At 40.9% G+C, this 71586-nt stretch overlaps 3 protein-coding genes across 9 annotated transcripts in view; 2 read left to right on the top strand and 1 right to left on the bottom strand.

Moving 5' to 3' along the window:
• Positions 1 to 6687, top strand: part of LOC138622022 (T-box transcription factor TBX3-like) — an 8506-nt gene extending 1819 nt beyond the window's left edge. The window contains exons 5-8 of the mRNA XM_069700462.1: positions 1 to 89; positions 1664 to 2208; positions 5006 to 5386; positions 6614 to 6687. The exon at positions 1 to 89 is cut by the window's left edge and continues 75 nt beyond it. Of these exons, the coding sequence (XP_069556563.1) occupies positions 1 to 89; positions 1664 to 2208; positions 5006 to 5386; positions 6614 to 6649 (1051 nt within the window). The 3' untranslated portion in view covers positions 6650 to 6687. The remainder of the gene's footprint in view (positions 90 to 1663; positions 2209 to 5005; positions 5387 to 6613) is intronic.
• Positions 6688 to 12514: 5827 nt separating this feature from the next.
• Positions 12515 to 52364, top strand: acaca (acetyl-CoA carboxylase alpha). Of its 7 annotated transcripts, none has more exons than XM_069700551.1 (55): positions 12515 to 12845; positions 13913 to 14168; positions 15704 to 15836; positions 16228 to 16366; positions 17523 to 17632; positions 17737 to 17818; positions 17916 to 18014; positions 18623 to 18729; positions 18831 to 18941; positions 20213 to 20422; positions 20512 to 20682; positions 21275 to 21436; positions 21636 to 21799; positions 22081 to 22231; positions 22443 to 22546; positions 22627 to 22854; positions 23074 to 23224; positions 23359 to 23493; positions 24707 to 24853; positions 24948 to 25136; positions 25888 to 25988; positions 26111 to 26199; positions 26419 to 26543; positions 26907 to 27020; positions 29065 to 29178; positions 29267 to 29356; positions 29466 to 29584; positions 31472 to 31495; positions 31944 to 32093; positions 32495 to 32638; positions 32737 to 32839; positions 32925 to 33032; positions 33113 to 33169; positions 33453 to 33497; positions 35189 to 35230; positions 35810 to 36025; positions 36200 to 36355; positions 36447 to 36671; positions 37535 to 37690; positions 37794 to 37940; positions 38387 to 38656; positions 38995 to 39092; positions 39248 to 39368; positions 40561 to 40671; positions 43202 to 43345; positions 43454 to 43574; positions 45316 to 45412; positions 45552 to 45648; positions 45764 to 45899; positions 45978 to 46155; positions 46244 to 46356; positions 47686 to 47840; positions 48621 to 48791; positions 50374 to 50510; positions 50656 to 52364. In XM_069700551.1, exons 1-55 carry the CDS (start codon positions 12764 to 12766, stop codon positions 50780 to 50782), a joined length of 7332 nt encoding a protein of 2443 aa, XP_069556652.1. In that variant the 5' UTR covers positions 12515 to 12763; the 3' UTR covers positions 50783 to 52364. The 7 variants fall into 7 exon arrangements, with proteins under 7 accessions (XP_069556652.1, XP_069556650.1, XP_069556655.1 ...); XM_069700549.1 differs by having other exon boundaries at positions 15701 to 15836; XM_069700554.1 differs by lacking the exon at positions 31944 to 32093.
• Positions 52365 to 62809: 10445 nt separating this feature from the next.
• On the bottom strand, positions 62810 to 67649 carry LOC138622020 (LIM/homeobox protein Lhx1-like). The gene is made up of 5 exons (XM_069700461.1): positions 67096 to 67649; positions 66154 to 66374; positions 65653 to 65927; positions 64745 to 64901; positions 62810 to 64529 (listed from the first exon to the last, which is right to left on the bottom strand). The coding sequence occupies exons 1-5, from the start codon at positions 67263 to 67265 to the stop codon at positions 64153 to 64155; spliced, it is 1200 nt and encodes a 399-aa protein (XP_069556562.1). The 5' UTR covers positions 67266 to 67649; the 3' UTR covers positions 62810 to 64152.
• Positions 67650 to 71586: the final 3937 nt, after the last annotated feature.

Below are 71586 nucleotides of genomic sequence, written 5' to 3'. Positions count from 1 at the left end.
CTCGTGTGAGCAACCCAGTACCAGTGAGCCTTTTTATTCCCCCCGGGAACTGATCAGCAGCCCTCTAATGTCCACAACAACCTCCCAGGGTGAGTACTTTATGTTATTAAGCAGCCAATATTGCATAGTGTGCATGAATCCAACTGATTTTGTAGGACTAATTGTTGACCTAACTTTAATCTACAGTCACTACACATAGGCAATGATAATCTTTGGTTTTATAAATAGGTTTGTAACATTATAGCTGCAAAATAACTATGATTTTCAGCTTGCAAATTGAAATTTGATAATGTTTAAAATTGTCTAGACCCGGGAACTGTAGGAAAATTACTGGGGTTGGGAGGGGTTAAATCTTATAAATAAAACTTTCAAAACTGAAACTTTTGCGAGATATAACATTTAGTCCAAAGGAAACTGACAGGATTTTTGTCCTTCTTGTATAATGACGCAACTTTTATGAGCCAAATTGGGCTCTACCATCATCATTTACGGGCAATTATTTCCTGTTTTTAAATAAATACAACAGGGCAAAGATGTGATTTCAATAAAATTAAATCTCTGCTCGACCAAAAAAACAAAACCTCCCCTAACCTTGCCCACCAGATGGTTTATTCCACAGAACCATCAGAGATCTGAGAAACAGTGTAAACTGTTTGGAAAAGGACAGGCTTTTTGAAATCGGATGAACCATCTGGCTATTACTGTTACGTCTATCACGGGATAATGTCACCCAATTGGATCATTGTTATTTTCGAACGGACTGCTGCCAGTCGCTGTGGTCACACCTAAACCACGCTCATAGCTGTCTGTAAGTCCCCATGGGATGGTGATTCATCGGAACTACTGTGATTCTAACACAAACGCACAACTTGAAGCATGACAACATGCTAGCGTCATATTTTGAATCCAGCAGCCCCACCAAGTTACCTCCCCTTAGCAAAAAGGAGAAATACATAACCCCTCACCTTTTATGAACTCTGTTAAAACCCCAGCCCTACCTTACTAATTTGTTGTTGTTTTGTTTTGCTTTTATTTGGTTCTTGCTGTGTTTGAAACTTTATCTGTAGCTTGGATTCTGCCTCAGCATGCTCCCCGTATTTGCAATCTTGAACTTGTTGTGAAAAAAGCTCCCATTTTCCCTTTTACAGCCTTTTTTAGTGCGGTGCATTCAGGGCTTCTTATCTTAACTCTGGCAAGATCACAAAGTTAACAAAACTTTTTCACAAGAGACATTTGAACATGTCACAGTTGGAAAAGCACAGGGGTCTCCAATAACAGTAATGACGGCTTAGTTCTATTCAAATGTACAGTAATCCGTGACGGTGTGACAGTAAGCCGGTGTGTTAGATACTACAACCCTTATACTGGAGCAGTTACATGGAATTTAGCCATAGTTTATTTCATTATTTACACATTTTGATCCACATTTATTTAGTTTTCAACCACTGTGTTTCTCAATTTGACAAAATAAAACTACTTTGCTTTGATAAATTGGCTGTTTAGCTACACATGAACATCGTTTTGTTCATGGTTCAAAATGTCTGCACTAAGTTCTGACTCTCAAAAGTCTTATCACCTGTGTGTCCATGGTGATACAGCAAAAATTTTCTCTTTTCACTTTTAACTATATAAAATTCTTTAAAATAATATCTTTTCCCCGCAGATGAGAACAATGTTGGAAGCGAATCCGATATCGATCTACAAGATGACGCCGTTGCAGAAGCCACCTGCTCCAAAACTGAACATACATTGACTTCAAGTCTCAAGGGCGAGGAGATACTTCAGAGCAAGTTTGATCTCAGTAAGAGTGACAGCAATCAGGAAGCAACTAAAGAAAGAACAATGTTTCGAACGACAAACGATAGTTACTCTGCGGAGTCAGAAAAGCAGATGAGTAAAATCAAAGATGGAGTCCTGCCTATAATGTTGCAATTGCCCAGCCCATCATCCATCAGTGCTGGTCAACGTCAGACTTTGGATTTCTCAAGTGCGCACAGCCAACCGTTTATTAAGCTGGGAGCACCATTGTTGTTTCATCCTGGACAGCTGTCAATGAAGCCAGAGGGTTTTCCCACGATGAGTATGGGAGATGTGTTTTCCTCTTTGCCTGGAGTAAGTGACTTAGAAAATGGAAGTCTGTCTTCTCGAAACATCACCTCTTCATCTCCCTTCATGCTTCATATGTCACAGCACATGCTGGCAACTCAGGTAGGCTTCACGAGGAGCACTGTATTCTCATGGTACGCATATTTGAACAGTGAACAGATGGTGAGCTGAGGTTGTTGGCTTCTGCGACCATTGTGGTCCTAAAATTACTCTCAACATAAATATGAACCCGTTACTTTTGTTTTCACCCTATTTTTCATGAAGTAAAAGACCTAAGACTTCTTCTGTACGAACAAAAAAGGATTATTCCTCTTAAATTGTGTTTACAATTATAGTTGAAATCTATGTTAGAGAGCATTACACCTTCGTCAAGATAATTCATCCACCTCACGTGTGTAAGATAAAGATGATGATTAAACAGTATGGTCATTTCGAAGGTGTACCTTGGACTGGTCACAATATAAGGCCACTCTAAAATGTGCAGTTTTATCTGCAATTTTTTAAATTACTAGGAACAAATATACAAATGGCTATGAGGGGCAGAAAACAAGTGAGTATCTGGTGTGACCACCATTTGCCATTTGCCTCCTGCGGTATGACACATCTCATTTTCATAGAGTTGATCAGGTTTGTTGATTGTGGCCTGTAGAGTGCTGGTCCACTCCTTATCAATGGCTCTGACAAGTTGGTGGATATTTGGAGGAATTGGAACGCAATGTCGTATACGCAGATCATCTCAAACTTGCTCTTTGGTGAGTATGCATGCCATGCAAGAATTGGGATGTCTTCAACTTCCAGGAATTTTGTTTAAATTCTTGCATCATGGCCATGAATTATCATGCTGCAACATGAGGCAATGGTGGCGGATGAATAGCATGACGATGGGCCTCAAGATCTTGTCATGATATCTCTTTGCATTCAAATTTCCATCATTATTGCATTCCTTCAATAAATACACCTGTGTTCGTCGCCGGTAGCTTATGTCTGCCCATACCTTAACGCCATCGCCATCGCTCATTAACACAGATTTCAACAAATCTGTGTGCAAAATAAACCTTTTGTGTGTATAGACGAAGTTTAGATCTTTCACTTTAACTAATGAAAAATGGGGGTTAAAAAAAAAAAGAAGCGTTCTGTGTATAGTTTTGTTGAGAGTACATTTTAAGTGTCTTTCCAGATACAATTTGTTTGTTATTCAAGATAAACTAGCTCATTCTCATTCTCAGGATGTTCAGTAATGCTGTTTGAAGAAGGTCTTGTGACAAATTACATAGAGGGATAAAGTCAATGGTGAGATGAGGTTGTTGGTGGTTGGATGGAGCAAACCCAGGACTTCCATCTGGGAGGCTGGTTCGAGTCAATGAAAAAGCAGAAGTCAAAGTGAATTTCTTTTAAGTAACTTAAACCATGATTTTACCAGGCCCAAGCCAAGACCTTTATGTGTCTAACCAAATTCAGATTCATTATGTAGCGTAGCCAGACCCAAATTCACTGCATGAATTTATGGGTCTGGACACGCTACATAGGGAATCGTTTACAGTCCTTCCATGCTACTGGGCGTCGACCTAATGTTAATTTTAACCATCAGCATGTGCAGAAAACCAGCTAACATTTTGTTTTTAATTAACACCAGCAGCGTGTTGAGGCGATGAGCGTCGATTCTGCGCTGAGCGCTGATTGTTTGCCATTTATTTTCCAGTCACTGAGAGTTGAACAACGTTAACGCTGCGCTTGTCACTTTCACCAGCTGTCCAATCACAGCGAAGGAGGGGCTGGACAGACACAATCAACCACCGACACTGGTTGCTGATTGGTTTGCCCTTCAGAGTGACTAAGCGAACGTCAATATGAACAACATATCCAGACTATAATCACAGTGAAGAAAACTAATGCTGTGAGCGATAGACTGGCAGAGTCAGGCTATTATTTGAGGCCCTAGGAATGAGAACATGTTGGATGATCTCTGGACCTTTCTGTCAACTATTTGGCTTGGGAATCTTTCCTTGGCAAAAAGAAAACCTCCAATGAAAAAGTGTTCACAGTGAGATCTCTGGATTGCCAAAAGTAATCAATTGAAATAGCTTTGAGCACCAAAAAGTTTATTCCACATAATGGAGGAGCAGCAGTATCTTCAGAGAGGATATCTTAAAATCTCAAAACTGAAACTATCTTAATGGCTTGTGCCGCTAGGAATAGCCAAAAAGGTTTCCAGCTTCCTGCCAAAGCCATGACATCATGCCCTTAATGAACTCCCAAGTACTTCAAATTCCAAGTAGCTACAATGTGTACAGCAGAAAGAAAGTTGTGTATATTTGAGATGACATCATAATGTTACAGTTAATAGATTGCTCACCAAGAAGCACCGGGGTTTGAGACTCTCACAGGGGGTGATGAGGTGATTACAGGGTAGGAAATAATGAAGAAAATTCTGTTTATATTTATGACTTTTCTCTAAGGGTAAAATCCCTCGTCAACACAACTGAGTATACCTTATAGATCTAGCTTTGTATTATGGTATCACAAGCAAAACAGATTTCCTGCCTTTCACTTGGTGCCCAATTAGTTCTTTGTACCATTTCCGCTTCCCTGAAAAGAAAAACAAAAGTGAAAACTGACCTTTTTATTACCTTCTTGTTTTTCATTGAAAAGCAGTTGATTTATGTAAACAACAGTTTAAATGTGTAACTTAAATATGAAATTGTTAGCTTAAAGGTCTTCATAATTTTTGTCAGTGAAGCATACAGTAGGTGTTGGATTCTCTTCATACCCTTACTGACCTCATTTACCAACAATTGCCAGAATAAAAATCAGTTTAAATCAATTCCCAGAAACGTGCAAGTATGTAGATTATTTGTCTGAAATATCAGGAATGTTAACAGCTTGATATTTTTTCATACAGGGACTCTCACTGTCACCTTTTGGAGGACTGTTCTCGTATCCATACCGCTACATGGCAGCACCAGGTGCAGTCGCTCCAGCTCTCCACACATGCCCTGCAACGCCTTCGCTCGCCCGAAACCACCGCTACAGCCACACTCAGCCATGGTTGCGATTCAGCCCTTACCAGATACCAACATCTGCCACCTTGGGCCAAAATCTGCTTTCAACCAGATTGCCTGGCAGGTCACACGCACAACCTGAGCTGACCAAATCTGGGAGCAGGGAGTCAAGTCCGGTGTCTGACAATCACAGTTACCAGACCAAAGCCAAGCTGAAGACTGTTCCACCCAAAGCCATCGTGAAGAGTTCCACTGACAAACTGCAAAACATACATAATCCGGTAAGAGGACTTAAAAACCCACCTCCCTCACAGTAGTCTCTCCTATATGTTGTTTTTAATCATACACGTGATGAATACATAGCTTATGAAGTTGTACATAACAATTAGCTAGAAATATTGTTAAAAACTGTATGTGTTGCTGCTATTGAACTTGTCACGATGCGAACATAAACTTGCCTCATAAACACTGATTTGGTGGTTTGCAGATCAAGACACCTTTACTAGCTATATTAACATTATATATCAGTGTGAAGTAGGTCATGTTAAAACACCAACCAGGTATCACACCAAAGCAATACACCCCATGACAGCGTGTCAGTGTTGGCGGTTGGCCTCGTTTTGTCGTAAAAAGTGAATGCACAAACATCATGTGACGGAGATCATTTGACGAAGGACTAAAATGTTGAAGTCCGTGTAGGGAGGACGGCTGGGGACGGATGGATGGATGAAACCTGGAGTTGGCAAGGACGCGATGTGGATTTCTTAAAATAAAGCATTGCCTAATCCAATTTAAGTGGTTTTGGTGTCTAACCCGATCCACGTGGCTTCGTTTTCCTAAACTTAACCACAGGTTTCTTTTCCTAAACCTTTAAACGTCACATTAACACATGTCCTGTGGTGAAGCTGCGGGTGTAATACTCGCTTTTACGTAATGCTGGGTTACAAGATGCGGCCATTTACACACTTTTAAAATGATAGTTATACCTGTATTTCTTTCTTTTTTTTTTACAAAAAAACCCACAACCACAACAACACCAATAAAACAACTTAAAACCAAATTCATCCCTGTTAACCAGATATTTGATTATCTTTTGATTTACAAAAGCATCAAATCAGTGCTTATTGAAAGTTCAATATTAATTAACATTCATTAAAATGATAGCTGCTCATTGGAATTCCCTGAAAAATGAGCCAGGTCAATGCCTAGAGAGGAATTTTCTGTGGGACAAAAAAATTGACTTAATAATTCGAACATTTTTGAATGACATTATTCTTTATAATTGTGTAAATATTTGACTCTTTTCATTTTGGTTTTCACTTGCGTGAAAGTCAAAGTCAAAGCCTTTTGAGACATAATACTGTAACTGATCACAGTTGATGCTGCCAATGAGAAGAGGAAAGTGTTTACCACCTGTACTACATAGTTTCACATTCTGTTGATGCACCAAAGTTGCACCGTGAACTTGAAAGGGAAAACTCAGGATTTCTTTTTCTTTTTTTTACCAGCACCTAAGAAACGTGTCTTCAGTGAACGTAATCTGAGTATTCAGATCAATTGCTTTTGTGTTTTTCACAGTTTAAATAAAGATGTTGTTCACGTTTTCTGCAGTTGTCTCAATTCATTGTTTTTTGGGGTTTTTTTTGTTAAGCGGTTTACCATGGCACTCCAAAAAAAAATCCTAAAATCGTGCCTAAATGTGAAGTTCATCACTGCTTTTACACTCAATAATTCTGTTACACACACACACACACACACACACACACACACACACACACACACACACACACACACACACACACACACACACACACACACACACACACACACACACACACACACACACACACAGAGATGGGGGAGATCAGTATATATACTTGGACACATGCCTTTATGACTCAAGAGCTGGCGGATCCTCCATGCGGATGAGAGTCGGGACATTAGGGCACTCAGGTTAATCTAACTAAAGTAAGCTTTCCGTTTCAATTGCGTGCTTCCGTATTCTTTTTTGGCAAGGGCAGCCTGTGAGACTACTCTTGTGGCGTGTCCTTTAATCTCTGATAATTTCTATCATAGAAATACTATGCCTTGTCCTTGTCATTCCTTCAAAATACACCATTTATTCTGATCATCTTTCTGTCACTCCAAATGAATTAACAATTAAATGAATTTTAATGCAAAGACAGCTCTTTATATAATTACCCTAATTCTACAGTGTCAGTGTTTGTCACATATATTGTCTAATAACAGTGTTTTAAAAAGGCAAATACTTTTATTTGTTTTATTAAATAGTAAAAAAAAATAAAGGCCGGACTATTTACTTCATACTATATACTTCACTTTACTGTCTGTGTATTTCTGATCGAAGCTTCACACGACACGCTGAAAGCGTTGTTGTGCAACAGCTGCTGCTACTGCTCTCGGCCATGGCAGAGGTGGCGGAGCACTAAAGGTGAATGAGCGAGTCTGCGGTCGTCTGCACCTCATTCCGTATGCATGAGTGCAGCTCAGTGCTTGCTAGGGCAATTCCCAAAACATCACGGCTTGTGACAGCAAAGCTACACTTGAGTTGCTAATCCCTCTGCCCTGTGCATCTCCCAGAGCTGCATGGCTAAAAACTTTTTATTTTAGGAATAATTAAAATGACATATTGACTCATATAGCCACTGGAAAATGGTTTGAAACATGTACCATATTAAGCCTTTTTTTTTTTTTTTTTTCCACACAGCACTCACCTACATTTGCTGAAATGTGTACAGTACACATTATATGTGTGTGTGACATACGAAAGGCTCACCAAGGACAAAGTATATTAAGAAGGAACATGATATCTGAACAAAAAGAGGAGTCATGGTGATATCAGGAATCCCTTCTTCCAAGCACATGGACTCATGGATTCAAATGAGAAAATACTGCCCATCTCAGCTGCTCTAGAGATACTGGCACTCTGTAAACTGACAATGGTTCACACACTGGCTCTGACAGTATAGCATCTTTGATTAATGAGGGAGAAAAACGAGATCCCTGAAACAGGTTCAAAGAGAGAACAATAAAACTCTGCCGTAAACTTGGCGCTTAGTGGGACACCGGGACAAAATGTCACTGACCTATTTAGAGATTATTCCATGCAGGAAAACAAATGGTAATAGTTGCATATCTACGCAAAAAGATGATGCACAACTACATTTACTCCTGAGCAGTGGCCCAGGTTTGTTGTGGCAGCAGGGTACATTTCCTGGAGTCAGTATTATTATTTTTTAAATAATGAGCCATGGCATGAGGATTTTCCACAATAGAAACTTTTTTTTTTTTTAGACTAAGTTAGTTTTACACACATTTGTTTTCTTTTAGAAATGCTATCTTTTGTATGAAGAAGAATGCAATCACCATTATTAACTTTGAAAATAGGGTGGCCATGTTGCTGTACTGTAAATCTTGTTCTCAATAAATATGTGCAGGTGGCCTGAGGAATAGAATTGTTTTTATACATTTTTATATTTATTATGATTTTTTTTTAAATTTATTTCTAAAATTTTGCAATTGATCTAAAATAAAAGCCTGTTTGATTATTAAAAAAAATATCATAGGAACATATATTTTCAACATTAACAAACATTTCAACCAAATAAAATACAATTTATATAATTTCCAGTTCATGTTGAAGAGAAAGTGCAGTTTCACTTCCCAATATATGAATAATTGGTGGAACTCATCCAGTGTCATTAATACAGATGCTACATCTCGTAACAGTTAAATAACAACTATATTTTTAGGCAGTATTTTAAATTTCTTTAAAGTTTAATAGAATAATAAAGACTTACATCTGTTTATGCTTATTGTCATTCATGTTCAAATAGTCGGACAGTCATTGCAAAATTGTTTATTTTCTACTATAGCTATTGGTGTTAAAAAAAAAAAAACAAAAAAAACATGGTCACTCAGGAGGACAATTGATCAGAGAAGACCTCCCGCTGTGCTGGGCCTTTCTTAAACCTCTGTTGTGTGCATTTTCTCCTCGGCTGAGCGGAGCTTCACACTGAAAGAACACGTCCACTGGATCAAAAATAAGGCGAGGAGGTCAACTGTAAAGTTTTAGAGTCAGCAGTAAACTTCCCTCCCTGCGGTTGTGGAGGCCGTCAGTGCCAACAGGAAAGAAGAGGTATTCTCCTGTCGACACCATCCTCCCTCACACACTCACACAGGAGTCTGTGCCTCTTTTGTAGGGCTATCTGAATAGGAATAAATTGTAAGGACACGGGACTGAAAGCAGCCATCTCGCACTCTTATATTGAGCAGAAACACTAACTTATTAACTTATAAATAATCTAATGTTCCAACCTACGGTGTCAAGAGAAGGCAACACACTTTCAGGTCTGTAAAGCTCAGATCGGGATTTTTAAATGGATCATTTTATTTTGCGTGACATCGTGTCAAAGCAACACGGAGCACGAAGGCGAACATATTCTGAGAATCTGCAGAATACTCAGTGTATTGGTACTCTTAAATTTCCTCTGGAAGGAAGTGCTGTGCTAAAAAAAAATGTCAACACGGACAGCTGTTGAGATAGCCATGTGTAGCATACAATATGAATAATTTACTGTACATGGATAGCGTCTAAAAGCCTGTGTTATTGTGAATAAAGCACTACTGTGTATGTTGGTTTTAGAGGGAGGATATAGAAAGGTTTGCAGGTGTTTCAGAAATCCAACAGGACAAACCATAAAAAAATAATAAGGGGCACATGCTGATGATTTTAAAATGTGGGAAAAATAACTGTCATAAATAGGTACCTTCATTCAGAAGATATGAAGGAAAAATGGTGAATTAATAACTGTGATGCTGAACAATAAAGTGCCAGGATTTCAAATGCATATGTCGTGTTACGTTTTACAGCTGATATGGAAAGATGTTGTCATTTGTATAGTTCATATCTTGTTCACCAGAAGCTGAATCGATGTTAAATGCTTTTATACTGTTAAATCTACTGAAAAATAACCCAATATCCAATCAAAGAGCAAAGAGGCACCATTCAAAAACAAAAGAAGACATCCTCCTTGTCCAGAGATAGAGAGGGCAAATGTAAGGTCTCCTAAGCCATCTAGTGGATTACAACTGTAATAACAGTCCATTTTCTTTGTTTCTCCTAATATTTTGATAAAAAACATGAATTGCTAGGTTCCCCCCACCTCCCTCCTCTTAATTAAACTATAGTTTATAGCATGTATCTGGTTTAATTTTAGCATTGGGCCCACGTCTCCGTGGTGTCAACTGCAGCTAATAATGTAGCTAGTTACTTAGACAAAAGTAGACAAAGTGTTTGTGCACTATTGAGATTGTAAAGTGCTGTATTGATTACAAGTATTATAAGCATGACAATCTGGCTTTAATGTCGTTTAATCCTTTTAAAAACACTTTGGTGAGCCAGGACCAGAGCTTCGACCTGTTGGGCATCTAAATCTGCTGTCGACCTTCACCGGAGAAGAAAAGTATATTCTAAATGAATTGTGAATTATTCACAATTCATTTGAAATATTACAGGCGCAACCCATTTGTAACAGCAATATTTAAGAAACAGTGGAAAAGGCTGCAAATATACTAAGCAGGTAATAATCAGTGCAATTTTTAGTTAATTGTGTTTGAAAAAAACAATAAGAGGGCTACCCAAAACTGTGAATGCCTGTCTCTTGGTAATAAACTCAGATTTCAGGCTGCAAGCCGGCAACGTATATCCTAACTTGTGATCAGCTGCTGATTTTTAAACCCTAACTATGAACTAGGAAATACATTTTCTGTTAGTATGAAAGTATATTCAGACATTGCTGTTTTGTTTACAGAGCACAAATGAAGCGTCTTCCTCCTGCTGCAGTTGCCATCGTGCCACGGTAATAAATGTAGAGCGATCCTTGCGGTAAAACATCGTGTCAACTAAGTTTGTTCACGACTGGTCCGTTCTGAATAACAGAGAACAGAAACTGTCCAACGTTTCTCTCACAACTCACGTACCGACGACATCGCGGACATGTGCGCTTCTTCGACCACTGACAGCATACGCCGAACGTGCTTTGGCGGAACGCCTCTTCCGGGACCCGCCTCTCCCACGACGATCCTAAACTCGCCCGCAAGGTTTTTCTGTAATTTGATTGGTCGTCTGCGAATGACCCTATCCTAGATCTAGTTGCAATAGATTGGACCTGTTTACCTTAACCCAGTATTAGGTAGGTAGTTACTTTATTAATCCCCAAGGAGAATTCCTCCCCCCTCCCCCGCTACAGCAGCATACAGGAAGCAATAAGATAATAATAGAATAATAAAAAGCAATAAAATAGCAGTAAAAAAAATATTAAATATAAAATGCGCAGTATATTTAATATTTTTGTACTGCTATTGTATTGCTTTTTATACTAGTGGCACTTAAGCCACTATAGTTTATAGTTTATTATCATGCAACTTTGAATTGATGGAACAACGATTTTGCCATGGAAGCAGTTGATTGACATCATTTGACTGGACAGTGCAACCTAAATGTGACCTAAATTGCACACTTACATTCATAACAGTCAAAAAGAAAAAAGAAAAAAGTATGAAGGAACTCAAGGCAGTGAATATTGATATTAGTATTGCAACATATAAGCATAGATTTCAGGGTGTTTCGTACCAATATAACACTAAAGGTGCAGCACCCAAGCATTTTTTCCCCCCACAGCACTTAAGCCACTATAGCTTTATTACAACCTTTGTTCCACCAATGTTTGGTGATGTAAAAAAAAAAAAATTAAATATCACAATGACAATAGTCCATAAGTATGTGAAAAGGCAAATGTGACCAATCTGAGCATTATATTGTTTTATTTAAGATGGAGTAGCAGCAGTTGTCATTGTCAACTTTACGAACTCCATTATTTTTCATGAAGTACCCAGACTTGTTTTATTCATATTTTATATAAACTATAATTTCTAATACAGGGTACAATATTTCAACTCGTTTTTTATTATTTTTTTTATTATTATTATTATTATTATTCTATTCTCTAGCTCAGTTGCACCGCAGCGTGCGTGACGTGTCTTTTCTAGCTAAACTATTTCTATGGCGGAAGCGCCCGTCGGAGGTCAACGTCCGGGAGTAACCCGCCTGCGCATCATCACATCACCCCACTCTGCTGTCGGACCGTCTGTCGGAGCTGTTACCTCATCATGATGTGATTTTTTATTTGTTTAATTTGCATCATCACTGGACACAGAGATGTCTGACAGACATATTTAATTTATCGATCTCTGCGACTGAACTTTGTCACGATTACGTGTCGGTTCATCTCCACCGGTAAGTTATTAGCCTAAAAAAAAAAAAAACTTGTTGTCAGAGTATGTTAGTTACGTTCAGAAGATTTCGCCCATGTTACAGTGCAGTGCAGTGCAGTGCACAGTACAGTGCAGTGCAGTGCAGTGCATTCGGCATTATCATATTAGCGCCGCTGCTGTAGCATCATAACTGTATTAGCCGCTGCCGGTGATGAGCAAAGCGTCATGAGCGCCTCGGCTTATCTACGACTCAACGGTCGCCCGAAAACGGTTTCCGCCAGTCAAAGTTGTCGGTAAATATCCGCCTCCCGAGTTCACGGTCCGGTAACGACGATGAACGGGGTCGCTCCTGTCGTTTCGTGATGCCCCCCTCGCTCGCCGTCGCGGCGTTTCTGCTTGCAGCGCTCGGCTTGTTTTTCTGGTCCCGCAAGCAGCTATCGATCGGTAAGGTGTGCCTCACCCGCCTCACCCGCCTCAACTTTTGTTTCCACAGTTTAACTGAGCAACTAAACGGCAACGCGAAAGAGAACAAGTCCACCATTATCGTTTGTCTTCAACGTGGCACACAAGTCGTCTCGCTCACTCGAGGGTGAACGTCTTCTTTTTGTTCGCAATTGTTTTGGATGCAACAGGACTTCAGTTCAGTTTGATTTATAGGAAAGGATTCACATGCAACTTTGGCCCCGATACACTTCACACACGCAGTGGGATATAGGAAACAGCCTATTTAAACAACAACAACAAAAAACAACCTCATTAGAAAATATAAATGTAAAAAAAAAAAAAAGTTGAAAGGGAATTAGTTTAAAAAAAAAAAAAATCAATCCCAATGAAATGGAGATGTTAAATGGAGATGTTAAAACGACATTCGGTGCTGGCAAATGCCCTGAGAGCAGGGTCAGCACAAGGAGGCGATTGTGCAAGGTCAGTTTATCCTGCCTTGATTGTAAGCTCGATTAAAAAGATACAGTTTCAGCTTTGTTTTTAAAGTACGGCGCGTGTCAGCCTCCCGAACCCAAGTCGGGAGCCGGTTCCACCGGAGAGGAGCCTGGGAACCGAAGGCCCTGCATCCCTTTCTACTTTTGGAAACTGGTCCTGTTGGGATGATGGGTTACTAAGAGAGATCTGTGATATATAGTGGAGCTCGATTATTAAGGGCTTGTACGTCAGGAGCAGAACTTTATTTCCAGTTGTCTTATTTTATTTTCAGATTTTCAACAGATGATTACAGAGCATCACTTTGAATGCGTTCTTTTTTTTTTTAGTAAGCGGCACAAATCGAGGGCTGCAACAACCTTCTGAACCCGCATGAAATGTGTCTGCGCTCTAAGTGTTGCAATATCGGTTGCATTATCAAAAAAAGTAAAGTTTATGTAACCCAATTTTGCAATATGACAAACAGCTTCACGTTCCAGCCAAAGCAATCTTGTGTCACACACGCGCTGTACCCTGATATGTGGACTCTGCGCCTCCTTTATAACTCCTGCTGCCGCTGTTCTGTTTCTCCTCAGTGTTCGCAGCCTGCTCGTGTCGCCCGGCCATGGCACAGCAGGACGGTGCTGACAAGAAGAACCCCGCTGTCGCGGCTCTGCACTCTCACTTCATGGTGGGATCAGTATCGGAGGAAAACTCGGAGGATGAAATCCAAGGGAAGCTGGACACGCAGCTGGAGGAAAAGGAGGCTCGGTCCTTGTCGCCGTCCTCAGGGAGCTCCGACAGCACGTACGAACTGGGATTCGACCACACTGATAGCGTGCAGAATCTAAGGTTAGAATTCGAATGTGGTCTGTCTTTTGACGTTTGTTTAAAAGTTTCCTTTACAAAAATATGCTGCATTTTCTCTGAACGCTTTGACTATAACATGAGTTATAAATGGATAAAGGTTTCAAGAATGTTTCAGGTTTGGAAGCATTTGTTCCCTAGAATGGAAATAGTTTTGAACTTGTGTTCATTCATTTGTAAATGTATTGCAATTAACATATTATACATTACCATACAGCTGTAAATGATTACAGTTATCTGTGTAAGGCATGCAAAGGTCAGATAAGGATAGGGAGGCTGCCACTTTGTGTGCTGTCTTTTTGGAACTTGTCAATGGGAAAAGGTTTTATGGAGCATGCTGTGTTCAGACGATGTACTTTTCCTTCCCTGGGTAGCTCCTTTTTACAGCACGTGAAAAATGCGGTTTCTCCAGTTGCTAAAATGTTTCTCAGTGTGTGAGGTTGTCCTGGAGACCAGGCGCAGACTTCTGAATATTAGTTTAAGGGAAGCTGTCAAATGTCCACACACACACACACACACACACACACACACACACACACACACACACACACACACACACACACACACACACACACACACACACACACACACACACACACACACAATTTTCCCAATCCAACAGTTGAAAGGAGCCATTCAGCACTGATGGAATGTCGTTTGAAGCCTGCAGCAATCTTTAGTGTGTCTGCCAGCTCCAAGTCTTTCACTGAGCGCCCTCAGGGTGCTTGCACATAACATTTTCCTCAAAAGCCTCGCGTAAAAGTTGGGTTTCAGGACTTAAGATTCAGATGAGGTGTGCTTGCTCATGCAGGTAACGACGTATGTAATATCTTCCCTGTAATTACCCCCTTCATCCTTTCCCGTTGAGTTGAAAACAGCTGGACTGAAATCAGAGCATCCATTCAGTAGAAACGTATTTGCCTTGTGCCAGTAATCCCTGCAGTGATGCAACAATGCAGTGTCAGGCCACAGAAGCCAGCCAGCCAAACGAGCCCGGTCTCTGACACACCCTCCAGCTGATAGACATAGCCCTCCCCCTGTAATACCCTCTTCCTCTCATGGTTCGTTTTGGGGTGGAGCTTGATTCATAGAGCAGAACCAGTTGGAGGCACTTGTGTACAATATATTCTACTCTTTCAGTAGTTATGCTTTAAGCAGAGTGCTTCATCCTCACATATATCATTGTTTACCCTGTACTTTTGCTGGTGTATCACTTATGCCCAAATCATCATCATTTCTACTAACAGCACGTTTTTAGGTTTTGTTTGACATTTACTGATGTCATAGATTCAGATTCACAGACAGAAGTTTCTGTAATTCACCCACATCTGTAAAGTTGAAGATAAGAAACAGTCGTCAGATCCTGTCCTACTCAAGATGAGTTATCTTCTGGGCTGTAAACATGAACTGTTTTTAAAGCTCCGCTGCTGCTGTGAGAAAGTTTGCTTCTGACAGTTTAATAGCTACCTACTTCCTGTGCCATTATATATATATATTCTGTATTATTTCGTTTCAAGTAGATCTAGTATGTCAGGGCTGCACCTGGTGAAACAAGGCAGAGATCGCAGGCGAATCGATCTCCAGAGGGACTTCACTGTCGCTTCTCCTGCCGAATTTGTCACCCGCTTTGGTGGCAACAAGGTCATTGAAAAGGTAACCGATTTAATTCCTGCGCTCGTAAAAACACGCTCAAAGCGCTCCTGATAAATTAAACCCTATCATGTCCTGACATGAATCTCAATGTTATGTACCACCTTCTAAATAATGAAAACAAAACAAAAAAACACATCGCAGCCATGGCATTTATTGACTAGTTCAGTGTACAGTCATTATGTATATAAACATAGCACAACCTGACTGTCCTGCTAAGCACATAAGAAAAATGTTTCTGCTTTGACCTTGCATGTTTAGAAATGGAGTCAGAACTTGTGCTGCCACGACAATCGAAAGACACAATATCCTGCATATCTGTTCCATGACTTTACTGCTGTGACTTGATGACAGTAGGTCAACATTAATAGCTCAACTCTTTTTGCTTATCCAGGTGCTTATTGCCAACAATGGCATCGCTGCAGTGAAATGCATGCGCTCAATCCGCCGCTGGGCCTACGAGATGTTTCGCAATGAAAGGGCAATCCGTTTTGTTGTCATGGTGACCCCAGAAGACCTGAAGGCCAACGCAGGTGAGCTTTAGCATGATTACTTGTTAGAGAAATTACTCAGAGGCTGGATTCAAAATCAAAAACATCGGACATTCACTCTTGCAAGAAGGAGCAAATACACGTACCCTCAAAGAAGGATGTCCAGCATTGCTCAACGTCTCTCCTCCGTAGGGCAGCTTTTATACAGCGTGACGAGCAGTTGACATCCACCCCCATTCTCTTCACATCTGAGTTCAGTTGCAGGTCACAAGATAATGGACGTCGTAACATATGGACGTCGTAAATTAGACCACGCTGTGGACAGATAGTACTGAGTGAGGTCGTAGGGCACGAGATCAAGACACGGAGACATCGTGTCTGAGACGTCGTGTCTGAGACAATAAGAACATGTTGTGCAACAGATAGACGAACATTCGACAAGTATAACGAGTTCATTATTTTTCTGTCATTACTCCTCTAGCAAGTACACCAACTGGCATACTGGTACCAGACTAGGTTAGGATTCCTGGGCCTGACATGTCAATACAGGAGAGTTGAGATCCCAACCACAAATGTGAGAAAGTCTGATATCAGACTGGCACATCAACTTTGGAGAACAGAAAGTAAACACTCTGGTTCTTAGCTTAAATGCAGCAGCTTCATTAATCTCTCATTGAACACACAGTCTTCTCTTACTTACACAATCTCTGAACAATCATTTTCTTCTCGCAAATGTCTCTCACTGGGTTTATTTACCTCGCTGCCGGTTTCTGCTGCTTTGCATCATGTGGTGTAACAAGCTATTGCTATTTGTTGAGGAAGAAAGTGGGAAAGCTTGTTTCAAATCAGCTGATATCCCAAATGAAAATGCAGCAGAATTGTGGTCGTTTAGGAACGAGATCACATAGAGGCATAAATCAAGATCGTGTTTTTAATAATCGTACAGCTCTACTGGAATCCAGTGAGAAATTTTGTAAATGTAACTGCAACAAGATCATTTGGGGGAAATATCACTCGCTCTCAGTGTTGATAGTTACTGCTCAGTCTAGTGCTGTTGTGTTACACATAGGAATGGCGGTGTGAATACAGTTCACAACCTTTGTGGGGAAACAGTTTACACTCTCGGTCTCCTGTCTTGTGGAACAGGGTTGAAAATGTTTTGAAGTTATTTGACAAATACTGTGTTTGTGTTTCATAGAGTACATCAAGATGGCAGATCATTATGTGCCTGTTCCAGGAGGGACTAATAACAACAACTATGCCAATGTGGAGCTCATCCTGGATATTGCTAAACGCATACCTGTTCAGGTACCACCAGACTCTTATTTATTCTTCCGGATTTCCACTGTAATTGATAAACTTTTTATTTTATGTTTTGAATATCTGCTGTGGAATTGTTTCATATATTATAGGCAGTGTGGGCCGGATGGGGTCATGCCTCAGAGAACCCCAAACTCCCAGAGCTCCTTCATAAGAATGGCATTGCTTTCATGGGTAAGGGAAAGTTGTCCCTTTGTTAACCATCTGTCTGTCTTTCCTACATTTTGCAGAAGATACTGAGATATTGGTTTTTTTTTCATCCTTTTCTCAGGTCCCCCAAGTCAGGCTATGTGGGCTCTGGGAGACAAGATTGCTTCCTCAATCGTGGCTCAGACAGCTGGCATCCCAACCCTGCCCTGGAGCGGAACTGGTAGGTCATACATGGTTTACTCCCAGAGCTGTTCAGGATCAGCTTTGAAGAAGACATTTTCTGTGTTATTCAACAGTCCAGCTTTCCTGCATTTCTTTAGATTTCTATTATCTTTATGTAGTAGGTGATGGTTTGAGCAATGGCTCTTGAATGTGTTCTTATGTCTTCGTTGCAAATGTGTTTCAAGTCAGATGTTTAATATGTATATTATGTATATTATATATATAGATATATACTGTACCGTATATATATATATATATATATATATATATATATATGTTGACTGTGTTTATTGGTTTGTTGTATATAATATATGTAGATATTTAATGTACTGTATATATACTGTATGTACTGTGCATTTTATATTTTATATTTTTTATTTTATTGCTTTTCTATTATATTATTCTATTCTATTATTATTTTATTCTATTGTTTCTATTATTGCTCCTGTATGTATGCTGCTGTGGCGAAAAAATTTCCCCTCGGGGATTAATAAAGTATATACCTACCTACCTACCTACCTACCTAATAGTTCTTATAAAAAAAAAGTACATCACACAACTGCATTTAAAAGTTTGCATGTCGAATATGTTGTCTGTTTTTCTCAGGTCTGACTGTAGAATGGATGGAGAGCCACCAAAAGAAGAAAGTGGTCAACGTTCCTCACGACGTGTACGAGCTTGGCTGCATCGACGACGTAGAAGACGGCCTGAAAGTAAGCCAGTCATCTAATAATGCCAGATGATTGTTGCATGTGCTTTCGTATTTTATGCATACTTGCATGTGTGCTGTACACCTGTATGTTTCTATTTCCAGGCTGCAGAGAAGGTCGGTTACCCTGTAATGGTGAAGGCTTCAGAAGGTGGTGGAGGAAAAGGGATCCGTAAAGTCAACTGTGCTGATGACTTCCCGAACCTCTTCAGACAGGTAAGAGCACATTTATACAATAGCACAATATTGTTGTGTATTTTAGTACGACTGAAAGGAATTTATTAATCAGGTGCGCAAATCTTGAGAGACGGCTGCTCTTATTGTGGTGAGGAGACGCAGAGAAGGTGACTTTTCACCTGTGGAAACATTTTGAGATGACGGAGGCAAAAATTATTCAGACATATCATTTGCCCAGCAAACATCATTTCTGAGTTATTGAATGAACTGAATGATGACTGACAGCCAACAACCACGAGGAGCCGCGAAATACCAGCAATTAAAAAAACTTCTTACAACTCAGCATTTTCCTGGCTCTGGGTCGTTCCAGCGTATCGCTGCTTGGATGTCCCACCCAGTCCCGTTATTCAGGTGTGCTGTCACAGGTCCTGAATGTGTCCCGCAGAATTCACAGGTAGCTTCATAAGGTTCACGAGCACTCGCGAGGAACTGAATGAAAAGTCACCTGCTCATCACAGAAAGATCTGGACCTGCTGATCGGTGTTTGTTAGAGGATCTCATCCACCGTCTCTCCGGTTTTATTTGCAGACGTTATATTATTAAGCCTTTTTTTTTTTTTTGCCTTTTTGTTTTTCCCCACAGTGTTGACTTTCTTGCTAATAATCTCCTACAAAGCGTTTTGTTCATGTTATATTTATATTTCTTAATTTCAATGGGATCAGATTTCCTTTTCGTTTTGAGGTTGCTCCCATTGCTGGAATCACTTTAACACACGCAAACCCCTCATTTAAATACAGCAATTTGCACCTGATTTCAATGACACAATTACTCTTAGTAAATCACCCGCAAAACGTGTGCAAAAAAATATGCAAACTTTTGGAAAGAACACGCAATTTAGTACCCTCTATTTGAGATCTTAGTAAATCAGGCCCTTAGTGTTTTCTTTGCATTTGGTGGCTGCAAGAATTATGTTAGAAAAATTACTCAGAGGCTGGATTCAAAATCAAACACATCGGACATTTATTCTTGCAAGAAGGAGCAAATACATGTCCACTCAAAGAAGGATGTCCAGCATTGCTCAACGTCTCTCCTCCGTAGGGCAGCTTTTATACAGCGTGACAAGCAGTTGACATCCACCCCCATTCCCTTCACATCTGAGTTCAGTTGTAGGTCACAAGATAAGGACATATGGACGTCGTATAATTAGACGTTGTAAATGACGTTGTAAATACTTCTTAAACCACAGGCAAAGACAATAAAACTCATCTTATTTTCTTTCCATCAAATTTCCTTTGTCTTTGGTGGTTCAGGTCCAGGCAGAAGTTCCAGGATCACCCATTTTCGTCATGCAGCTAGCGAAGCACGCCCGCCACTTGGAGGTTCAGATTCTGGCCGATCAGAACGGCAATGCCATCTCCCTGTTCGGCAGAGACTGTTCTGTGCAGCGACGTCACCAGAAAATTATAGAGGAGGCTCCCGCTACCATCGCCACTTCTGATGTGTTTGAGGACATGGAAAAGGTATAACTCATCTAGAATTGTTTGAGTTGATTAATGGAGATCAAGACCAGGACGTTTCAGTCTTGACAGAGCTTGTTGTCTCTTCTTAGTGTGCAGTGAAGCTGGCAAAGATGGTGGGTTACGTCAGCGCAGGTACAGTGGAGTACCTCTACAGCCAGGATGGCAGCTTCTACTTCCTGGAGCTCAACCCTCGTCTGCAGGTGGAGCACCCCTGCACCGAGATGGTGGCTGATGTCAACCTGCCTGCCGCCCAGCTGCAGGTCAGTCTCACTCGCACGCTCGTACTGCTACAAAAGCATGGTCATAAACGGTGTGTTTTGAGACCCGCTCTGTCGCAGACAAAGTATGCACACTTCACCGCCATCGCTGCTCTGGTGGGCCCCCTGTCTCTATGGCAACCGACTGCAAAAGACAGAGGCGCTATGCAGGAACATTGTAGTAGATCCAGGGGTTGTAGCAGCAACGGGTCACGTGGTGTGTGCAGTGTTTCGGAGTGTGTATAAATAGGTCAGTGGCAGTCGAGCTGAAGGGCTGGGAAGGCTTCGGCCTCAAGCTCATTGGGTGTTACTGTGGGAGTGACACACCCTCTGGCTCAGAGGATGAAGGTATCTTTTTCAACAGCACTCTCGGTCCCTTAGTAAAATGTTTGTCTCGAAAACTGAAAATAGCTGTTAATAAATGTTAATAACCAGGAGATAAGCATGCCAGGGAAAAATTACGGGGTTCCTTGAAAGCCAATACATTCATAATCCATAGACCCTATATGGGCTGTGTATTCAGCCTGTTCACGTTTGTCCATGTTGGTTTATGAGCAGGAACACGTGTTGTGCTAATACCACTGTCTTTTGTCAGATTGCTATGGGTATTCCTCTTCACCGGATCAAAGACATCAGGATGCTTTACGGGGTCCAGCCGTGGGGAGACTGTCTCATTGACTTTGAGGGTCTGTCAACTACCCCGTCCCCACGGGGCCACGTCATTGCAGCACGTATCACCAGTGAAAATCCTGATGAGGTACGGTTCCCTCATCTTCTGGTATTCAAAATATTTGCAGCTGAAATTTTTACTTGGTAACTCGCTCATCCAATAAATAAAGATAATTGTTGTTACCTGTAAATGTTCCTGTTGTCTAAATGTAAAATTAGACATTTTTGGTTTTGGTTCATTTTATGAGATGATCAAATGTGCTGTTTGTGTGCATGTGTGATTGCAGGGTTTCAAGCCAAGCTCTGGAACAGTACAAGAACTGAATTTCCGCAGCAATAAGAACGTGTGGGGTTACTTCAGTGTTGCAGCTGCTGGAGGCCTGCATGAGTTTGCTGACTCCCAGTTTGGACACTGCTTCTCGTGGGGAGAGAATCGGGAAGAAGCCATCTCGTGAGTTAACTGAAAACATTCCTGTGTGACAAAGCTCACTCAATACATTTTTATGATTGAATACTATGAGGTGCAATCAAAATGTTCAGAAACTCTTCCTGTTGCATGTGGACGGAGAATTTAGTTATTACTTTTCTCTGCTCCATACGCATTACCGTGCTGCGCTCTGTTCACGTTTGACAGCATAAGTCTTGGACCTTTTTGATCACACCTCACATATGTTGATGTATATATTAACATTTCTGTGCAAATGTCTAATCATGTGTTGTGTCATTTTCTAGCAACATGGTGGTCGCGCTTAAGGAGTTGTCTATCAGGGGAGACTTCAGGACCACAGTGGAATACCTCATTAAGCTGCTGGAGACTGAAAGCTTTCAGCACAACACTATTGACACAGGCTGGCTGGACAGGCTCATCTCAGAGAAGATGCAGGTATGCACAGATGTTCCAGCTGTGGCCACTGGATGCTCTCCCAGGACACTATAAAGACAAAATCCTGTTAACACACTGACCCACTTGATGCTGTCATTGCTGAAACCACACTATAGCCAAGTGTTGAGATAATTGTTGGTGTATCTTCCTGGCATCACAGTTTGTTCTAAAGCTTCAATATTTAATGCTTCCCTGTGAATGCTGCATGCAGGCGGAGCGTCCTGATACCATGCTGGGCATTGTGAGCGGCGCTCTGCATGTGGCAGATGTCAATCTGAGGAACAGCGTTTCCAACTTTCTGCATTCACTGGAAAGGTACAAATATGACATTTCAAGCAGCAGATAGTAGTGTGTCTTGAATGGAAAACATGAGACTCTCTTTTCTCTCTGACCAGGGGCCAAGTGCTGCCAGCGCACACACTACTTAACACTGTGGATGTGGAGCTAATCTATGAAGGTATTAAGTATGTCCTGACAGTGACTCGTCAGTCTCCCAACTCCTACGTGGTCATCATGAACCATTCCTCCGCTGAGATGGATGTCCACCGGCTCAGTGATGGAGGTCTCTTGCTGTCTTATGACGGAAGCAGCTACACCACCTACATGAAGGAAGAGGTGGACAGGTATGATCAAAAAAACAATCTATTTTTATGGAATCATCATCACTATTTTAGCTGAAACTTAACCACAGAACAGACTGAAAGTGAACATCTTTATTTTGCTAGTTCGTTGCCTGAAATTATCTTGACTCTGTTAACAGCTTTATAGGAAATAAGTGATGTACTTAAATCGTCAGATTTTAGTTTTTTAAAGACTGATTAGCTTTTCTTTTTTTTCTGCAGGTATCGCATCACAATTGGGAACAAGACTTGCGTTTTTGAAAAGGAGAATGACCCCTCGCTGCTGCGATCTCCTTCAGCAGGAAAAATCATTCAGTACACAGTGGAGGACGGCGGCCATGTATTTTCTGGCCAGTGCTACGTTGAAATAGAGGTACAGTCTATTAAGGGTATATGGGTATTCTGTCTGCAAGAAATCATCATCAAATCAAATCAACTCAGAAAACAACAATAAAGTTATTGTTTTCTGAGTTGTAAAGGTGTAAACTTTCAAATTTATAATTTCAGGTGATGAAGATGGTCATGACCCTCACCGCTGTAGAGTCTGGTTGTATTCACTATGTGAAGAGGGTGGGAGCAGCCCTGGAGCCGGGCTGTGTCATTGCCAAACTGCAGCTGGATGACCCAAGCAGAGTGCAACAGGTACTCTACTGCATGTCTGATTAATGCAGTCTGCACAGGTGCATGCTGTATATCAAGTAGGATTTTCTCTGTGCGTGCTACAAAATGAACCATGATAAGTCATATTTCTTAGTTTATTTTAAAATATTGAATAGCATTTTAAGTTTGGCCGTCAGTTTGAGTTTAACGCTCCTTTGAAAGTGGCTGTCGGAATAACAGACGGCTTCAATTCCATACACAAGAGCTGCACTCTGTAATTATTATGTATTAGCTGTTTGAGTGTGTGGATATGTGTTCATGACAAATGACTTTATGGAGTCAAAACATCAACGAGGCAGGACATTAAGGCTGCCAGCAAAGATGAAGGCTCAATTATCTGAGGGGAAGAGAGCAGAATAATGTCGGAAAAATGCACAGTAGACACCCACTGCTGGTACGTGTGTCACTGGTGGTTAGCCATCAATAACCATCACAAAGTGTAAACTACACATTTTCGGTATCTGTCTTAGACATTATTCGTGGAAACTTCAGCTGCCTTCCACTTGCATTTAGAGTTGCTTTTTTATTTTAGAATATGCCCCTTATGTCCTACTAGACCACACCATTGATCTGTACCTGAAGTGCATGCACAAGATCGTGACATTTGAATTTGATGCCCGGTGGAGGGGAAAACCTGAGCATCCTTTCCATAATATCAAGGATGACCAATGCCACAGAATTGAGTTATTCATTCAATAGAAGCATGAAAGGAGAGCAGAGCCAAAACAAATAAAACAAGCTTTAATATGAGTTCACTGAAAAGAACGAAAATACAGAAAGCTTACCCACCTCCCTAACTCGCAGGAGAAATCAAGAAGGGAAAAAAAAAAGTCTCTTCACCCCTGCTGCCACTGGGGGCCCTATTAGTAACCATTTACGATATATACAACAACGATAATATCTGAAAATAGCAGCTTTACAGCAAATTGTTGCTTGACAAATGGGTCAGTTTAATAGTCAGGAAAAGGAGGCGGAGCAACCGGCATCGAGTAGGCATCTCTTTTAAAGTGGGCACCATAAATATGGAGTCCAATCACCGTCTGTCACCAGCAACTCAACCTACCTGGAAAAACAAAGGACAAAAAGAGACGCCCTACCATTAATAGCACCAGAAAAACATCGCAGGAGAAATATCACAGAATCTCATTTTTATGACTCGTAACACGAATATTAATTGTCTGTGTGTGTCTTGCAGGCAGAGCTGCACACAGGGGCCCTGCCTTCCATCCAGGCTGTAGCTCTCAGAGGGGAGAAGCTCCACCGAGTCTTCCACAGCACACTGGATCATCTTGTTCACATAATGAATGGCTTCTGTCTTCCCGAGCCTTTCTTCAGTGCTAAGGTAAGAATTCATACACGCGTGGGTGCACACTGGCTTCAGCTCTTCCACCGGTAAACGGCTCCTGACAAATGAACGCTCCCTGTATCTGTCCTAGTTGAAAGAGTGGGTGGAAAGGCTAATGAAAACCATGCGTGATCCCTCCTTGCCGCTGCTGGAGCTGCAAGACATCATGACCAGTGTGTCGGGCCGCATTCCCCCTGCTGTGGAGAAGTCCATCAAGAAGGAGATGGCTCAGTATGCCAGCAACATAACCTCGGTGCTCTGCCAGTTCCCCAGCCAGCAGGTGCCCCATTTAACACGCGCATACACCATGCTAGCAACGCCCACGGAATTCCTCCGACACATACCTCTGCAATTACAGTAAAACTCCTGTCAAACACCTCACAGTTCATTTTTCTTCGCCAACAATAATGGTGTTTGGTTTCCATGGTTGCACCAGGGCTTGTCAAACAGAAATAATGGTTTTGGACAAATTTACATAATCTTTGACACTAAATCTTAAGTGTGTGACAATAAATCTGTTGTATTTATTTATAGTTGTTAATTTATTACTCTCTTACTCTGAAAATTTCTAGTCTGCTAGGAAAACAGTGTCCACTTCCTGTTGCCTTTTTATATGGTTTCATATGCAGATTATTGCAAAATATATTTTTTACATATAGTAGCTAGTCTTACCACTATTACTATTTCTAATTTCTATCTTTATAATTATGTCTTTAATGAAAACAAATCTTACTTTGGATTTTTTTTTGTAGACATGTTGCATCTGATATGCTATTCAATTATATGAATAGCAAAGAAAGGCCTGTACACTTGCATTACTAGTAGTTAAAGGGTTTTCTCATTTACTTCTAGTTTTATTCATGAATTTCACACCCAAGATCTCATATCTTCTGTCCGTCCCTGTGCACAGTTCAGATATAACACAGACACATCAACTGAGGGGTCATCAGTGCCCGCTGGGGTTAAATGTTTATGAGTCTCTACTGCTGCTGGGATTAAATTCTTATTATGTTTATCTCCTTTGTTTCCAGATTGCAAACATCCTGGACAGCCATGCTGCTACTCTTAACAAAAAGTCAGAGCGAGAAGTCTTCTTTATGAACACACAAAGCATCGTTCAGCTGGTGCAAAAGTGAGCAACAGACCGTTCATCCCAATATAACAAAAAGTTGAATACGTGGATCAGTCTTTTCTGTATGCCTCATTAGCACAATTCTTCTTTGTGCCTGACCAGAGTGCTTTTGTTCCCAACAGGTATCGTAGTGGCATCAGAGGTCACATGAAGGCGGTGGTGATGGACCTGCTCAGACAGTATCTGAAAGTCGAGATCCAGTTCCAGAATGGTGAGGAACAGCGACTGCGCACTTCAGCACTGGTTTTAAGGGTTCATTGTGGTGACATGTCGCATCAATCCAGGAACATCCAGTTGTAACGTCGCTGTGCTCAGATTTTTTTTTTCATAGGGATTGCATTGACTTTATCTCTCCATTTGGTGGAGCTCTTTCACCACAAGTCTCCTGTGCAGTATTTAACATAACTCTCATGTACTGGTCTGTTCACAGGACACTATGACAAGTGTGTGTTTACACTGCGAGAGGAAAACAAAGGCGACATGGCCAACGTCCTCAACTACATCTTCTCCCATGCTCAGGTCACCAAGAAGAACCTGCTGGTTACCATGCTGATTGTAAGTGTCCTTCCTTACTGAGTCACAACAGTTCAAAAATGGATAGTAAAAACCAGTTAAAACAGATTCACACATTCATGTTTTCCGTATTCATATTTCAGTCAAGTAAAGAGAGCTTTAATGTAGGGCATTTGGGGTTTTCATTGAGGTGCTGCATATGTTTATATTGATAATGAAAGTAATTATTAAAATACTTTTTACCCTCCTTGATTAATACAGCTGCTGAAAACATCATATGTTACACCTCATAATTTTGTAAAAGTACAACATAATATATAGTGTATAACAGACTAAAATGTGAAATACGTCTAGCTCGTGATTTCATGTTGCTTTGTGTCATGCTCCGTCCTCTCCTGTGTCCAGGACCAGCTCTGTGGCCGTGATCCCACACTGACAGATGAACTGATGGCCATTTTGACTGAACTCACCCAGCTGAGCAAGACGACCAATGCCAAGGTGGCCCTGCGTGCTCGACAGGTAGGATGTGGACTCCATTTACTTGATGACAAATTAGTTTTATAGAAATTACTCAAAAACAATGGAAAAGTACTTTATATAGACAAACTACATTGTCAGGAGAAACAGAATGTGAAAGTGTGCTTGCTTAACTTAAAAGCTGATAAAAGTGCATTCTTCTTAAGTGGTTAAAGCTGTATATTACTCAGGCTAAGCCATGAGCCATGGTGATAATTTTACCACTAGATGTCACTATGTACCCTCTGCTATGGCAGTGAGAAGATAGGGACTTTCTTTTTAACTAGTGCAGTGCTAGTTGAAAAATAGTCTGTTTGGCAGTATGATTGCCTGGCTTGTGGTATGTAGCTTTATTGAGAACAGCTCACTGCTAATGTAGGTGAAGACACACTCGACTACGTCAGCAGACATTTTCATTTTATGTAATTTTATCATTTAATCGAGGTGACGAAGAGGATTTACTTCCGGCGTGCGATCTATCTCACGTTGAGAGGACCATAGCCAGGTGAAATAAACTGATGAACCTGTGCACCTTATAGCCAGCAATAACCTCAACATTAGTTACTTAAAGATGCTGAAAAGTTGAAATGAAAATGAGTTTTAAGTTCATCACACCACAGAAGTATGGGTTGTTAACTACCCATCCAAATTTGAATGAAAAAAAACACAGACAAGTTTGTTAAATTAGGCTTTGAAATGGTGAGAAAATCATCAGTCTTCTCTGCTCCGAGGCTGGGGGGGAGTGTCCTGAAGGAGCTGAAGCTCCGCCCACTCGCTGGAAGGTGTTCAGTGTTCAGTATGACAGTCCTGTGGCTGCAGTTCTTTTCCCCACTAAGCGGTCCGTCTGACAACCAACCTCTCTGTGACTTTATGCATGATGTCCCACTGGCACTCCGTCTCTCTGGTGGACGGAGCAGCCTGCTTTGGGAAAACAGAATAGAATCTGAATTTATTTGTCCAATGAGTGAAATATACAGAAGCAATCAAATCCAGCTTGTCCCCCTGAGCTGTAACACAGGAGTCAAACTGGACACCAGAGACAGAAGACAGTGAGTCTCTAACTACTTCTAACACACCTGCATTACAAGAGTGGAGATAATAAGAGAGGAGTTGATTTAGTTCTGTAACGACTGCAACATGAACAACGCTGCATTACATCACATCACATCAATTCAAACTTTAAACCTGCTCAGGTCCAGCCGACAGTCTTTCTCTTTCACTGATGTCCCTCCACTTCCACTCCACTTCCACCACCTCCTCCTCCTGCTCTCTGCAGCCTCCTTCACATGTAGTCGGGCTCATTTATCCGGACCGGTACCGGTACATGTAACCGAGAGGGTCGGTGATTATAACGTTACACCGGAGTACAAAAACAACAACCCTCATTAATCGGGAGGACTAGATCTCCTCTGGTCCATGTTTACCATCACCTTGACATGTAAAATACAGAGTTACATATATTATAGTTCCTTATCATAACTATATTGAGACGCACAAAACAACAAAACAATCCGCAGTTATCGGAGCATTTTCCTCTGAACTCTGCTACGAGCTCAATAGAAGCTAATTAACACATCAGCTCCCATTTCATGAAAATAAAGTTATTCTACACAGAGTAAAATCACGTTAGCGGTTTGCACCGCGGACTAAATGTAGCAGAGTTACTGTGGAAAAGTTATCTAGTATAATTATAACAAGCACACAGAACTTACGCTGAGTGGTGGACTGCTGGGGGCAGCGGGGGACCCTGCCAACGGCTTGCCAGTTTACAAACTCGGGTTTGAAGCAGATTGGACGAACTGTTGTTGAGCTATGCCAAGGGCAAACAAAACAAAACATACAAACGCAGAACTCTGAAATTATATAGAGAGATGAGTGAAATCCAAAACAATAGAAAAACTAGAAGAAAATATGTGTAATTCAAAACATGAAAGCTGGGGCAAAATGTGTAGCTTAAACTGTATGGAGGTAGACGCTGCCACACACTGTAAGGAGATCAAGTGTATCATCTATTTAAAGAAGGACCACATTCATCTTGTGTACCCAGGTGTTGATTGCTTCCCACCTTCCCTCTTACGAGCTACGACACAACCAGGTGGAGTCCATCTTCCTCTCTGCCATTGATATGTACGGGCACCAGTTCTGCATTGAGAACCTGCAGGTAGGCTATAAAAGAGAAGTTATGGCTTCATCTATTCTTCTGAGACTTGACTTTAAGATGACTAATTCTTTTTTTTTTTTTCCCCTAGAAACTGATCCTTTCAGAGACATCCATTTTTGATGTTCTGCCCAACTTCTTCTACCACAGTAATCAGGTGGTGAGGATGGCAGCCCTCGAGGTGAGAGGAATAATCCCCTCGGTCTACTGATCAATTTGCTTCAACTTGGATTTAACAAACTTGCGTATCTGACTAACGCCGTGTGTGCCTTTGTCTTTAATCATCTCAGGTGTACGTTCGCCGAGCGTACATTGCCTACGAGCTCAACAGTGTTCAACATCGACAGCTGAAGGACAACACGTGTATCGTCGAGTTCCAGTTCATGCTTCCCACCTCGCATCCCAACAGGTATCGCACATAAAAATGTCCAAACGCTCACATGCTGTGCATTACTTTTCCACTCCTCCGCCCCTCCCCCCTCCAACGGCACTGTGGAGTCAGTAATTCAAATAGTGTAATAATTAATTTCCTATTACTGGCAAGTTGACAGCACCACCATATATTATGGTAGTATAGTGTATATCAGTGTTTCCCAACTGGTCTAGCCTCAGGACCCCCAGTTTCTTTAGTCATTAAGTCACGACTCGAAGTCTTAACATTTTTGAGCCACTCAAATTTAATTCTAAGAAAAGTAGTGCAGTAACACACACTCCCGTCATGCATTAATAAAAACGTGAAATAAACAACAAAAAAGAACAAATAGAACTAAAAACCCAGTAAAATAAAAAAGGGCAGACTTCTCTTGAATTGCCTTTCAAAGAAGTTACAACTTTTGATGCTCATCAACTTTCAAGAAACTAAATCGAACTGCATTAGATCTTTTTTTTTAACTAAATAAAAAGGAAGACTTATTTTGAATTAAAATTAAAAGGCAGGCTTATTTAACCGTGTTTATATATATGCTTGAAAGAGAGCTAACTACTGACAATATTAGTTTTTGGTCATTGCTGTCAAAGCAACGCTGGCAGCAAATGGCTTCTACATTAACTGCATGCACACTGCAATACGAAAATGTTTGTCCTTCAAACTAAAAGCACAGCGTCAGAAAGTCTTTGACTTCAAAATAAAGTTTGACTTTTTTTTCCTTCAACTTTGTTTTTGGTCAGATACACAAAATGATCCTGTGACTCACTTTTGGGTATCAACCCATAAGTTGAGAACCACTGGTATACATCTTAGTGGCAGCACCTGCAGCTACTGTATCCAAAGTTGTTACTGCTCACTGCTGTCTTTCTCAGAATGATCCGCGTGCTTTTATGTCTTTTTCAAATCTACTACTGCATTAGTCGATTGCGTAGGAGTCTGTCGAGGTGGCGGTGTCACTCCAACATCTGGAAATGACTTGCTTTTTGTATTGAAACTATTATAAGATGAATATCAAAGTCAATGATAATGATAATGAGATAAGTTGTTTTGTCTCGATGTCATCCATGGTGCCACGGTCCTTCCCCAACATTCCCAGCAGTGTGTCCTTGTTTTCCCTCTAAATGCTCCTCATGTGCAAGGTATTGTGGAAGACTTAAAAAATACTTGTAAATTCACTTAGAAAACATAAAGATGCTCTTGTGCCACGTAAAAGTTGAGAATCAGAGAAAAACCAGAGACACAGTCGGTATTTGTCTTGTACATGCTCAGCATTTAAAACAGCTTGTAACAGACACAGTACTGTGGTATTTCTGTTGCACTCACTTTTGGGGTTTTTTGCATCCCACCTGTGTCCAGTTTGACTTTGGTTGGGCGTGTGTATGTTTTAGTGTATTCGCTTGCCGCATTTGTGTTTTCCTTTGCTGTGTTGAGTGCAGTTTGTTTGCACAGTTAGTTGTAGAAGTCCTGCGAATGCCATCATTAACTCATTCAATTGCATGCTTGTGATTTCCTGCATGTAAATTAACCCTCATGTGTGTCTCATTAATGTGAACTACAAGACAGCATGAGAGTGTGAAACAATCCTCTGTCTTTGTTCAGAGGATAAGGAACATGACGCATGTTATAAAGGGAGCAGTCAGGAAGTGAAATGCGTGTTCATTGCTGGACGTTCAAACCTTTTCCCTTTAATTAATCCTCCATTTTTACATTCATCGCATCCATTAAACAATGATGAACACAACAAAACGTTAAAGGACACACAAACATGCTCACACACGTGTACATACACACAAATTGCTCCACCTTGACTGTCTTCCTCTCCTGATGCCTGACACTAACCACTTAGTATCCAATGTTGTTTGATTGCAGAGGGAACATCCCCACTCTTAACAGGTATTGTAAACATTATTTTTATTGCATAGACTATTGGTGACTGTAGATTAACTAGCTGCAAATCCATAATTCAAGTTGAAATGAATTAATTGGGTTCTGCATTTCTTTTTGAAATTTCCTAAAAGGAAACAGATTTAGTGACTCAAGTGAAGTCTGATTGATAAGTGCAATGTTTCTTATTGTTACTGACAACAGCATGGCCCATGGCATTCAACCTTTGTATAAAATATTTGTGCGTGTGTGTGTATGTGTGTGTGTGTGTGTGTGTGTGTGTGTGAGAGAGTGTCTTGTGTGTGTTATATTCCTAACTATTACTGCTCCAGTATTGTGGCGGTTTGGAAAACCATGGGATGTAATATTGCCGTAAAATAATCCAATAATATTTTGGGAGAAGTGTTGTACACCTGTGCAAATCTGTTGGAACTGAAACCTCTGACTGTCCTGCCAGGAAATTCTCTTCTCCCTTCATGGACAATGTAAAAGCACCGGACACTAAATTAGAGGAAACTAAAGCCCAGGACATTAAAGCACAAGCTAGTGAATCTAAGGATGATAGTGCTGAGAAGAGAAATGCCTCAGATTTGGAATCTTTGGACAGGTTTGAGACCCAAAACCTCTTTGAATGCTAACAGTGGGTGCAACTTCTGGGACCCCTTCTTACAATCAAAGGACTAACACTCACTAAAATGAAATGGGAATATTTATGTCTATCGGTGGTTTTATGTTTCTTTGTTTTTGTCAACTTCTTTGTCACACTACATGTTGGTTTAATTAAAACAAGGAAAATCGACTTGCACACTCTGTATTTACTTCCACTGTGTTCACTTCAATGGGTAGCCACTTGCTTTTTATATTTGAACCTCCTTCAGTTTTTATTGCAAAGAGTCTGTTACGATTACCACATGAGGCTTCCAAGGTTTTGGGGCTGGGGACATTGTGTCAAATCAGGCTAGCAGTATAGCAGATTCCAATTTGAACTGTACTCTGTCAACACCGTAGGATGTCATTCTCATCCAACCTGAATCACTACGGCATGGTGCATGTGGCCAGTGTGAGTGATGTCCTGCTTGACACATCTTTTACACCACCTTGTCAGCGTATGGGCGCCATGGTCTCGTTCCGCTCCTTCCAGGAGTTCACAAGGTAAGTCTTTGTGTAATAGACTTCTGAATTTGGCTATTTTGGTACACGCTGACAATACAGTTTGACTGACGGGTTGCGTGATTTTCTTTCCTTTGCAGGAACATAACAGACGTGTTGAGCTGCTTCTCTGACTCTCCTCCCCCGAGTCCAACCTTCCCAGAGGGAGGCAATCCCGTCCTGTACGGTGAAGAGGACAACAAGGTGATGAGAACAGACTTCTCTGCCAGTCACAAAACTGCATGAAAGTCTAACTTAGTATTAATTGTGTATTTGCTTTGTCGTCAAGGGTGTCCAGGATGAGCCCATCCATATCCTGAACGTGGCTATAAAGACTGACAGCGACATTGAGGACGATGGTCTGGCAGCCATGTTCCGGGAGTTCACTCACTCAAAGGTGGGAGCTGTTTGTTTCTCTTAAATGTTTCAGATCGCTAAAAAAAAGATCAAGTCATGCTGACATTTTCCTCCTTTCAGAAATCTCTGCTGTTTGAACACGGCATCCGAAGGCTGACTTTCCTTGTTGCTCAGAAGGTGAGAGTTCTAGTTAATATTTACTTTGACAACCAGCTGTCTCCACAATCTGCTGCCTTGCATGTCACAGATTCATCAGTTTTGAATCACATGTAACAAAATGTTACAAATTAACTGAATCTTTAATCTTTCTTTTTGTAATTACTAACATTTTATCAGCATTCACATGGACTGACATTACTGTGATCATTTTAAAAATGATAATTTGCATTTGAAATTTAGCTTGTCTTTGTCTCTGTATCTCTTTCTGCATGCCTTGCTTTTGCTGCATTTTTGATGGCAGGATTTCAGGAAGCAAGTCAACTGTGAGGTGGACCAAAGGTTTCATGTAAGTAGATGAGGACAAAAAGAAATCTGGACAAGTATCACTGCTTTTGTGAAAAAAACAAAAAAAACAAACACCATTTCAAACCCATCCTACCAAGGAAGTGAGCGTTAGATATCTAGAGAGGCAGCTGCAAAATACCACTTATTTAATAAGAGACTATTGATAGAAGGCAGACCAATGAGCTCAAATGACAGTGCATCCCGCAACTCCTTGATTTCAGGAGGAATCTTATTCAACTCTGTTTTGCCCAAAGACTGAATATAAAAGTGGATGTAGCTTCCGGGTCTGACATGAGGATGTGCCTCTAAGTGCAATACCACTGAGAGCCCTTAGGGGCTGGCTCCAAAATGCCTCTGACTCCATAGATTCCCATTCAAAAAGCATCAACTTCTAAAAGATAAAGATAAAAAGTCTGTTAAATTACTATCATTATGATCTCAATCACTCAATTCATTCCTTTTGATCAGTTTTCTGGTAGTTCTTCTGGAAATAATTCTCTAATAATTAGATATTAGGCCTGATTGTGGGTGTGTCAAGTCTCCGGTAGTAACATCCACCCCTCAAAATGCCAAACTTGAGGCTTCAAAACGGCAGTTAACAAACCAATGGGAGAAATCGCTGTGCGATGCTACTTGGTTGTGCCATCTTAAATAAACAAAATGTATCTTAATCAATAAAGGGTTAGGTTGGCAACCTTTTTTTAGCCAGTTTTCCTAGATACCATTAAACCCCCATCACTGGATACATGACATCACACATTTTTTCATTTTGTAAATGGCATGCAGTAATGTGAACACACATGGATAGCAAGGTCAAAGCTGAACCCCCAGTTATGGGAGCTTAGTTCCCTTGCTGATGTGCTTTTATACACAGCGCAGCATCTATCTTCCCAAGTTTGACCTATTATCAAGAGAGCAGCCACTAACATTCAGATGACAGCAGTAATGACGGGGATTTAGGGCAGGATTAAATTTAGAGAAATGCCCGATTCCTTCGCCTCTTCTGTCATTTCGACAATAGGCTTTGATTTGTCTTTTGATGGCACCACAGTCTCTGATGACATCTAATCATGCTAACTAATGCCACCATAATCTTGCCGGCCCCTGTTACATGGAGAGATTGCACCATTATGCATCCAAAAAAAAAAAAAAATTTTCCTCAGTTCACTGTATTGTGGAGGGGGAATATGATATGCAATCACAGTGTCATGGCTGTGGAGGTTCCCAGTGTGTACTGTTGCAACTCTCTCATCATCATGTAGGCTGAGAGTTGACGAGAGCATCTCCAATCGGTCTGGCATTGTTTTGGCAAGTGGGACACTTCATCTGATAACGTCAAAACAGGGTTAGCAGGCATTATTCAGAGGATCACATGTCTCTGAGGAAAGGAGATGTTTTATTCATTAGCAGAGTGAGGGATGCTGTCTGAGTGAATACACGCTGATGTCTTGATAGATAAATTACTGCAGTAAAAGAGCACAGGGCTCACTGCATGTAGAACAAGGTCCCGACCATCACTGCTTAATACTCAACCGTGGAGCAATTTAAACAAAGACCAGAACAGCTTGTTTCCACCTGCTGTCATTAGGTTTATAGTTGGTGTGTGTCTAACTGATTTCTCAAGCTTTTTGTTATGAACATTATGTTGACATATTTTTTTTCTTTCTGTCTTTATCTCACTATTATTCACAGAGGGAATTCCCCAAATTCTTCACATTCCGTGCCAGAGACAAGGTAGGTGTGGACATGGTGTCATATCAGGTAACATGTCATTCATCACTCTTTAACATTTTTTTATTTGAATACTCAAATTGAAGTGGTCCATATAAATGACCATAAGTGGAAAATATTAAGGCGTATCCTGTATGTTTCATTGTGGCATTGAAAAGAAACTCAAAAATTCAAAAACCAACCAGACTGACCATCACCACCCCTCACCACAACAATGCTGAATTTCATTCCCTCGCAGTCAGTGATGGCTCTTCATTTCCGCCACCCCCGGTAGTTTCACTACAACGGTGGCACTAAAACTCATTAAAGTAATGAACTCTTTAATTACGTCTCCCATTTAAGAGAAATGACACCCATTAGCAGCTTTCTGAGATTGAGATTGCCCACGGTTTCATTCACTTAATACAGTGTGTGGCTTTCAGGCGCCTGTCCCCTCTTACACCCACTAAGGACTCATGACTTTGCCAAATTGAACTACTTGTGTTAAAGTGAGAGATGTTGGTGGGAAAGCCTAAATTGAGAAGAGCTGTTTTGTGTGGTGTTGCTGTTTGTGATGTTTTTTCCCCGCCTGTTTCTTGACAGTTTGAGGAGGACAGGATCTATCGTCATTTGGAGCCGGCGTTGGCGTTTCAGCTGGAGCTCAACCGCATGCGCAACTTTGCCCTGACTGCCATCCCGTGTGCCAATCACAAGATGCACCTGTACCTGGGTGCAGCCCGCGTGGAGGTGGGCACAGAGGTTACAGACTACCGCTTCTTTGTCCGAGCCATTATCCGCCACTCTGATCTGGTCACAAAGGTGAGAATACAAAACAACAAGGAACCTTTCTGCATTTCGTTTCCGTTTAGTTGCAATTTTTTGTTCTCTTCTGAGATTTTTCCACAAAGATCCATATGTTCTTTAATTATTTGATCCCCAAAATGAGTCATATCTGCCCTTGTTAACCATTATTTTGTTGTGTCCCTTTGTTAGGAGGCCTCCTTTGAATACCTTCACAATGAAGCCGAGCGTCTGCTGCTGGAAGCGATGGATGAACTGGAGGTGGCTTTCAACAACACGACTGTACGGACTGACTGCAACCACATCTTCCTCAATTTTGTCCCTACGGTGATCATGGACCCATCAAAGGTTTGTGAAACAATCCCACACACACATACCTAAGAACGCATTATGATCAGTGAGTTTGCCTCTTACTACTCTCTCCCCCCACAAACTTCAGATCGAGGAGTCTGTGCGCTCCATGGTGATGCGTTACGGCAGCCGTCTGTGGAAGCTGCGCGTCCTGCAGGCCGAACTGAAAATTAACATCCGCCTGACTCCGACGGGGAAGCAAATCCCCATTCGCCTCTTCCTTACTAACGAATCAGGCTACTACCTGGACATCAGCCTGTACAAGGAGGTCACTGACTCCCGAACGGGACAGGTGGGGCCCAAAGACCGACAGGTGGGGCACTCACACATCTTCCATCTCATCTGCTTATTGTCCAGTCTGGCAAAGGGTTTCAGCTCCATCCTGGAAACCTCAGCTCCCCCAGTGCAATTTATCAGACACTCTTGTAAAGTTGAATATAGAATTGGTCATTTTTACACATTAGAATAAACGCTTACATTTTTATTAATTTGGAGGAGAGATCCAGTTTGGTGTCTTGCCCTTAGCCTGGTGGACAATTGTTTTTTAGTAATATGTGTCTTCTCGCAGCAGACCAGGTAAGTTATAGTTCATCCATCCAGCCATCCATTCATTCATCTGTTCACCCTCACTTCCATACATTCAACAGGAAGTAAATAGGTCAAATCTACATGAAACGATGACATTTTGCATGTTATTTTTCTCCTTTTTTCTTTTGTTGCTTTATTAGTTCCATAACAGTAAATGTGATAGGTATTTTATGAGTTTTCTATTTGAAGTTTGTAGACAAGGTTGAGACAGAACCTGTGGCATTTCCTTTAATTGTTTAATAAGATGAGATTCAGGAAAATACTGCACAATGTTGGAAGGTTACAACAAGAAGTGTAGTTGTTAGTGTGGAGTGGAATTCTTCTGATCTACAAAGGCATGTTGTTGAGCTTTTTTAGGATGTTGTTGGCCTTATTCACCAAAACACAAATACTATACTTCCAGCATTGTACACTTACAATCAGATGCTTTGTATTCATCAAAGTTGTGTCAGTGCAGCGGCTGTGAGAAATGATCATTGTCATAATAACCATCATGCTTAAAAATCATCCTTTTTGTTTTCCTAATGCCAAGGTTGTTAAAGAGGTCAGTATATCTGTAAAGTGACTCCCTTCATCCCTTGGTTCCAGATTATGTTCCAAGCATATGGAGACAAGCAAGGCCCCCTGCATGGCATGCTCATCAACACACCCTACGTCACCAAGGACCTGCTGCAGTCCAAGCGCTTCCAGGCACAATCTCTAGGCACCACCTATGTCTACGACTTTCCAGAAATGTTCAGACAGGTACCAAAACATACGTTTTGAACATTGGCCTCAGCTTCCAATTAAAAATAACTAAATGGTACATGATTTTATTTTATTCTAACCATTTAATTTAATCTTTCAGGCTCTGAAAAAGCTCTGGCACGCCAGTCAGGCCTACGCCCACTTACCCAAATGCCCTCTTCCTTCTGAGCTGCTCACCTTCACTGAGCTGGTGCTCGACGCCCAGGATCAGCTGGTGCAGATGAACCGACTGCCAGGGGGCAATGAAGTCAGTGTTTTAAGCTTCTTTTTTTTTTACTTAAATATACACATTGAAAAATAAGAAATTACCTTTTTCTTTATCTATCCACATGCTGTTTCAAAATGTGCAGTTTCCTTTTCACTCTGTAGGTGTCTCTGTGTTTCTTTGGTTGGGTTCTGGATTGCTTGTTAAATACTTTATTGTTTTAAGCCAAAGTCTACTGTATCATTAAATAGAACAGTGCGCATTAAGAAATAATACCTAAATCGAATACGTCTATCTCTACCAAAGATAAAATGCTGCTCTCTGAATCAGCCAGTCTTTTCAGCAACATTATTTGAGCCAATTTGTACACCCTCAAAATTATATATAAAAAAAAAAAAAAAAAATCATCAAATAGAGCATTTAAAATATATTTATTGAACAATATTCTGTATTTATTTTATTAAAGTGCCTCTGTATTGTATATCCAGATCGGTATGGTGGCATGGCGGATGACCCTTCGAACTCCAGAGTACCCAGCGGGACGTGAGATCATCGTCATAAGCAACGACATCACACACAAGATCGGCTCGTTCGGCCCGCAGGAGGACATGTTGTTCCTGCGAGCCTCAGAGATGTCCCGGGAGAGCGGCATCCCTCGAATCTACATTGCAGCCAACAGTGGCGCCCGCATCGGCCTGGCAGAGGAGATCAGACACATGTTCCACGTGGCCTGGCAGGATCTAGCTGACCCTTATAAGGTCAGCCAGCAGTCTCAGTCACATGACGCTGTACCTGAAGGCTTCTTTCATTTTCAATTTGATGTAACTGTTTTAAGGTTCACTAACTGAAATCCAGCAATCGGTACTTCGATTTTGTTTTAGTGAGAAAACGTTTTAATTTTAAGAGTAATCCCAATCGCTGTCATTACCTCAAACATCCACCTGATGGCTGTTTAGTTTATTGGCACAAACATTAATCTGTTCTTTACTTAAAATGTAGGGGGACATATTTTTGCCTTTCAAAATATGTGATGACTTTTTGTCTTTTGCGTCATTGTTTGTTGTAATTAAACTGTCAACATGTATGTCCCCTACAGGGTTTCAAGTATCTCTACCTCACACCTCAGGATTACAAGAAGGTTTCAGCTCTAAACTCTGTGCACTGCGAACACGTAGAAGATGGAGGAGAATCCAGGTACATTTTTTTAACACAGGAAACGAGTCTGTCGGTCAAGTATACATCACTGTTGTAACCTTGTGAGCTTCAAACAGCAGACAACATGACAAGTGGAAAGCTATTGGGGTGGGGGGTATATCTGGCTCTTTGTAAATATGTGTGTTGTCATGCAGGTACAAGATCACTGACATCATAGGAAAAGATGAAGGGCTGGGTGTGGAGAATCTGAAAGGGTCTGGAATGATCGCCGGAGAATCCTCTCTGGCTTATGATGAGATCATCACCATGAACCTGGTAAGACTGAAGTGGGCACTTGTGTACAAAAAAAAAACCAGTCATACATGTAGTCTGCTCCTTAGTTTGAGCTGTACACTAGTGGGATTTTTCAAGACAAAGACTTACTTCATACATAAAGCTGATCAGCTGGCATGTGGTTACTTTGCACATATTTCATGTCTTGAAAAGATCATTTGCCACTTATTTTGTGGATGATGATAAATGTAGTCAAGCTAAATCTGTTGTTCTTCTGGCACCAGCGCTGTCATTTGATGTGTACAATGACCTAGTTGGTGGCCAGAACAACAATGTCTCGGTTAGCAGAGGGCGCTCTAGATGCTGCACCTAAACAAAAGCCAGCTCTTTTTGCTTGTGCTGCAACAACCTAGGTTTTTCTTTTTTAATATGAGCACGGAGCAAGTTATGAACGAGGATACATTATACAGTGTTTTGGCTGGCTCGGATATTACAAAGTATGCTGTCATAATATTTATCGTGAAAGGGCCAATGTTGCAGCTGCATTAACTGTGCAGGAGGATATGGTCGGTGGAGACCATCCAGAAACTAAGCTGCAGACAAAACAGTGCCTGCTGGTGCCTTTGCTCAAATTGCCCTCCAATTTGTTCTAAACAGGGACTGAATTATTGAAATGGCCTGTTTTAGTTAGATGCTGCCACCAACACTAACTAAGGGAGCCGTGTGTGCGTTACAATGCATTCAAGTTTTCTACTCACTTGAACTGACGTGTTCTGGAGAACTTCTTTAGGACAAAAAAAATGAACTAAAAACTAAAACCAAGAGGACTGAGAGAGCAGATGACCACTGAGTGACACTTAATACTGTGTTTTGTTGTTTACACGTTACAGTATATGATCAGTACTAGTAGCTTCCTGATTACGAACCGGCATTCATTTCTTTTGCTCTCTGCAGACAATATCATCTGGCTGCTTACTTCTTTCTTTTTTTTTTTCTTCAATGGGTGCTACAATAAGAGAAACTTGGCAAATGGAGCCAAAGAATTAGGTGGTTAGACATCAGACTCTTGCGCGCTATGCATCCTGGTACATGTAGGCACAGCTCCGCTAGCGAAAAAATAACACTCACTGAGGAAACTATTGCTTTAGCTGACCACATATAACAGCAACACTGGGTGGACATCAACTTAAAAAATGGCGAATTTTTCCTTTAAGATGCTTGTCTTGTCCCGCAGGTCACATGTCGAGCCATCGGTATCGGGGCCTACCTGGTGAGGCTTGGACAGAGGACCATCCAAGTGGACAACTCTCACATCATCCTAACTGGAGCTGGAGCTCTTAACAAGGTAAAATGATCTAGAATAAATAGATATTTATTGCACTGTGCTCCTCCTGTAACGCAGAACGAGCACCAAATGAGCTGTCTTTAAATTCACACAATTAATACATCTGCATTTTAATGAGAAAATCTCTAAAAACCTTCATTAGTTGGCTATTAAATTTTTCAGCTATTATGAGAGGAAGCAAAACACGCGAGTAAAACAAAACATTATAACTGGATTTTCTGTTCTTTTTTTTTATGGTGAATAAATACAATACTATAGATTCTGAAAAATAAAATAAGAGGAGGATGATGTGTGTGTACGTCAAAGAAACAAAATTAGAAAAGTGTACCGTGATCTCGAGGCTTGTTCCAACTCGCTGATCAGGCAATTTTGAGGCACGTTCCTTCTGCCTCGCTCTGTTCTACTAGGATTCCCTCTCCGATCCCAGCCTCGGGCCTGCCTGCCACTCAAAGTGGAATAATTGAAAGCGAACCATGAAGTTGTATTTGCATAGAAATAGAGTGACATGCCAGAGGCTGCAGTGCAGGACAGCCATATCATTTGTTTTTAATCAAAATGAAAAGTTTTGCTGATGCAGATTGTTTTTCTGCGTACAGTTGATTGGCCTGTGTGTGTGTGTGTGTGTGTGTGTGTGTGTGTGTGTGTGTGTGTGTGTGTGTGTGTGTGTGTGTGTGTGTGTGTGTGTGTGTGTGTGTGTGTGTGTGTGTGCGCGCGCGCGCGCGCGCGTCTGCACGCTTCACTACCTCCTCTTGTCTTGCTTTCCATTCTCTGTCCTTGTCAGTGCATTAAGATGACTCCATTTCAAATTAGATGAACGATCGCCGCATGACAAGCCATGCAAATGGCCCAATGATGGCGTACCTATTGGCTGGAGGCTCAATTGTTTTTAGATGGCCTCAGTCTTTAGCTCCATTTGTGGGAGCAGAATCATAATGATTACTGAAAAATGTCCACAATGAGTATTGTTGTAGTGATGCATAGCAATATATCAATTGTTTGCAAGACACTGTTTATTTGAAGATCCTGAAAAAGTGATTTCAATGAGAAGTAGTGTAGTTTTTTTCCCTCCTTGTTCATCATGTGGCTTCCTGGCTCTTAACTGAAACTTAATGGAGAGCAGGAGCCTGCCACCCAGAGATCATCATTTCATTAGCTGCTGAAAAGCACTCATATTTTCATGGGGACTGAATAGTAACTACTCGCACAAATACCCCAGTGAGCTGTTACTACCAGTTGGCCTCTTGTTTTCTTCCTCCCAGTCGTCTCCCGCTGCTCCTCCTCCTCTTCTTCCCCCTGCCGTGGAATCTTAATGAAGCTGCCGATGGCCAGAGGCACAGGGGTTTTGTGTATGTCAAGGTGACTGCAATGTTTCTCGGGGCCGCCAGCTTCCCTGACAGCTTTAGGAGAGTGCCCCAGATTTGTGGGCAGATACATAACCATTAATGGTAATAAAGAAAGTAAATGATGGCTGAAAAGGTGAGCGCGGAGGGTAGGGACTGAGTTCCTCTCTGATTTTTATGGAACCATGTCAGGGCCCTGCCACCTGTTCTCGGCCGCTTATGAAAATAGGGTGGGCTGGCAGGGAGGTTTTATGGCTTCAGATTGGCAAAGGAGCAACGTGACGACAAAAGAAGTTTGGTAGCTTCCATCTTATCCATCCATCAGTTGGAACAGAAATTGCTGTACGCGTCAGAATACATGACAACAAAAATGCATACAAGCCGGTTAAATGTATAACATTTTGAATACAAATCTTGGTTGTGAAGGGGCATGTGTTAAAGCACACCATCTGGTAGGAAGAGAAGCAGATGCTGCCCCCAACCTGTGACTGCTGTGATGGAGAGGTTTCTGGCTGTTGATCACCTGTATTGACGAGGATGCTGTCGCCCAGCATGTCTGTGTTTCAGGGTGATCTCGCCGAGCCCAGTCACACAGTCCCGACACCACCTCTTGTTGTCGGCTAGTGATGCACAACATAGTTTTCTCACTTCGAGACCAGAGGGAGGCGGTTTTTAAAGGGTGAATCAACACTCAATTAGATTGACCTGTAAACTGCTGCTCCAGTTTATATCAGTGGGTTGCAAGAGAACACACTACTCCGTAAGATGTACCCTCAAAAGAATTGTTTACCTTCACGGTCCAGGGTTTTCTCTACCATTATAACACTTCTGTGCAGCACACCTGTTTTTTTCACATCACCTTTGCCACTCAAGCTTCACTACTAGCTTTGTTTTACCAATATTTGATGATTATTATTTTTACGGCAGACAGTGCATTTTTAGATGAATATTATAATGAAAATAATCCAAAATTACCTGTAAATGCGTAGTTTTTAAGTGCAGTAACTGCCCACCACCCCCCCCCCCCCCCACCGCTACCACTGCACCTACGCCCTCCAGAAACCAAAGGAAAACCCTGATGGTATAAAATCCAGATTCAAATGGGACAGTCTGGGAGTCAACAGAGAAAAATATTACTTTTACCTTTTTCCTAACATAATATCCACTCCTTTGTGGTTTTCCTTCGTTAGGTGCTGGGCAGAGAAGTGTACACATCCAACAATCAGCTCGGTGGAATTCAGATCATGCACAACAACGGCGTGACCCACTGCACTGTTTGCGATGACTTTGAGGGAGTCTTCGCTCTTCTGCAGTGGCTGTCCTACATGCCCATGGTAACATTTAGCTATTTGGAATAAAATGTTGCATCAGTGTGAAAAATTATTTATAGTTATTGTCTGTGGCATTTGTGACTATAGAATAATGACTTTTCTTTTCTTCAGTGTAAATCTAGTCCAGTGCCCATCCTTCATGCCAAGGATCCCATTGATCGTTTGATAGAGTTTATGCCGACCAAGGCTCCTTATGACCCTCGCTGGATGTTAGCGGGACGTCCCAGTCAGAGTGAGTGCTGAGTGATTACGTATTTACATACCGCATGGTGTAGAAAATATAGTTCAGGCACACAATGATGTAGGGGACTTATAGTTCTGGTGATTGCCTGGTAGTTCTGTAATGACAGATCTTCAGATATTAAGTGTGGCGACGATATTTGTAATTATTTGATCAGCTTCTTGGATCCCGTGTAACAAAACCTAAAACATCTAAATTAGCTCAGTGATGAGTCAGATTTCTCTCACAATTAAATATTGCAGAATTGGTTGGTTAGTCAAGAGAAAACAAATGTTATGCATTAAGCCCCCCAAAAAATGATTTCAGCTTGAGCTTCTCATATTTAAAGATTTCTCACATTACTTTAATTTCAGTGCCTTTTCAGTTTTGATTGTTGGGTGAAGAAAAAAAGTTATTTTTGAGATGTACAATTGGGATCTGGGAAACTATAACTGGTATGTTTACCATTTTTTACATTTTATAGAATAAATATCCCGTATTAATGACCAATAATCATTCCACTAATTATTAAACCTGCAGTGTGGAACGTCCGTCTGCCCGTCAGTGTTATTACAAAAGCACTGTCGACATGTGCTTGCATCATAGGCTTCTCCCGTAGCTTACTCCATTTGGTCTGATAATATCTGGAAAGTCTACAGGAGCATGTTTGAATTATTTTTATCCCAATTCAAGTTAGCATTGAGCTAAGCAGGAAGTTGGCTGGCAGAAGTCTTTGGTGCACCTCCTTTGCCCATAGAGGATGCCCAATGTGAAGCACGGGAATGTCTCACCAGACACCAGATTTTTTTTAAAAACTGTATGCTGTAAAATACAGACCAATTAATCTGGCAGTGATACGTTTTATCAGCTTTGTGTGAATTTGTTTAGTAAGGGCTTGAATCTAATGGACATTCATTTATATGTAAAAATTCCACACTATAGCTTTAATGCTATTGATGTTGTAGTACTCTTATTTGCAGCCCTACATCAAAGCTTTTCTCTCTAAATCTGACCTGTGTTAAAAAGAAAAACAACCCCTCCTATTACTTTAAATAGCATCTAAGCTTTGACTATTAAAATAATTTATACACTTTCACTTTTCCTCCGCTAATCAGCAATAAGGCTTTATCAGCAGTTGTAAAAAGTCACACGCTCATTGTTTTGTGGCATCACAAGTAAATATAACGATTTATTATTACAGCCTGATATCCCAAAGAGTTAAAGGTTGAACTAATTCATTACAAGAAAGAGGCTATTAGACACTCAGAAAGAAACAGTGAAGCCTAACGTTTTGCTGCTAAAGGCAAGATCAGCACCAAAGTTGTTGCAGTGTGTTTTACACTGCAGGTCAGGACTGAGCAGGTTCCACATCAGTGTAATTACAGCTAAGGATGGCGAGGAGATCGGGGTACCGCGTGGGAGGCCAGTCAGCGTACGGCTCTGGTAGTGATGAGTGGCGAGGCTTAATTGAATGGTAACCTCGCAGGCTGGCCATGTTTGTCAGGGTGTGCAGGCAGAAAAAGAGCTGAGCAAGCCGGCTTCTACAGTCATCCATCACGGTTGTTGCCAAGATAACAGATTCTGAAGAAAAAACACACACACACACACACACACACACACACACACAAGATCAGACTGCATAGAGAAGAAAGGCAAGGGTTTCAAAAATAGCATGGGAAGAGAAAATAAATGCTTTCACTCCTTTTTACCTTTCTACACTCTGTTTACTCTGCTGCCCTCTCCTTGTTTAAAGCTCCGAAGGGTTCTTGGCAGAATGGTTTCTTCGACCACGGCTCTTTCATGGAGATCATGCAGCCGTGGGCTCAGAGTGTGGTGGTGGGCAGAGCCAGGTGAGCTCCACGTAAAACACTAAACCGGAAGACATATGAACCAAAAATGATCCGTTATGCAATAGATAAACATCTTGGCTTTCGAGAATGCAGTGAAGGTATTCTGTAGACGTCAATGTTGAACGACCTCTCATTACAGACTGGGTGGGATACCTACTGGAGTGGTTGCTGTGGAAACCAGGTCAGTGGAGCTGTCAATCCCAGCTGATCCAGCCAATTTAGATTCTGAGGCAAAGGTAAGGGTCGCTCAATATCGATATATATTCAAGTGTGAACAGCAACACAAGTTTTAAGATATTTACAGGCACCTCCTGTTGGTACTGAAGCTGATTTTCTGATTTGTGTATTTAGATCATCCAGCAGGCAGGACAGGTGTGGTTCCCAGATTCTGCCTTCAAAACAGCGCAGGCCATTAAGGACCTGAATCGAGAGGGCTTACCTCTCATGGTGTTTTCCAACTGGAGGGGCTTTTCTGGAGGAATGAAAGGTACTTCTGCTCCGTAAGCAGTCAGTCAATATGAGATTGAGCCCTCGCTTTATCTCATATGGATTTGTCCTTTTTCAGATATGTACGACCAGGTGTTGAAATTTGGGGCCTACATAGTGGACGGGCTGAGGGAGTACAAGCAGCCAGTGCTGGTTTATATTCCCCCGCAGGCTGAGCTGAGAGGAGGCTCCTGGGTGGTTATAGATCCCACCATCAACCCCCGCCACATGGAGATGTACGCCGACAAGGACAGCCGGTGAGTTTGACAGAAAAGGGAAAGATCCGTTATCTGTTTTTTCATACATAAAATCACCTTTGCTCACTTAAATCCTTCTTGCCTGCAGAGGTGGAGTGTTGGAGCCTGAAGGAACCGTGGAGATCAAGTTTAGGAAGAAGGACCTGGTGAAGACCATGAGAAGAATAGATCCCATCTACATGGGCTTGGCCGAAAAATTGGGTCAGTCCAGCACGTCAATTCTAATGATAGCTCTTTACGAGTGTCTTTGTCCTCCTCGGCCTTGTCCTCATTTAAGCGAGGAGCAATATGTCAAGTGGGAGCATGTGTGCATTCGCTGTCCTTCTTTATTTGGTGTTGATTGTGTCATCTTCAGCGCACTCCCCCGGGAGAGGTGTCAATCACAGCCTGTCCAGATCAATCACCAGTTCTCCTGTTTCTCCTGCACTAGACTATTGATTTTCCTTTGGTCCAATGCTGCATTGGCTCTGTGCTGTGGGCAAACTGGTGAAATGGAAATCAGTCTTTAGTGACAGCAGCGAAGGCTTCGGGGGAGCTCCAAAACAAAATGCACTGAGCAGGTGTTAATTTTCAGCTGCATTCTCATGTAGAAGCTGAAGGAATGGTGATGGGAATACGAGGTGCAATCAAAAGTTCCTGTGGTGCGCGAACGCAGCACAGCACAGTAAAGTGCATGGAGCAGGGGAAAGTACGAATTTTTGTGAATAAGCTTTGGACAGTGAAGTTCTACCCTTCTTGAAAAGGGAGTGCCACTCAAAACACTTCAGCTGGCTGAGTGCTTCATTGCTGTCGGCTCTCTAAAGCATTTCAATGGTCCGTGTTGCTGATTTCAAGTTTAACACAAAATTTGACGTGTGCTCTCTGCACAACTTAATGTTGAACTTCTAAATTCTTTATGTACCATTGCTCACTAAAATGTGCGTAACACAGATGCTGATGATGATCAAGCAATAACTTGGAATATCTACTCGTGAAAGGTATTGCTTCCCTCTGCTCAATGCACATCCCTGAGCTGCGCTTTGTTTGTGTATCAAACGGTATCAAAACCTTTTGATAGCACCTCATACAAGGAAAGAGCAACACAGGACTACCATGTGTGGACAGAATTGTTGGCTTTCACTCCTGATCTCTATTGTGTTTCCTTTTATCTCTTATCTTTAAGTACTATTTCTTGCTATTTCTTGTAGGGGATGATGTGGCTCAGACGGTAGAGTGGGTTGCGCACTAATCGGAAGGTTGGTGGCTCAATCCCCGGCTCCTCCTGTCCACATGCCCAAGCGTCCTTGAGCAAGACACTGAACCCTAAGTTGCTCCCGGTGTGTGAATGCACCCCTGATGGCGAGCACCCTGCATGGCAGCTCAGTCATTAGTGTGTGAATGGAAAACTGTAAAAGCGCTTTGAGACCATAAGGTGATAAAGCGCTATACAAGTGTAGACCTTTTACCATTTGTAATCAAAACCTGCACCCGTATGGCCGTCAGTTTTATAGCAATATGTTTTTTATGGCGTTATTTTGAAACTCCCAACAGGAACCCCCGAGCTGAGCCCCCCTGATCGAAAAGAGCTGGAGACCAAGCTGAAGGAACGCGAGGAGTTTCTGCTGCCAATCTACCACCAGGTGGCCGTGCAGTTTGCAGACCTCCATGACACCCCCGGTCGCATGCAAGAGAAGGGCGTCATCACGGTGAGGACTAAAGCTATCTCGCGTTCATGTATTGCTTCAATACGAATGTGCAGTATGTGAATAACCTGAAAAAAAGCCCACAGGGGAATATCAGTCTGGCTGCTGCCGCACCTGCCCAGTGAATAATGTTTGGTCTCACCAGGCTGCAAGACTCGTCCTCATAATTATCTTCTGATGACCCCGGTCAATCACCTTAGCAACTACAGAGCAGCCTCGGGCGGGCCCCATCTCATTCCGTGCCTCCACAGTCCCATCTTTCACATACAAACACACATACACACACTCTGCTCACATGGCCAGAAGGGTGTTTCACAGATGGAGTCAGTCAGTCAACCTGCAGTCAGGCTGTTTTTTTATTTTTTACACACTGATTACTAACTGCACTTGTCTCCATGGTCACCTCAAGTATAGCAGCTGGGAAATCTGCCACAGTGTGCATCCTTCAGTTCACTGTGTTCACTTAATTTAGACAATAACATTTTTCTGTAGTGCACATGTTTTTCAACCAGACTTTTCATTAGGGCTGAATTAGCCCTTTAAATTGTGGGTGATTTGTGTCATAACTGACGGTATTCTGAGGGTTTTTTTGCATCCGCACTTAGATGTCCAGGGATTATGAAATGAGCAGCTGAATTTCAAATCAAGCCTTATGAACACTACAGACATTTCTGCTAAAGTGCCACATCCCAGTAATAAGTTGATCCACGGTCCGCCTCAAATTCTCATGTAGGAGATACTTGCGCTTTCTAAACGTAGCTGCTTGTCCTTCTTCTTCCTCAGGATATCCTGGATTGGCCGACGTCCCGTCAGTTCTTCTACTGGCGTCTGCGTCGCCTGCTGCTGGAGGACACGGTTAAGAGGAAGATCCATGTGGCCAACACCGAGCTGACAGACGGTCAGATCCAGGCGATGCTGCGCCGCTGGTTTGTGGAGGCCGAGGGGGCTGTTAAGGTAAAAGTCACTGCACCTTTTTTGAGGGTTTTTTTTTCTATACTCTGACAATATTCAGTTTCCACATAGTTCAATTACAGTGTGGAAAGTGTCATAATATAGAGAACCATAATTAATATCTCATGGAATTTGGCAGCATATAAACCAAATGTTGACTTAAGAGTGAACATGTTAAAGCCACACTCGCATATGACAAGGATTATGATGAAATTCCCATTCTGTTATTATATTGTTATTGTCTTACTATTTATTTATCTTGCTTATATTTTAAACGTACAGTATGTTTCAGAAATAAAACAAACAATGTCATTTTTTGCTTTACCCAATGTCAGTTAAGATACTCAACAACTCTATGACAAGTTGATCAGGGCCGTTTTAGTCTTCCCAAACACAGCTGAAGTGGCCAAGTCTGTTAAGTTGTAAATATGATCCAAAATACAGTATTTTGGATTATAACATCCAAAAGGCTGAAAGTGGACAAAAACTGTAGAACAACAGTGTCCGTCCTGTAGTTTATTTTTTCATCATCTCCTCACAGAGACACAGACGTCTGGGAAATATTTGTCAGTTCATTGAACTTCAATTTATATCACACTCGTCATTTCTGATCATTTATTTTTATATTCCGTCTACTCATGTCCAAACTCATAATATAGCCCGGCTATTTTGATGAGTACTTCTGTGAGGTCTTACAAGTATGTGTTCTCAAAAACCAATATTTGTTGTTGTTGTTGTTGTTGTTGTTCCAGGGCAATGTGTGATGCAGAGCCCTGGGAATAATTACAGAGTACTCTATTTGACTTCTGACACTCCCATTGCTGTCCACTAGGTGTAGCAGATAAAGAAGTAGTAAGCATTCAAATTAAATCATCATGATTAAATACAGAAAAACTGGTACTTAATGAACAACTCTCAGAGATACATAAACGTGGTTCCTTCCTGGCCCGGTGTCGGGCTCAGAGGACCAGCCGGCGGGGGTGAGGGGGAGCCGGCTCGCTGTTTCAGATCTCTTCAGAAGTGGCCTCCTTGTTAGCTAATACATTACCCCAATCAGGACTGGCTGTCTTAAGCCACAATTAATCACAGCCCTGGCACGTGCAGATAGGAGAGCAACACGCTGTTTCTTAATTAAAAGCAAACAGATTAAAAATGATTAATAAGGGCATTAAATGTTCTTGCGGACCTCGAGCAGGACTGTTCATAAAAAGGCGAGAGCCCATTAAACCCCCCTCTACCCCCCAAATCTGTGCTAAGCCCTCCAGCCTGGCTTTGTTTGGGATCAAAAATGCCAGCACTCATGAATACTAATTTCCCTATCAGGTCCGGTCAACAAGACATCAAGCACCACTTTGTGCCTGTCCATCTCTTTTGTTGTTGTTGTTGATTTTTATTGGATGATTCATGATGGTTTATGTATTTTATTTGTTTGTCGGCATCCCTGGGACTTATAAAAACAAAAACAAAAATCCCCTGTGACATATTTTTACACTAAAACCATGAGAAAAGGAGTGATTTATTTATCCATAAATACTTGCTCAAAATGATGAATCTTCTGTCCTTGAACCCTCCCTGTGTTATGCAGGCCTATCTGTGGGACAACAACGAAGACGTGGTGGGATGGCTGGAGCGGCAGCTGGCTGAAGAAGAGGGCGCGAGGTCGGTCATCGACGAGAACATCAAGTACATCCGCCGAGATCACATCCTCAAGCAGATCCGCAGGTGATCCTTCTCAACAATGCAGCTTCAACGTGGTGACGAGTTCTGCAGCGCAGACTTACTGTCGGCCGCTCGAATTAACTACCTCATTTTCTTTACCTCCACCCGCCCCACCTGACAAGCACATGTCTTTCTTTTGTGTCTCCAGCCTTGTTCAAGCCAATCCAGAGGTTGCCATGGATTCCATTGTGCACATGACCCAGCACATCTCACCTACACAGAGAACCGAGGTGGTGCGTATCCTGTCCACTATGGAGACGTCAGCCTCCTCCTAGCAGGAGCCTCTCCTCCCTCCCTCCTCCCTCCCTCCCTCCCTCCCTTCCTCCTTCCCTCCCTGTCTGGCTGAAGCACGGCACCGGCCACGAGCAGCCAGAGGATCCTGCTTTCAGCCAGATCTGCTGCGAACTGAGGCTGGAGGAGCCAACGTGATGGCCCTGGGCAGCTGCCAGGTTACTGATGAATCGTTGGCAATGATTCTCACCGTGTTTAGATGACTGACATAAGTTACAACATTTTGTAAACTGTCTTAAATGTTTGCTTGCGTCTTAAGAAAAATCCATGTATTTTGTATTAAAGTGCAATTAACAAAAAAACAAACAAAAAAAGACAATATAGAAATGTCTAGTGATTAACATTTGATAATGTTTGGAGTTTACACAGTTGGCTCAAGAGGATGTTTCTGCTGCCATGATAATCAGTGGCCTCCATCCTTTTGAAGTGGAGTGTGCGCAGCACTAAGTTAAACGTGCTGTTGTCTTGTTAGAACACACCTTGGTTTGTGACATATGCTTGTCAAGATTTGCAAGTGTTTTGATGACCAGCTACGACAATGACAACACATCGCCGGGGGACTTGGCGAGAATTGTGGTTTTTTTTTTTTTTTTACACTCTTCAGTAAAGGAGCACTTGGTTACTTAACAAAGACGGGGAACGCTGAAACAGATTTAGACAGGGGATCCCAGCAGGGAGCAGGGACGAGGTTCCTTTTAGTCTCCGACTGTTTTCACAGTTAGCCTGTAGTGAGCCACGGGCAGCTCGCCTCACAACAAAACCACAGCTGTCCCCTTCTGTTCTCACCATCACGGTACATGCTGCTTTAGAGACACTTTAGTGCAGCCAGAATCAAACCTGCACAGTTTTCACCACTGCGTCTAGTACACAAACATGCATACACTCACAAAGGGATACACGCAGTAACGCACACAGAGTTGATAAGAGTTTAAATGAGAATTTACAAAGTACTAAACTGTAAATAACAGTCTGCTTGTTTGGAAAGATACTATTTTCTCCCTTTGGTTATTTTCCCCAGCTGTTTTTTTTTTTTTTAACCAAAGAAACACAGACTAGTTGAATTTACAACATTTAGATAGTTAAAATCATAAATGACTGTGAAAAAACAAAGGCTACTGTTCATTTGACTTACATGTTACACGTGGTGTCTAATTTGACTGGTAATCCACAGAAGCTGTTCTATTTAAAGTTTGTATGTCATGTATGAAATGTTACTTATTTTTCATATTCATTTTGGAAAGTGTTTGAATCACACTTGACTCGCATTTGTTACCAATGGACAAGGTGGATAATGGAAACTATATCCTTAACAGAAGAGTACGTAATGATAGCAAACCAGCATCACATGGTTGAATTGAGCCCTTGAGATCCTCGTGTTGTTTGCTCTCCTGACAAACCAATGTGAAATGGCTTCATGTCCAGTGCTGTGCCTTTCATGTGCCCGTGTTGACATGGTGTCCAGTTGCTTTATAAGTAATTGGTTGTTACCTGTACGAAGATGGGGAAGAATGATGAGCTCTAAATGTGTCTGCAAATTTAATAAAGTTCACTCAACTTAACTTTAAAGTGTGTTTGTACAAATACTTCGAAATCTCTATTTGTGTTCACCAAAAGTAAAAGTTTCCAAGAATTTGCACTAATTTAATTTGTCAATTATTTTATATATTGATGATCCTGGGGATAGATAATCACATCACAGGAAGCCTCATTAATTTCAGTAGTCTGAACAAAGTCTATTACTCGGGAGAGACATTTTCTGATTACTTGAAAATGATAGTCTTCCCATTCCTCAATCCACAGATGATTACAGTGGTATTTTATTTCTGGCTTTAAAACTTCAACAGTATTAAGGAGGATGAAGCAGATCAAACAAATATTGAGGGATCTATCTCGTCCTTTTTTTTCTTCTTCTTTTTTTTTTCTTTCTTTTGTCTCATTCTTTCATATCATCCCCTTGGCTGTCAACTCTATTACCATCCTACCAACAAATATGTAAGACAAATTGAGTTGCATGCACCCAATACCCACCACAATTATAGAAGGCCCAATAAGAAAATGAGTCATTTGGCAGTATAATTGGAAATGTGCCTTTGCTTGGTCTCTCTGGTCTCCCAGAGGGTTTTGCTCATTTGTGGTGGCATGCTTTGCTGGCTAATTCTGCTTTTAATCACTGACAAACTGCAGGATCAGGTTCTTCTTCAACCACTGGAGTGAAGGGAAGTTGATCGGTTCGTGAAACTTGCAGGGAAGTACATAATGTTCCTTCTTTAGCTAACAATGTGGACCAAATTTTCTGATTTCTAATAAGATACATTTAGTCATATTAACAGTCTTGAAAGGCTGTGTTCTCCCTGTCTTGGTCAAAAGAAATACCGACGTTTAATATATTAAGGAACAAAATAGTTATTTCTTTTCATGTTCCAACTGCCAAGTCGCAGTGACTGCTGGTTTCAGGCAGAGCTGTGACAAAAAAAAACACAAAAAAAACACGAAGAAGGGAACGGCAAGAAATATTAATGGGAAAAAAGGGAGAAAATCAGTGTCTGTGATGAGACTGAAATGGAGGCATTAAGATAGCGCAGAGGGGAGACTCAATCATGCATCTGAGGCAACCGTAATTCCACATTCACGCGTCTCAATGTCTTGACAGCACTTGAGAGACAATGCCTGTGACCCAGTTGCAGGATTCCAATTAGCAGGGTGTATGCAACAGTTGAGAGGAAAAGAGAACAGGGTCTTTACAGAACCCCAGGGCTGTCTGATTACTGCCTGAAAACAAGAGTCTTTTGCCCGTGACAAAGAGAAGACCGACACAGAGGGAGTGCCAGGCCCCAGCTGTTAGCCCTCTTTCCAGGCAGAGGATTTTGAAGAGCTCATCTCATCTCCACCTGCCCGCCTGCCCGCCTGCCTTTTTATATTTTCAACCACTCTGGAAATGCATAGCAGCCCAGTCGCACTGAGATGCTTTTCAGATGTGTTTTATGAGTAACTGGTAGTTTTTTTTTTTTTCCCCCGCCAGTCTGGGATGGAAGTAGATTACCTCAGGGTCAAAAGCCTCTCCTACCACAAGGTATATGCAGAATGCCATATCTTTAATCTCCAATCCTTAATCAATTAAACAATACACTGTCCCAACAGAAAATAGCATATATATTTCCATACCTATTGTATGGTATGAAGGGTGTTAAATGTGAGTATACTTGCAGTACATTTCTTGAAAGAGTACCACTTTTTTCATAATAATGGTTTTATTATTATATCAAATATCTATTTTAAAGTGCAATTTTATGTAGTATACATTGACCTACAAACATATTTGCATTTAACTCGCCTGGTGCACTCGAGAGGATTTTCAAATCTTATATTGTGTGTATTAAAAATGTGGGCGATCACAGACCTTATAACAGATTTTAACCGATTGTTGTGTGTGTGTGTGTGTGTGTGTGTGTGTGTGTGTGTGTGTGTGTGTGTGTGTGTGTGTGTGTGTGTGTGTGTGTGTGTGTGTGTGTGTGTGTGTGTGTGTGTGTGTTGATTAGATGTACTCTCATGGAGTGTATAACCATTTTAAGCTTTTTGTTTCAGGTGCAGCCCTGGCTGTGTCAAACAGACTGGGGAGCAATAAGAAAATGAATATACAAACGTAATTCAAAGGAGCACCCAGGCTTTCATATTATAAGTTCAACAAGTACAAGACTTAAGTGCTGAAATCTGTCTCTGTTGTAGGGCGATATTGGTGTGCAAAAGCACCACGATATGGAATCTAGATCTCGTGTAGACATTGTCAGGAAAAGCCAGAGATGTCTGCCGGTCTCTGAAAAACTATTTCTCTCCACAGACACCCTGTGTGTCGACGCACTGAGCTCCACGGGATCTTCTACGATTAGTGATGCCTTTTTCCACGAGAACTGATTGGTGAGTAGGCGTTTCTTTTATACTGCTGCGGAGCAGCTTATGTTCTGTCGTTAACATTAAGATTATGTCAGTAAACCCTTCGCACTGCAGAGCAGATAATTAGTTCAGACCAGCATCAACTCTGAAGCGCTTCCACGTTTGATGGGAGAGGCCAATATTGCGCCCAAAATCAGCCCGATATTCCTCCAGTATGAAGCCTGCTTAATATTTCTGAAATTTCCCGAGTTGAAACACATTTTTTATAAAACTTTGGAACAAATTCTGTTCACAGCACTTTATGAAAGCGCATACATCTCAAGAATAAATTGATAAAGTAATTGTTATAATTGGTACACAGAGACTCTGCGTTAATTAAATGTATTTGGGCTGAGGATAACACTTGATTTGCCTGTTCATTACAGGCAGCTGACGTCACACGTTGAAGCAAAAGTAGGAGCAGACATTAAATTTAGTACCCAGAACAACGCTGCCATGTATATATGCAATATATACAGTTTGATCAAATATACATGAATCCCAGTCCAGCTCGAGTGCAGCTCAACCTTGTAATAGGAAGTAAAACATTGTTGACACGCTAATGACTTTGTTTGAATTCGTTTTTTATGTTGGTGATGCTCTTTAGTGGGATTTGCCCCATCTATTTCAGGCCTTCATGAGTTACGATGTCTGATAGGTTTATATAATGGGGTGCAAAGTGATTTTCTGAAAAGCAATTTTCATGTATAGATCAGACATTGAAATGAGCGATTTATTGTATTTTTAATGCTGAGTTGTACTTAGCCAGGAGGTAGGAAGGCAGCCTGTCAGTCAGCAGCAGGGGTCAAAGATTACAGCAGGCAGTGATCATCACCACATAATGTAAGCATTTGAATTCTGCCTGAATCTTCACACGATGTTCGGACTTTCTTTTTCGATATCCTGTTGTATTTTTGGAATCCTGCACCTTCAGTGTCCATGTGTGCTGTGCTTCCTGCCCTTGTCACGTATTAGTTAGCTTCTGTACCCTCCACCGTGAGTTGTGTATATACCTGCATAGTCCAGCCCGGTTACCTCCCTGTTGGCAGATCGTTACGTTGAAACTTGTTGGAATTTCCAATCTGTGTTTTCAGTCACAGACTATCTTTTGGATTGTGCTCCAGCCTGCATCCTATGTTTTGATTGAACGGTCTTATTTTCTGTGAACTGGTCTTTTTTTTTTTTTTTTTTTTTTTTTTTTTTTGTGAGTCACGCTCGCTTTGCTTTACTTACTGCCTCAATTTTGTGCATTTGGATCTTCCGCCTTCTTGTGAACCGTAACGTGTGTAAATGTTGGCTTAATATGCGGATGGCAGAGTCGAGGACTAATTCACGAGCAGGCAGAAGACACGGGTGTGAACTCTAGAGCCCATCACTAGCAAAACATTTTAATCTTCTTGATCTCACTTGACATACATGTTTTGTGTCTGTCTTCAAAAAGGGAATACATATTACACTTGTAGCTGCTTACACAAAATGCTAGCTTGTGATCTGTCCCATAATACTCCTGCTCATGACAATATTTGTCACAGATATTAAAACAAGAGAAACATAGCTTATCCAGTATGAAGCTTAATATGCACAAAGCCCCTTATAGCTGTGCAATGCAGACCAGGTGAAGCTGCTCCCTGTACCGTGCAGCTCCCTCCCTTCCCTTCCCTCCTCTCCCCTCCCCTCCCCTCCGCCTCCTCCTCCCTCCATTCCAACATTAAAATTCATGGAGCCACTGGAGTGTGGCGAGGCGCGCACATCGAACCAACTACTAGAGGCAGGATGAGGATGAGGAGGAGGCGGGGCGGAGGAGAAGGGAGGAGGGGGAAGGTGCGCCCCCCCCCCCCACACACACACACACACACCCCCACCAGAATGAGGCTGGTGGATAAAGGGGAGGGGTGGCGAGAGATGGTGAAGGTTGCCCAGTATGGGATTGTGGAAAGGTCAGCAGCCAAGGTGCCACACCTGTGGTCATACATCGCAATTATCAGTGTATGTCATTGGCTGGTATGGAAATGATAGGAGCGGTGGCAGGTCCACGTGGCACGCCGGGCGAGTAGGCAAGGCCAGGTCAGCAACACGTCACTGAAACGTGGCTCTGTGGACAGTAAGGTCGGCCTGTCGGTCTCTCACTTTGGCCAAATGAACGTTGTGCAGACATTTATGGTCTCTAGAGGGAGGGACTCGTCTGACTTTGTTGATCCCCTTGACTTCTCCTTTAGCGCTGCTGACATTTGTGAAATATCTTTACAGCTGTTGAACAGATCGCCATAAAAATTGCAACAGATATTCAAGATCTCAGTGTTCAGTGTAACATTTTTACCCATTGGCCCACTTAACAAGCAGGTCAGAGTCCCCCCCCCCCCCCATATATATTTCACTGGCCCGGCAACCGAAAGATGGAAACAGGTTTTTTTCCATAATTTTGGTCATTTTTAGTACCATCAAAGTACCTTTCGCAGTTCCTTGTGAATGATTTAAGAACTAAATTTATTATAAATATATGTATTGTATTTTATACTAATTAAAACAAGGATTATATACTATGTATATAACCATTGTACAATGGATAATAACTTAACTATCTACCTCGCTATTCTTATTCCATAATATGCTTTTTTTGTTGTTATTACTGTATAATTTAGGATTGCACAGTGAATACAATTACTGGACAGTGCTGACAATTAGATAGATGCTACAATTTACAGATGTTACTAAAAATGACCTTGATCAGAGTGAAATAGGGTGTTTTAACATGAGACTTGTATAAGTTGAAACAGAGGAACTTTATCTATTTGTGCCGGTCGTAATCTGTCTGGGCTGGTTTTCTTTTCTTTGGTTTTCTATCATTTTCACAGCCAGCAGACACTTGACGTAAACCACAATGTAATACATCAACGGATCTTATTTATGTTCCTGTGAGCTCATCACTTTATCTTACGTAAGTACTGATTGATTGACGGCTTTAAGAGAAAACTTAACGAACACTGAACAACACCCAGTCTACTATACACGCATGCTCACTACTCATTATGAGTTTTGGTGCTCACAACAGTTAACAGGAGTTTAGCTGAATGCAAACACGAGTCCAGCAGTGGCCTGTTTCTGGAGGCGCGCCACAATGAAATGTGTATATGACGGACATATCAGTGGGGCGTGGAAAGCCAACTCCACAAGGAACTGTTGGTTTACTGCTTCTTGTAGTTCCTGTGAAATGGATGGATTTGTGACACAGTGTCCTCTGTGTCTGAAGGACAAAGGCAGCCAACCAGGGAAATCACTGGGCTTCACAACATAGCTCATAGTGGTGCCATGTAACAGCATTGGTTTAGAACAGCTAAATCAGACTGATAAAATAGCTTAAAAGTTTGAGAATCAGTCGCGTACCCAGAAGGATTCCGGAGGAAGTAAAGGAAGAACACTCTCGGTGAAGTGACAATTTACATGGCAGATATAAGTATTGCTTTAGCGTTGCTGTTGTCTTTATAGCGTTGCAAAACCTGCAAATGTTGTGACATTGGATCACTTTGGCTGCAAGAAGGATTACATTTCAGGTGAATGTGCAGCTAATGAAGCTCATATGAATTTAGATTCAGCTGCTGGAGTAAATGTGTTTCCTTCATTTAGGGATTTCAAACCTGCTGCTTCGAGCGAAAAACAGGCACAGAAGAACGCAGCTTTCATCCACTACACTTTATCAAACACTTGATCAAAACTAGGTGTTCCTGTTGCGGTGGCACAAAGGAAAAGATCATCAGAGTACAAAGCAGAGATGGCATGGACCACAGCCGATGGACCCCCCCCCTTCCCCCTCCCCTTTTACCCTCACCTCCACCCTGCTCGTGCACCCCATTACACACACACATGCACACGTACATTTTGCGGAGCAGATCTTTTTCAGTCCTGGAACATTACACGCCTGAATGCAAATGAGAGAAACATCAACCTTCTGCGTGTCACGTCTTTGTCTCAGTGTTCCTACTACCTGAAGGAACTCCATGTGGAAATGGATGGTTTGTGTAAAACCAGCTGGGGACCAAATATCTCTCGGTGCCACAAAATTGGCATGGCGTCTTAGAAGATTACATTGCATGTGATCTTTTTTTTTTTTTGGATTCCTTTTGTTATCTATGTGAAGCCCTTTGATGAAAAGCAAGGTCATAGATTGTTGATTTCATGCTTACAACCATGTTATCTTGTTGTTATTCTAAGCAACACCGGCAGCTGTCTCTCAATGTATGTCACAATAGTGGGACATCACTTTCTCATCAAGTAAAAATTATACAAAAATAAATACGAGTCCAAATTAAAAACGCTTTCCAAATAGCCCAAAGTGACTAAAAAATATGTTAAATGGAAATGAATTTAATAGTCGTTACTTGCGCTAAAAATGAACAGCAACACTGATTCAAATCTTAACAAGCCAATTGGCCTTGTTTTTTGTGTGAATGATTTACTGTAAAGTGCTGAAATCTTCTCGGCTATTGGCCTCACAGATCAGGCACCTTAGGAAAAGAAAGTAGGTGGGGAACACTCGTGATTCTGTCCTCTTCAACTTTAATCAAAAGTACACTGACGTACCGCAGCCCCCTTCCATGTCTTTCATAATAATGGGCCGCTAAAAATTCAGGAGGCAGGCTCCACATCAATCACTCGCCAGATTTGAGTCCAATGCAATAAATATGTAAATGAGGAGAAGCCAATGTCTCGTAGCTTTGAGATCAGTACAAGGAGGGGGGGTGGGGGCGGAGGGGTGGTGGGGAAGAGGGGTACGGGGGGGGGGGGCTGTATTAATTGCCCATGGCCAGAGGAATCCTATTACTGTGGGCATTGATTATAAAATTGTATGTGTGAATGATTTTCATGCAGAAAGTGGACTACCAAGCCTGGAGCAAAAAGTGAAGAAAGAGTCAAATTAGAGAATTGGAGCAGCGACTAAAAGGAAACAGCAACGACGGAAAAGGCCCAATCGAAGTTCAAATAAAATTTAGATTAGAGAGTAAAAAGGATCTACCTCCAAATTAGAATAAAGTGCTACTCGGTTATAATATTTGTCCTATTGTTCTTGTCTCCTCTCAGTTTGTAGATGTTTAGACAACCTACGAAAATGGGACATTTATGATATTTAATTGCAATACTTTGTTGTGTGTAATTGAGATGGTTGCCAACGTTATATCATGATACAGTCTCTTAGAACAGTGTTTTGTTTTGTAAAGACCAATAAGATGCAGGCATTTAACCCATCTCAAGTGCCAGTGTTCACCAATATTGCTCAAAGTGACCGTCTATCCATGAGTGGGGATCAGCAAAGACCCTCAACTGTCTAAAATGTTTTTTTGTTTTTTTTACCTTTTATTTCTTTGAAAACTTTGGCGTTAATCACGTACAATATGTAAAAAACAACTCAGATTTCTTGCACAGCAGTTTTGGAAAGTGTGATTTAGGATTGATTGTCCAGTATTTCAGGATCCACGCCTTTGAAAGCAGTTAAATTAGTTCTGTGGTGTACAAATCACTCCTCAGAGGATCAGTAACCTTTATTTTTCATGGTATATCCAACTGTTGCCTTTATCGCTGTCAGCTAGATTTAAATTGATTTGCTGGCCTTGTGTTTAACTTGCAAATCTCTCTCTTCATCAAAGCGTTTTGTTGAGATAAACAGGGATTACATTAGCAGCATAACATTATCGCCTACAGAGAAGGGGATGTCTAAACATTGTAGGCTTTAGTTAATCCACAAAATTAAGAGTTTGGTATTTACACATTTATCATACTTGAAACTTTAATTGCAATTTTTTTATCGGGGATAATTTAAGTGATACATTTAATGTTACTGCATAATCACCATTCCAATACCCTTATGACGATCCCTTTACCACACCTGATGTTGTTGATAATGATGATGATGATGCAACTTTAACTGAATTATGTCGACAAGTAGAAGTAACACGTCAGGATATTCATCACACTGACCAGCAGCTGGCAACAAAAATGAAATACCGAACAGAACTCAAATTTATTGCATTTCATCTAACGACCATAAGTGTGGTAAAAATAAAAACACTAACCATGCCAAGTTGCTTCAACATTTTTGTATGTAAAGTCTTAATAAGTAGCGAAAGTTACTTCAGGATTTTATCTCGCTATCTTATCTGCTTCAGTTAAAAGCAGCTGTAAGTTCTGTCCTCCGTATGGAAAGTTCTGCCTTTAGGTTTATTGTATTTCCTGCTTAACATTTTAATCACGCTATCCCCGGGTGTTGGTTTACTTCACTTCCTGAGCTTGTGTGTTTCCCCACTCGTGATTATCTATGGACCCCATAGTGCCTTTTTGCACTTAGCCCTGACCAACTGTGTTTTTCTTATGCTCTGTATGCTCTTCTTGACCTTGTCAGTAAGACTTTAATTTGTGAAAAGCTCCATCTATTGCTGCTGTGCCTGTGGGTCCTCTCTTTCCCCGTGAACTACTGTAACGCCTATCTGGTATAACAATATACACACCAAGTTATGTCATATTCCATACATTACCCATTACTCATCCTAGGATTGACTCCAGATCAGAAGTTGGCTCCTGGACTATCTGGGAAATGAAAGGAAGTAAATCTTTTACAGTCAAATTCAGTGAAGCATCAAAGAGGCAAACCTCCCTCTGTTGATTTTGGTTAATTCATTAGATTTAAAGAGGGATCTTCTCCATCATAGCTGCAGCTTGCTTTTACAACTTCCAGCTTTCTTTTCCACGCTTGCCTCCCTCACCAAATTTGAAATTTTGAAACCAAACTGATAAGATGGCAAACCTAAACTGAATCTTAAAAACATACCACCAGAAGATGAATTGGAAATCCACATCCACATCCATGTTTTCCCGCAGTTTATGGTTTGTGACCCTCCTTGTCTCTTCTACCCCTCCCCCCAATCAGCTCCACTAATCTGCTCCTTCAGTCTCATGCTTCACTGCTCAGTATTTCGATATTCAGCATTCGTTCTGTCCCCCTTTATGCTGCTCTCACTGTTCCTTGACTCAAAAATCATCACCCTGTCATTGGCCTTGCTTAGAGATGCCTCACTTAACATCTCACAAAATCTTATTGTTAATAACTGCACGGACAATTAGATGGATTAGACTATCCCTTTGCATAATATTGAAACACAGTTGCAAAAACACGCACCAATGTGTCATATGCACTGATCACTTTCCAGTGAAACAAATTGTCTCTGAAATGACCCTTTGCTTGTTGAACATTACCATATATTGATTTGGATAAGGAGAACAGAAAACAAACTGTGACTGGTACAAATTTAGGTCTAAATGTCTCCTAGATCTGAGCAGTTCGAGTTGTATTGATGCTACAGCAGCAAATACAAATCCTGCAAATGTCTCAATGGAATTTCATGTAAATCTCCTCATTTACGAGTCTGAAAATAGTAAATACTCAATGCTGAACTAAATTAGGGAAAATCAATAGCTTTTCACAATCAGTTTAAGACATTTAGGAATGTAAGTTTTTGCATCATTTTAAGTAAATTAATAGAAATGCTATCAAGTTATTGTCTCTTATCAGTTGAATATTATTCTTAATAATTATAGATTAGTAATTGTCCAATTATTTAAAGATTCCACAGGAGGATGTTTATGACTATAACTTACAACACTGTGAAACTGCGTATTGTAAATACATATTTGTTCCTTAAAGGATCCCCTCAGGTGATTTAGTGGTCTAGTTAAAAATCATATCAAAATTAGGACCTGATCAAATCCCTGTTCATTATACATTTACAAAATCAGGAAACACTGAAAGAACGTTGACTATATTCCACCCCAAAGTGATTAACAAATAACAATCGTCATTACATGTTTTACTACGGGAAATGGTTGTGTGTTGGCGTCATAACCTTAATCGAAAAATCAGCTATATTTAATGGGAAATGTTTCTGAAAGTGTAAAAGACAATCAGTATAAATAATTTGACATTTTGAAATAATGTTTTACGACAGACACCCACAGATAATTAGAATAAGTGACCACTTAAAAAAGTGATGCAACTAAAAGATTCAAGCTTTCATTTGACAATAATTTATTAGTATTTTCTGTTTTTTTGCAATGAGGACATAATACAAACTAGCACAGTGAGTGACCACATAAATAGAACAGCTACAAAAATTTGGTTTGTTTGCATTAAATGGTTTGTCCATCTGAAATTCAACCCCCTTGAACACTGGAGCTGTAGGTAAACAAGTGACTGTTCTGTACATTATTGTCCATCATTATTATATATAAGGTTGGACTCATGTTAAAGTCAAATAGTTTTCTCTCATATAAAATTTTCCGATTTATAAAGATATTGTTTTGAAGGCAAACGCGTTGTACGGCAAATAATTCAGAAAAGATGTGACCAAAAAAAATACAAAAATGAATGTTTCCACGGTCCTGAGAGACGGTTTTGGTCAGATGTGTTGAACATCACAATCATAATCTATTATCAAACCATAAATCCTTTCTATGTTTTACACTTGAACTCATGGATGGAGGGTGCGGTGCGTCAAAACACTGAAAGTTGATAAGAATACTGACATGCACTTTCATATTAGAATTTTAAGGACAATTGTCATATACAGTGCTGTGCAAAAAAAAAAAAAAAAAAGCATTAAAGTGAGAATGCTTTCAAAATAAATGCCATGAATAGTTTTTATTTATCAATTAACGTCATAAAAAGTGCACTGAACAGAAAAAGAAAAAAAAATCTATATTTGATGTGACCAGACTTTACCTTTAAAAAAATAAATAAAAAGCACCAATTCTTCTACTGTTTTTATACTCGGCAGGTGGATTGTTCCAATTATCTTGAAGCACTTGTCACAATTCTTTTGAGGACTTAGGTTGTCTCAGTTGCTTCTGCCTCTTCATGTAATCCCATTCTGACTTGATGCTGTTGAGATCCAGACTCTGTGGGGGGCCACATTGTCTGTGGCAGCACTCCTTGTTCTTCTTGTCACTGACGTTTTTTCTTTTTAACACTGACAATATATTTGGATTTGTTTGTATGCTGCATGATATAAAAACAAAACAAAAAAACAACACTAAAAAAGACATTGCAAGTGCTTAAAACTTTTGCACAGAACTGGATGTGGCAGAAAAGGTTTTGTAAACAGTAAAAGCAGCCTATAAATGTGTTTGTTTATTGCTTGATCAGTAAGGTCCAGCACTGGGAATGAGTCAGATTCAAATGGATTATTTCAAACTATCTATTGATTGGCTAGTCAATAAACAATTGGCATTTATAAATAGTTAAATAAAGTGTAACAGAAATGCAAATAAATAAATAGATTAGATAAATAAATTAAATAAATAAATGGAACATTTAAAATTTGAACCAAAAAAAGCACTGATTTGACTTCAAAATCCAAGTGTGCCTTGTAGTTCGTCATTGGCTGGGTTACCAAACAGTGCCTTCGCTCATCTCTGAGGATGGCTGTGACAGCTGGTTGGTGTATCCGTTGTCCCCGAGAGACACGGTGGTAAAGGGCGTGCTGGGGCCACACATTTCACTGGAGATGCTCTGAATGGAACCCGGTCCATTGGGCTCAGGACTGGGCGAGTCCGCGGGATGGTGAGAGACAGAGTCAGAGAAACACTGGACCTCGGTGTGACAGTGGTGCCCCGGATGGTGGTGGTCTATGGCTCCTAATGGGGTGCCACCGGGGACCGTGGAGGGCACATAGCCCAGGTCTGCTGGAGTGTGGACCTGGGAGGATGGTGGGCCTTGGAAGTACTCATAATTCCCCCCTGAGTTGTAGTATTCACCAGGATAATCTGCATTCATGGCAACGTTTAGATGAGTGTGAGGATTTTGTCAGGATTTAAAGGAAACAGACAAAAAGAATATAACTTTTTAGCTGTTTTGTTTATGGATTTTATATGACAAGATGAATTATAGTGAAGAAGGATATTTAATTGAGTATAGTCAGCCTGTATTTTAAAGAATGACCAATTTAAAATATGAAATCTGTTATCAGAACATATCTCACCTCCATAATAAGAGAAATGTCCAAGCTCTCCGGGCTCCAGTCTCTCTCCCAGGGCCCTCATCCTCCTCGGGCTGCGGAAAAACACGTGTCTCCGGCCGCTCAGAGCGCTCAGCTGCTTCATACGTCTCTCTTTAGACCTCCGGTTTTGGAACCAAACCTTTAGGACAAATTAAAAAAAAAAAAAAAAAAGGAAATGGTGACAAAGATGAGTAGCGTGCAGGGGACAAGCAGAAAAGCATATCGCAGATATAATAATAAGATAAGACGTAATTATTGCAGGAGCATTTTTCTGAACTCCTTGGTGGATGGTATTTAGATTAAATTGCAAAGTTGGATGAAAAAAGACGCCTTAAAATTATAAAACTGAGGGAAACCCGAATTTCATTTAAAAAGAAAACAGTCTCTTTAGAAGTTGGAGCAATGGTTTGATTGGTGCTAAAAGACATGCGCAAAAACTAAATTCAGGACCACTGAGCCCACTGAAAAACAACAACAACCTTTTAATGCATTTCGGAGTCACTAAAGATGCATCTGTCCACCAGGACATTTTTTTTTTTTTTTTTTTTTTTTTTATCAAAGGAGCTTTTTAAGAATTCCCACTGACATTAGTGCTGAGTGAGTCCTATTTTAAGTTGGGGTTTTTTCTGAGCGCAATGGGAGTAAAGATTAAGAAATTAAGAAATCCAGAATTTGGTTGAAAAAGGTCAGCCGAAAAGACAGACGGGGTGAATAAAAAAAACAAAACCATCAGCTTGCCAAGAAGTTTGGTGGCGTATAATTTTACACACATTACTTTATCCTCACAATACTCCTTTCGGCATTGTGGAGACCGAGGTGTCCGATAATGGATGTGGATTGACCAAACTGCGTTATTTCCGTTTATTTCTTTTCCCCTGTGAGCATTTTACCTGGATGACTCTCATGCTGAGACCGGTCTCCTGTGACAGCTGCTCTCGGATGTGTCTGGTGGGTTTCGGCGTGGCCACGAAAGCCGCTTTCAGGGTCTCCAGCTGCTTGGCTTTTATGGTGGTCCGAGGCCCTCGTCGCTTCCCGACGGCGCTCTGCTCGTCGTTCTCGTTGTTGCACGCGTCCTTATCGGATAAATGTCCGTTTTCGGAGTCCTTCCCGTCGTCCTGCGGGTCCTGGGAGTCCGGAGACAGACTTGGGTCGCTGCATGTTGTTACTGTCAGGAGGAAAAGAGAATAAGATACAGCATACTATAATAGTAAAATTAGCTACTTGGACCTAAATAATTACAGGATGACAAGTGGTCAAGAATATCCAGCTGAAACTAGAAACAGTAAAATACACAGGTCAGTTTGGATTGGGTGCTATTTTTTTTATTTTTACTTGTATTTTTTTTGGAGAATTGTTCAAACTAATTACGATAATTGTTCACATGAAATCACCTGACAGGAGGATTGTGTCTTTCCCGTTGTTGTTTTGATAGTCCTCTTTACAAACAAACTTGAATTCGTCCAGGATGTAGAGCTCCTCTCCGGTGGACAACTGTTTGTTACACATCACACAGGTGAAACAGTTCAGGTGAAACACTTTGCTCTTGGCTCTGCGGACAAGATCACTGGGTAAAATCCCCTGTGCGCAACCTCCACACTTGGTCCCAAATCTCCTGTTTAAGAGGAAAATCAACAGTCAGGATGATATAATATATTTCACCGAGGAGGGCTGCTTTAGACGTTTAGCTCAATGTATTTCTAATTATATGACAACAATGACTTCAGTTGTTTCACTGTAGGCCACAAAGAAATGAAGAAACTAGTCAGTGAATATGAAATTATTTATAGGCAGCTATCATTTAATATCACCTACGTTCTTGTATAAATCGAAAGGGTGATTGCATACAAAACATACAAAAAATAATGAGGTGCATATATGATGTAATCATGAGTACAAGTCCATTACAATCACGTGGGCGATTACAGTTGGCTGTTTGTAGCTGAAATAATAAAAACGATTTATTTTAATTTTATTTTTTTGGGGGGGGGGGGAAGCGTCCGTTTTTTTCGACGAATGTTTGAATAAGAAATTATTATAATTTCTTTTAAAAACACACGTAACACCAATAATTGAATGCAAATATGCGGGAGTGCCCATAGTGTAAACAATAAAGGTTAACTGGGATATAGGCCCTCATCACTGTCGGATCAACATCCATATTTCACACGCATTTTTTTCTAGTTTTTCGAATTTACCTCAGATTGTCTTTTTCCACGTATCTTAATTTTAAATCGCTCAAAAAAGATGACATATGCCAACAGCTATGATTCCCCCTTCCTTTTTTTTTTTTTTTTTTTTTAATATACTGACCCACAAAGATTTTCGATGCTTACCTAAAGAAGTCATTCTTACAGTAAAGCCTCCCTTCTCGTGAAAAACACTTCTCTGTCAAACTACATTTGCATTCGCAGCACTGGACACATTTGATGTGCCACGGTCTGTCCAAAACTTTGAGCAGGAACCTATCGAGAATGGGCTTCTCGCAGTTGGCACAGTTAATCATCGTCTGAGCACTTATTCCCAGTCCAGCGTGGGAGAAGTGAAACTCTGTTTCTCCAACGTCACTTCGATATCGACTGTTTTTATATGATCCAGGAAATCCACTGTATCCAAATGATTCAGAATGATTACATCACCATCCGTGAGGTTTCTGCTCCACGGGACAACAATCCACATCCGGACAAGGGCTCCACACCACACATTAAATGTTGAACAAAAATATCAGACGACAAATTCTGGGGTAAAATTACTGACAGAAAATTATAGCAAGATGGTCCGATTTTATGGGAAAGCACAGAAGAAAACTCAAAGATCGTCTCTCGCATTAAATCATTGCGAAGTATCCTCAGTGTTGTCTAAAGTGGAGAAAAACAACCATGAAATGCTGTCAGCGCGCTCAGCATTCACATTTGTGTCCCATTTCGCCTCTGATAAGCTCTCAGTCCGAAAGGGACGCTGTAATGAGCGCACCTTGTAAAGCTGCAGCCTATTGACGGCCAGGAAAGCCGTGACGTCAGCTCCAGGGAAAACCCAATCAGCAGCGTTTAAATTCAACTCCGCCACATGTAGTTCTAGTATCACGTGAATGAATACGCAATAAGATCAAATAAAATGTCAAACAGAGTGCACATGCAAAAGTAGTTTTAAACCTCAGAACTTTTAATTAAAATGAAATGAGAAACAGATTCTCTGCTGTGTTTCAGGTAAAATGGGGTTAAAAGAGAAACTAGAACTTTAAATACAAACACGAGAAACCTTGTAAAAGCAGGTTTTAGTTGCACATCTTTGTAAAATAAAAAAGAAAGCACAGAATCAAAAGGAAACATTCCTCTTGATGTTCATACAAGCAGTTTACAGAATATTGTCTGTACAGTTTAAAAGAAACAATAATTATAATAATACAAGGTAATATATTATTAACACCAACTTTCTCATGACAATAATAGTCTTTATTTTGTATCATGTAGTATCAGCTAACTTCTCTCAGGAATAGCCGACTGAGAGTCAATGATGATGTCATGTGAATGAATGATTTCCTTCTGGAGAAGGCCAGAGAGTAAGACGGAATCAGTGGCAGGTGACAAATTATCCGCAGGTCTATGCCCGCAGGACGGATGAACGTGCCGAACACAGGCTTTCCACGCAGATGAATGTTGTGGCCCCGCATAATTCTTCATTTCTCTGAAAGGACAAGGATCACTAATGGTTATAATCTGTGGCGATAGGCCGCCTCTTATAGATGTTATCGCGCCGTGTTGGTGAGCTGGGGACGGAGATAGCGCGTCCCCCCGCACAGACTCCCAGTTCTGGTAGTCCCTGATAATCTGAGGTCCCGGCAGAACGAAATTAAACTGGAGTGGGTTTGCAACATTTTTCTTGAAGTACAAAAACAAAAAAAAACAAAAAAAAACAAAAAAGCGAAAAAATGATTATGATTACGATTTTTTTTGTCCACTTTATTTGGCATGCAGATCACCATGCAGTTCATATTGAAACAGGAAATCGTCTTTTTTGCAGTTCATTTGTATTGTAAGAATAGACTGTGATGTTGATTTGCAATGTGTGTCTCTGCCAATTTCAGAATTTAACATGTAGTTGTTTAAAATGTTACTTTTACATGTAGATCTCAATTATTGACAACCAAATAAATCAATAAATCAATGAGAATCATGGAAGGGGCATAAGGGATTAATGATTTATTGATCCACACAAACACTTCCTTAATGTAAGAATGTTCTTACTAAATGCTCATAGTAATATACTTAATTCATCTTCTCAATGGGAACATGAATAATGAACTTTATGAAATGCAAAGTTTTCATTAATTGCAATATATATGACAACTAGAGTGAGTTGAAACCCAGACTTGCAATTTTTTTTTTTTTTTAATTTTACTGCACAGAAATTACTATGTAAAAAGTCACAGTTAGTCCACAGGTGGACTCATACATCCTTAAATAATTTTATTTGAAAAATCACTGTTGGCCTTTATGTCCGTTTTACACTCAGATTTATTTTTGGTAATGCATAAAACAACATAGTAGTTTAAAAGAAAATGTTCGGGTGAATAACTTAAACTTAAATTGACAAAATGTCCATCATTATTTCCATGCTTGGGTTGAATTTGATTATATTTCTACTGTAAATACATATAAATACCATTCATTCATTCATAAAGCATCACTAAAAGCATCATAAAGCATCACTTTACTCAGTGATGTTGGATAAAACCTTGCAATGAAGAATTGCAGTCGCAGTGCAGGAAGAAATATTCATCAACGTGAGTGTAAGACTGTTGTCATATCACAAAAGTAACTTGGATTTTCAGAAGAAAACTTCATTGTACAATTATGCAAAAGTAATATTTTCTGAAAGAAGAATCAAATAAATCTTAATAGGTCTGTCAACTTAGACAAAGCTCAGTGCCAGAAATGTTTTCATGTTTTATCACCGCTTGATAAGTGTCATCTTTTTTTTTTTATTTAAAAAAAAAAAAGTTCCTGCATCTTAAGGAAGCTGACATGCCTTTAATTATACCCGTTCTCTAGTCTGGACTGGAGACACAAAAATTGAAGCGGTTCTGTACTGCAGTGCAATACCAGTGAATTATTTATGAATTATTATTTTGTTCATATTCTTTTTATTTGGAAATTGTGTTTGGATGAGTGCACTAAAACCCAGCAGAAACAGAGATCCAGCAATAATGATCCTCTCAGCACAGACCTCTGTAATAATTAGAATAAAGACTTCGCTATTCTGTTCGGGAACCTGATCTTAAAAGTCTAAATGTAACAGTGGGTGGCAATGAAGAGGCCAGAGGGGAACGCAATTACCTCCAAGGTAATACTGAAGTTGGATCCGTGTTCCCTTAGCGAGTTTGTGTTTCTCCAGGAGGGGTGTTGATTAGGAGCCTGGCCCAGGGAGTTGGCCCCCAGCACCACTCACACACACAAGAGGTCTCTGTGCAGCGCTGGAATCTGGCAGGGTACGCACTGTTTGTTTTGGAAGGAAAAAAGCGTGTCATTAGTGTTTGTTAATTGCAACTAATTGGCCCTAACGAGATGAACAAGGCCACCCACTGGGACCATTCATACAAATAATTTGTAGAAAACAAAATTAATTACTAGATGCTAATTAAAGTCAATTAAAACTGATTAGGCAGTAGTGGGATGGGAAAGTTGTAGACAGTAGGAAAATACCCGGCAACACACTATGGCATGACAAGTGTATCTGGCGGCTTATAGAGCTCCCTGCTGTGAAACAGGATCCCTCTCTTCAGTCTCTGCATGCTGAATGCAGTTGAAGATTCTCCATTGTTCAATCAGAATAACACCTAAAAGGTGTGATGATAACAGCCTGGCACAAAGTCTAGGATGAGGATTATGCTGAACAAGTTGAGTTGTGAAATCTTATTTAAAAAGGAGTTGTACTTTTAGTCGCTCAACACCCCAATTGACCATGTCTATTACACTTTTTAAATTTGTTAGGAAAGTAGACCTTTGGAATTACCTTCTCTCCAAGGAGGCTACTGGCAGAAAAAAAAAAAAAAATTACCTTAGCATGTGAGTGTGTTTATGGTTGAATTTGTATTTCTTCAAATTAGATTTGGCTTCAGAGGACTTGCTGAACTGAATTACACATGGATTATTTAGAAAATTCTTATTTTATTCTGTCTAAAACAAGTCAAAAATAGTCTGAGGAAGATCCATCACACAACTCCAAAACACAGATGATCTTCAAAGATTGTACTGCATGTTTTGTAAATGGTGTTTTAAAGAAAGACCAAAAGATGTCAGGTATTTTTTCTCACAAATCTATTGGAAAATAGATCTCATACCAACTGTTTAGTAGAAGTCGTGAGTGAGAAATTGTGTGATTAGTTGAACAGAAGTTTTCGTTAAAGCCCAAAGGTACTTACAATTGCTAAAACATAAAAAAAAAAAAAAATTCCTATGCTGGAAGCGAGGTTAATCCATTAAATATTGCCTATTACGTTACTGAAGAATTGAGTTATATATTAGACACCCACAAGTATAACACAGAAGGATTCAATAGCATCACATTCTGCAAAATGACCTTGAACCCTGGGTGAAGGGCTGTTGTATGAGACTGCATTCATTTTTAGATAAACTCCTCTATAATCCAGTTATATGTAGTGAAGCACTGCTATCTGTAACCAGTCTTAAACAAAGTTTATTATTCATATCTCGCAAAGGACCTCACCATCTGTACCTCCTCTTCTCTGTGCCAACTGACCTCAAAGCCTTGATATTTTATTTAACAGTGGCAACACCCAGATTTGGCCTGCTGAGCAACCCCACGGC

Source organism: Brachyistius frenatus, unplaced genomic scaffold (genome assembly GCF_029030835.1).
Source record: "Brachyistius frenatus isolate BFR_SWC_R1_liver_20210118 unplaced genomic scaffold, ASM2903083v1 Contig_34, whole genome shotgun sequence".
NCBI classification, from domain to species: Eukaryota; Metazoa; Chordata; class Actinopteri; family Embiotocidae; genus Brachyistius; species Brachyistius frenatus.
Note: the sequence above shows the minus strand (reverse complement) of the source record. Positions and strands in the feature narration are given on the sequence as shown.

Bases quoted from the DNA above. Each gene is read 5' to 3' on its own strand.
- acaca (XM_069700549.1), top strand. From the start codon at position 12,764: ATGCCCCCCTCGCTCGCCGTCGCGGCGTTTCTGCTTGCAGCGCTCGGC. The intron at 27,021-29,064 runs GTAGGATGTGGA...TTGTGTACCCAG, and splicing joins TGGCCCTGCGTGCTCGACAG to GTGTTGATTGCTTCCCACCT. The intron at 37,691-37,793 runs GTACCAAAACAT...TTAATCTTTCAG, and splicing joins TTCCAGAAATGTTCAGACAG to GCTCTGAAAAAGCTCTGGCA.
- LOC138622020 (XM_069700461.1), bottom strand. From the start codon at position 67,265: ATGATTAACTGTGCCAACTGCGAGAAGCCCATTCTCGATAGGTTCCTG. The intron at 66,375-67,095 runs GTAAGCATCGAA...CCTCTTAAACAG, and splicing joins TGTAAGAATGACTTCTTTAG to GAGATTTGGGACCAAGTGTG. The intron at 65,928-66,153 runs GTGATTTCATGT...TCCTCCTGACAG, and splicing joins AGACACAATCCTCCTGTCAG to TAACAACATGCAGCGACCCA.